The 51,267-nt window shown below is 41.7% G+C and overlaps 1 protein-coding gene and 1 long non-coding RNA gene across 2 annotated transcripts; one reads left to right on the top strand and one right to left on the bottom strand.

The window, feature by feature from the left end:
• Positions 1-33,549: 33,549 nt before the first annotated feature.
• LOC117351409 lies at positions 33,550-37,578 on the bottom strand. The gene is made up of 2 exons (XR_004537399.1): positions 37,406-37,578; positions 33,550-34,422 (listed from the first exon to the last, which is right to left on the bottom strand). It is a non-coding gene; the product is annotated as an uncharacterized LOC117351409 (long non-coding RNA).
• On the top strand, positions 34,199-43,447 carry TRH (thyrotropin releasing hormone). Its single transcript, XM_033926640.1, has 3 exons — positions 34,199-34,339; positions 37,319-37,513; positions 40,586-43,447. The coding sequence occupies exons 2-3, from the start codon at positions 37,333-37,335 to the stop codon at positions 41,155-41,157; spliced, it is 753 nt and encodes a 250-aa protein (XP_033782531.1). The 5' UTR covers positions 34,199-34,339; positions 37,319-37,332; the 3' UTR covers positions 41,158-43,447.
• The last annotated feature ends 7,820 nt before the right edge of the window (positions 43,448-51,267 follow it).

Raw genomic sequence — 51,267 nt, forward strand, 5'->3', positions numbered from 1 at the left:
GCTGCTGTTAATGACGCTAACTTTATGCACCGGTGAACCTTGCATGCTGAGGATATTTTTCGCCTCCTGTATGACTTAACTTAGAAGATTCAATGCCATATCATCAATGTGTTTGTGGACAAATTTAATCACCGGTCCCACTCTCGAGACTCCTGAAGCAGGCCGTCTGGGCCGAAACATGTACATGGCGAGTCATTGAGGTTTTGGATGAATAAAAGGACTTTTATGGACTAAATGGACTCTTTTTGCTTTGCAAGAAAATTCAACCATGTCACGCCACTCCTGGAGAAAGCACATTGGCTCCCGGTCCCGCATAGGATCACATACAAAATAATAATGCTGACATTTAAAACTCAAGTATCAAAAGCTTCGCTATTTATAGACAAACTTCTTATACTATATATGCCCTCATGTTCGCTTCAGTCCAACGATCAACACCTACTAACCATCCCTTCATTAATACAAGACGCCAAGACATTTTTTCCGTCACCTCACCTCATGTTTGGAATACTCTACCAACTCACCTAAGGCAAATTGAAAAGCCTCTTATTCAAGGATGCTTTCAATTTATAACAACCTGTTATCAGGCTTTCCATTTATCATCCTTCCGCTTTCTTTTCCAATACCCTGTTGTTTTTACGTTAAATGTTCTTCTATCCTATCACAAATGTAATTCTCCCCTTAGTTCTCTTTTGTCTCAATCTGTTTGTCCATATTTCTATAGTAATTAATCAGTTTACATAAGAACATAAGAATAGCCTTACTGGGTCAGACCAATGGTCCATCAAGCCCAGCAGCCCGTTCTCACAGTAGCCAATCCAGGTCACTAGTACCTGACCAAAACCTAAGGTGTAGCAATATTCCATGCTACCGATACAGGGAAAGCAGTGGCTTCCCCCATGTTTTTCTCAATAACAGACTATAGACCTTTCCTCCAGGAACTTGTCCAAACCTTTCTTAAAACCCGCTATGCTATTCGCTCTTACCACAACCTCTGGCCACGCGTTCCAGAGCTTAACTATTCTCTGAGTGAAAACAAATTTCCTCCTATTGGTTTTAAAAGTATTTCCCTGTAACTTCATCTAGTGTCCCCTAGTCTTTGTCATTTTAATTTTTGTACATCACTTAGAAATTGGATAAGCGATCAAATCAAATTTTAATAAAACTTGAAACTTGTATCTCAGAGACCTCATCATTAACCAGAGAATCAAAGCGAGAGCTTGGCATGATCTGTCAGTTTTTGGACTCTAAAGCCTGGCTCCCAATTTGTACCTGAGAAAAGTGTAAATTAGATGACCCTGGATTAATTGCTGGAAGTTTTCACACACCCAGGGACAGAGATGACAACTGGGGAATTATGATATTTATTTTCTGTGTTTTTTCTTCTATAGTGTGAAAAAAATTGTTTTTGACCAACAAGAATTGGATATTAGAGTCTTGACTTGCAAGGAATTAATAAATGGAGTCCCTGATATTTAAACTTCATGGTTGATGTAAATTTAAAATGTTGACAGCAGCATTTAAATTTATATATGGATAGTTAGCACCAAGTGGTACCCAGATACTGGTGCTGAATATTCAGATATAAGTGATCTGGGCACCACTGAGATTCAGGCCTGGTACTAGTTATATTTCTGGACTAGTTAGGGTAGATATTTTTTTTGCTTTCCTGCTGGCTGAGCTAGGGAGTCCTGCAGGTCAGCTGATCAGGGATTCCTCTGCCACGATCAGCTCAGCCGGCAGGAGAGCGTGACTACGGCAGGATTTTTCATGCAGGTAGGAGGAGAAGGAGCTATGCTAGCAATTGCTCTTCTGAGCAAGCGTTGGGGCACAATTCCTCCCCCCTTTTACCGGGACTGCTCTGCACAAATAGCATGGCATATAATTTGCATGTTATACATGCAGAACATCACCCGTTGCTGAAAAATCGCTCCCACCACGGTATTTTTTTACCGTGGTGTTGGAGCTTCGTGCATCAGGCCCCAAATGGTCCTGTGAACCTTAATCAAAAAGCAGCAACATCTCAAAGTGCGACACTTCTCCACTCCTGAGGCAGCAGAGGAAGGGAAGCATACGCCTCTCTCAGGAAGAGAACTGCATGTAGCCCTAACACAGAGAAATCTGACAAAACCCAAACCACTGCAATTTTCCACTAATAATACCTTCCATTTCAAACTGCTCCATTGGAAGCGGGCTGTACTCATTCAGTTGATATCTCAGTAGAAAAGTTTGCTTCTGTGGCAGTATTCTATTTCACACCTCACGGTGCTTGCAGGGGCTGGAGGCGTGTGCGGTGGCTGAAGGTGTGCGACTGTGCTCTCTCCAAATCTCCCGGCTCCAGCGGCGTAGGCAGCACCAGTGGCAGCAACCGAGTGGTGGACAGCAACCCCGCTCCGGCCGTTGACCCTCCACAAACCTCCCGGCTCCAGCGGCGTAGGCAGCACTATAAACACGCTGCTTCGTGCCCTTCTACTGCCGATTTCCTCTGCCGCGTCTCTGATGACATCATCGGAGACAGACACGGGAGATGAAATCGGCAGTAGAAGGCTGCGAAGCAGCATGTTTAAAGTGCTGCCTACGCGGCTGGAGCCCGGAGGTTTGTCGGCGGTGGGAGGGTCAGGAACAGGCCAGATCGAGCAGGACAACGGCAGTAAAAGAAGGGGGAGGGACCGAACAGAGCAGGGAAGGGTAAGGGAAGAGAAGGGAAGAGAAGGAAAAGGGGGTGGGGGAAAATGCTGCTACTGCTTCTGCACAGGAAAGGGGGGGGGATAGGAGGGAAATGCTGTTGCTGCTGCATAGGGAAGTGGGATGGAAATGCTGCTGTACAGGGAAATGGGGAAAAATGACAGACAGACAGCGGGAGGGAGGGAGACAGAAAGAAAGAAAGACACAGGGGCAGGGAGAGGGACAGAAAGACAGACAAAGAAAGGGGGCCAGAGAGAGAGTCAGTGGGAGAGGGAAAGGGGGCTGCTTTGGGGGGAGGGGTGTGCTTGGGGCAAACAGCTTTGCTCTGGGGGGGAAGACAGAAGGGGCCATGGAGAGACAGGGAGAGGGAAAGGGGGCTGCTTTGGGGGGAGGTGTGCTGGGGCAGACAGCTTTGCTCTGGGGGGAAGACAGAAGAGAGCCATGGAGAGACATTTGGGGGGAGGTGTGTGCTGGGGGCAGACAGCTTTGCTCGGAGGCAGAGGGGGAGACAGAAGGATACAGACAGCGGCCAAGGAGAGAGAGATAAAGAAACACAGACAGACCGACACATCTATTCTAGCATCCGTTAATGTAACGGGCTTAAAGACTAGTATAAAATAAAGTTTTTATTATTAATACTGTTGCTACTGGTGCAAACCTACTACAAAAGGGGAGAAGCAGGAATTGAACTCTAAGCTATTTGTTTTCTGCCTGTGGCTTTAACCTCTGGACTAAGATAGAGAAAGCAGAGGACTGCACAGAGCTCCCTGCAAGATGCTTCTCTTCAGCACACACAACCAAGTGAAGTTTTATGAAAAAGAGTGCAACAAACAGCACCACCAACTCTCCTACTTTGCCTCTGATCTTTCATCCTCAAAAGTTTCTATAGTGTGAGAAGGACATTCTTTGGTACAATGAGATGTAAAATCTCTTTTTGATATTTGCTTATTTTGTTTACATTTTCATGCTAATCTATCTGTGTTGTTGCCGATAGGCAGGCGGGAGATGCAGTGGAGGTTGGGGTTTAGAACACTGAGCTCCTATAGCGATGCCTGTTCATTAAAGAATTATTAGCCATAGAACCCACAGCTTATGAAAAGTAAATTACTTTGGACTGCAAACTAATAGCTTCCATACCTCGCATTCATAAATCAGAGCTGCCTGTTGTGAAAAATTCTTTTGCTCTATTAGAATGTCAATAGCTGGGAAGCTCTTTGTTGCCAGTATTTCAATTGCAAATGTAATGTTCTGGAAACTTAGCAAAGCGGAGAACATTAAAAGGAGCTTGGGATTCATACCATGATGAAAAAGCAGCCTGCGGAGGTGAGCAGAGAGGCTCTCAGCTATGACTCAAGCAAAGTTCTGCTTTCAAAACCACAGGTGACAAGACACCATGGATAGGTCCTCCTAACATCTCAAAGTCCTTCGCTTTAAAAAGAAAGGGTAAGAAGCCCATGGGAGCATTGGTCCAGGGCAGGTCCCTTGCGGGAGTGTGTGGCACAGTGGTTACAGCCACAGCCTCAACAGTCATCACCCTGAGGTTGTGGGTTCAAATCCCATGCTGCTCCTTGTGACCCTGGGCAAGTCACTTAATCCCCTCCCCCATTGCCCCAGGTACATTAGAGAGATTGTGAGCCCACCAGGACAGACAGGGAAAAATGCTTGAGTAGCTGAGTTAGGTAATACCTGGTATATAAATAAATAAATCTTATAAGATCCTGAGAACCCATGTGGGTACCTGAAACAGGAGAGAACTGTGCAGATTTAGGAGGTGGCAGGAACCCATAACACGCCAGGATTCTAGTTATTTACGGGCACATGTGCACACATTCACATGTACAAGACCAGTTTCCATTTGCGCAGTGTTCTGTAAGTGTATGCCAAGATGAATGTAGCAGGTGAGTGGTCACCTAGGCAGAGGTTGGGCAGGGTAGACAGGGCACCCAAGACTACAGATTATAAAATGTTATCATCTACATACGTTCATTTGCAATGTAGGCTGGGGTAAATATTCACGCCTATAAAGTAGGAATGCGTAAGATGGTTTTGCAAGAATTCCGTAAAGAAAGCTATGAAAGAACATGAAGAGAAAAGAGACAAAAACTCATAACAATTTTTTTAGGTACATCAGAAACAGAAAACCTGTGAGGGAATCCGTGAGACCATTGGATGATCAAGGAGCAAAAGGGGCGCTCAGACTGGATTTCAAATATATTTATTGAATTTTAAAGAATCAGAACAGAAATACAAAAAGGAAACAAAAAAGTATAGTGAATAAATGAGCAATGAGGTTCAACAGAACCAACCAGATAATAGAAGAATGCGTAATACAGAATACATATGATATGATGTGATGTTAATACTTTTCATTACCAGAGAGAAAAAACCCAAGAGAACCTGGAGGTTCAAAAGAACCCACTAAAAAACCTGGAGAGGAGAAAGAGAGAAAGGAGGAGGAGAAATAGAAAGAGAGGAGAAAGAAGTAGTTCAGGTAGAAAATGGAAAGAGGAAAAGATGGACCATAATGAAGTAGGAATGAGTGAAAAATATTAAGTATAGAACTTGGGAGATGGTTGAGAAATACGGGGTGGACATCCCATGTCAGCCTACAATAATGGTTAGAGAAGAAAAGGAGAGAAAAAAGTGGACTGAACAAGATCAAAAGAAAGTAGAGGAAAGACAACGGTTAAGGAGAGTAGTGTCGGATAGGATCCCAAATCTTGGAGACACGTTGCAATCGATTTGTAAATTCAGCAGCTTTAAGTTCATAGGAATGAATCATGAGGACCGTGTTCCACCAGAAAACAACATTAAGCAAATCTGCGGATTTCCAGTTGTTCAGAATCATTTGAATGGTTAATGCAATTAAAATATTGAGAAGGGCTTGTTGACTGATGGAGAGGGGATCCGACACAGCTAATGCTCTATAAAGCAAAATATCAAAGGAGAAACCAGATGAAATAGGGAGAATACGTTGAATGAGGCGCTCAGACTGAATGAATTCTTTGCTTCGGTCTTTATGGAAGAAGATGTAAGAAATCTACCTGATAAATACCAAAAATTCCAACAGGACAGAGAACCCTCGGGTATAAAACAGTACAAAAGGAAGTGGGAACGGACAATGAGCACTCCACTGAAGAACACTGATGTAAAACCAACTTGTTTATTTCATAAAAGGACACAAGCAGAAGCTGTGGACCCCGACACAGCACTGTGTTTCGGTGTCTGAGGAATGCCTGCATCAGGGGTCACTGTGGCGTATATGTTCACAGATGACAGGTCTGGGATAAAACAAAGCTCGGTCCAACTAACATGCCAGAGTAACCAAAATCACTGAAAAGCTAGGGAAGCATGTTAGTGTCTCTTGCAAGTTTCTCTTCATATTCTTTCATAGCTTTCTTTATCAATGCTTTGCATCTAACTTGCTAGTGCTTGTGTCTCTTCTTAATTTCTTCATTCAAATCCTTTTTCCATTCTTTAAAGGATTTTTTTTTGGCTCTAATAGCCTCTTTCACTGTTATGCTCACAGAAAAAGAAGAAACTGGGATAAATGCTCATACACCCTATTGCACAAGAAGGAGCAAACCCTTTCAGTCCTCCTCAGATCTGGCATTCGAACTCTGTTGTGCACCTTTTATGCACGTTTCTGTGAACTGGGGTTGAATAACTAAGAACCTCCATACTGCTCATTTTGATCTGCTGTCAGTGGTGTCTAATGCAAGGTTTTTTTCCTGCATCACACGCCCAGAATATTAAGCCCATTAACCACATGTGCTTTTTGCATCAGTCCCTAACTACGCTTTTACTACCTTAGCCAGGTTTTACAGTTATCACTGCAATCTGACTTTTCCCTTCCAAAGTCAGAAAGAGCCACGATACAGCTGCTGACTGCTCACACCCTCCTGGGGGCTCCCAACCCTGCCAGTCAAGAAAACGGAACTGGGCTCATGGTTTGAACTCACAACTCCTGGCTCTTCTAAAACAGGTTAAAAAATAACTCCCAGAAGCCAATAATGTTCATCTTGATACTTCCTGAGGTTTTATTATACTATACCTCTTTTTTTAAGATGTGAAGAATGCCATGTTCAGGTTAACTAAAGCTCTGTTGCGAAGATTATTTTCATTCCCTTATTCCAAAAGCACTTCTGGAATCAAGCCCTTTCCCCTGCATGCAGATGAAGCTTTTAGCTGGGGCAATCTAGGAAAGGGTTAAGGAAGGCTTGTGTGTCTTCTGTTCATGTCTATAGGGAAGATGTCACCTTCCTCATCTCATCTACCTTTTGTTAGATAATGAATCCAGAAGTGTCTGGAGCACAAGGCACTGAAGACAGTCAACAGTTGGTAATAAGGGATCACACAGCTTCCTGGAAGCTTAATGAATCCATTCTCAGGGAGGTCACAGACTGCAGAACCTCTGCTCATTCACTTTCCAGGCACAGTGAATATAGGCAGGGGGCTTCAGGCCTGTCTTTCATACCAGCTAAGAAATACTGGCATTTAACCCCCTCAGTTCACTAACAGGAAGAAAAGCGATGGGAGCAGAATATCTGACTGTCCTAGAAATGGACCAGTCTACTTTCAAGTGTCATTGTGTCAGACAGTTGCTAAAATGTAGGGCTCACAGTTTTAATAACACGTATATTAATATTAATATGAATCTGGTACATATGCATGGATTTCTCTGACTAATATAAATGGAATATTCCCCCAGTTTCAGCTTCTGTACTTAGCCAGGATGAGGGATAAAGGGAATGGAACTCCTCTCATATCAGGAAAAACTAAAACGGTTAGGGCTCTTCAGCTTGGAAAAGAGATGGCTGAGGGGAAATATGATTGAAGTCTACAAAAACCTGAGTGGAGTAGAATGGATACAAGTGGATCGATTTTTCACTCTGTCAAAAATTACAAAGACTAGGGGACACTCGAAGTTACAGTACTACTCAAAAGGGTCCAGAGAAGAGCAATTAAAATGGTTAAGGGGCTGGATGAGTTGCCGTACAGTGAGAGATTAGAGAAACTGGGCCTCTTCTCCCTTGAAAAGAGGAGACTGAGAGGGGACATGATCGAAACATTCAAGATAATGAAGGGAATAGACTTAGTAGATAAGGACAAGTTGTTCACTCTCTCCAAGGTAGGGAAAACGAGAGGGCACTCTCTAAAATTGAAAGGGGATAGATTCCGTATGAACATAAGGAAGTTCTTCTTCACCCAAAGAGTGGTGGAAAACTCTTCCGGAGTCTGTCATAGGGGAAAACACCCTCCAGGGATTCAAGACAAAGTTAGACAAGTTCCTGCTAAACCAGAATGTATGCAGGTAAGACTAGACTCAATCAGGGCACTGGTCTTTGACCTAAGGGCTGCCGCAGCAACAGCAATTTTTGAACACCAATTTTGAATTAATTCCAAGTGTCTGACCTCAAGTACATGAAGATCTTGAAACAAGGCATTGCAGTAATCTAAATCCTTACTCGCATGTAAGCTCCATTATCTTGACTTAGGGGCCATTTAATAAGGAATTGGGCTTGATTCTATCAAATCGCCTACAAGCGCAATTCTGTATAAGTTAGGCGCACTACGTAGAATCATGCTTAGCGCCACCTAAGTGATGTTAGGCATCAGTAGGCATGCTAACTTTAGGTGCACTGTATTTACACCAGGGTTTTCTTTGCCTAAATACCTGCACTTAAGTTAGGCAAGCTTCCAATGCAGGTGGTCGAGGCACGCAGCATCCCAGACTTCAAGAACAAATGGGATACCTATGTGGGATCCCTACGAGGGTCATGCCAAGGGATAGGGTCACTAGGGTATGGACTTGAATGAGCGGGTCAGTAGAGTGACAGTATAATTACAATTATACTTTAGGGGGTCAGTAGACTTAAGAGGGTGGGTAAATGGTGTGGGCAGACTTGATGGGCTGTAGCCCTTTTCTGCCGTCATCTTTCTATGTTTCTAGCCGTTTTAGCGCGTGCTAAACACTAACTCGCCGTAGTAAAAGGACCCCTTAGGTACCTAACTCGAAAACCTGCCCATGGTCCGCCTCCTAACCATGCCCACTTTTAGCTAGGCATGTTGGACTAAGTGCCCACTTGTCACAGAATTGCATTTTTTGAATTAGGCATCTAACTTTCAATTAATGGCAATTATCAGCACCGATTGCGCCTATTAACCAGTTAAGTTAGGTGTCTACAGATGCACCAACACTGTTTGACTAGGCCTACACGCTTTAAAAGATTTCTGGATAGAACTCTTACATTTCGGACAGGTAAAATGAATGACTGACTGGGTAATATTATTACGCGTGCTCCATCTTATTTTATTTTTAGAAAATTAGTAAAAACACAGTTGTTTGATTGATTTGTAACCTGATTTATTGTTTTAATTTTTTATCCTTTTATCTTGTATGTATTTCTGATGATTTGTATTGTATTTTTTTTCACTGATTGTCCAGTACTTCTCATTGTAAACCGCCTCAAACTATTATGGCTTTGGTGGTATACAAGAATAAATTATTATTATATACCATGTGCCACACCCCTCCATTATGCACACACACACCACTACATATAGATAAAGACCCCCCAAACACACTCCCCACCCCACTCCTCTGCTACAACATAAACACACCCATGTACTATACCCCTATACCCCACACAATAAACACACACCCCTGCACCAAAACCTCCCCACTACATACCCTGCACCATCTTCCTGTAACATACATGTAACCTAACTACAGCCCCCACTGCCTGCAAGCCTTGCATCACCCCCTCCCACTACACATAGACGCACACCCATCCTGCAATTCACTCCCCCTCTACACCCACAAATACACACTCCACTCCCCTGAGTTCCAAATGGAAGAAGGGGAAACGTGCTGTTTTATCACACTATTAAGTGAGCCCTTTTCAACTCAGTAGAAGTTTCATTCAAGTACTGCACGTATTTCCTGTCCCTTGAATTTGAAGCAATGGAAGGTGATATGGCTCAAGACCCCAAGACATAGCAGTAGGCTTCCCCAATCCCCGCCTCCTCCACTGGTTCCAATCACTTTGGTGTGTACAGTTTCCTTTATTATTCTTAAGAAAGCAATAAAAAAAATCATTAGGAAAACACCCACCTCAGTCCTTCTGGCAGTGAGTAATGATCTATCTAAATAGGATAAGGCAGGGAAAGAAAGCCGAGGTGACAGCTGCTAATCTTGCAACTGAGAAGTCTCTCTGTGAGCTCCCTGAAACTCATAATTCCTAATTTACTTCCCATTTGAAATTCTTTTGTGGACTCAGAATAGTCCAGAGTATCTACAGGCTGTCATTGCTTCTGAGCTTCTCTGTCACTCTCAGCTGTGGCTTGGGGAGGGGCTAATTGCTCATGAATCTTATAACATGATATAAGCACAGTTATTAATTTATATAATGTACTAATAATACTTATAGCCTACTCATTCCCAGGATGACTTATCCTTATATAAGGGGCAGAAAGTGGTCTTTAATTGCATTTTCTCCCTGGGACTAAGTTCCAGCTCTCAAGTGACCCAGTAGAGATGAATACAAGACACAACTTGCGGTTCACAAATGCCACCTTGCCTGGTGCATGTGAGTATAGCAGGGTGAAGGCATTACACCAACTGGGAGCACTGCTGGCAGAAAATCATTGAAATGAATTTCCAAGCACAGACATTGCATTTATATCACAACTAAGCCATGCCATAGACTTTTAAAGACTATTTAAGGCTGGTCACTAAGGGGCTGAAAAATGTCAGCTAGAAAATTTAATTTCAAAAAGTTTATTGCCAAAGAGTTTTCGGGCAAGAATGTGGAATGTGCAAAGGTTAATCTGCTTCTAATTACCTAACATCTGCCGCCTTGTAAATTTACACATGTACAATTCAGAAACTACTTAGCAAAAATAAATATTTATAAATCAAGGAACAGCTTAGATTAGCTGAGAACTGACATGAGCAAAACAATTTAGGCTTACAAGATCATGAAGGGCATGGAGAAAGTGGAGAGGGACAGATTTTTCAAAATTTAAAAAAATACAAGAACGAGGGGGCATTCGGAAAAGTTAAAAGGGGATAGATTCAGAACCAATACTAGGAAGTTTTTCTTCACCCAGAGGGTGGTGGACACCTGAAATGCGCTTCCAGAGGGCGTGATACGACAGTATGCTACAGGGTTTCAAGAAGGGTATGGATGAATTCCTGAAGGATAAGGGGATTGAAGGGTATAGATAGAGGATTGGATGATTTCATGAAGGAAAAGGGGATTGAGGGGTACTGATAGAGAATTACAATGCAGGTCCTTGACTTGATGGGCCGCCGCACGAGCGGACTGCTGGGCGGGATAGACCTCTGGTCTGACCCAGCAGAGGCACTGCGTATGTCCTTATTCTAAAACATCAGGAGTAACAGTTACAAAGAAACTTGCATACAATATAATCCTAAGGCTCTCTATACTAGTCTAATACAGTATATTCCTAGTACCTTAATAGGGTTTAATTAATCAGCTCAATAATAAGATGCAGACAGTAGCCCAGCAGCAAGAGGGGAGCTATTCAGTCTTATATGTATGATTATCTCTCAGTTGGTGAGAAGTTATATGTGTGTGGTCGCTACAAAGAGCATCTAGCTCTCAGAGAACAAGTATGTTCCCTTAAGGCTTGAGTAGCAGACTTTGAGGAGCTGAGGGAGACGGAGAAGTACATAGAGGAGATCTAAAGGGATGTAGAGAATTCCCACCTCCAGTCTGGTAGCCCCTAGGCTGCATTGGAGGATAGGGGTCTCCTAAAAGGAGAGCATCACCCTGGTGAAGTAGGAAATAATCCTGTAGCCAGGACCTGCCCACCAGTTGATGCAATATCCTCTTGCACTGAGGATGTGTCTCCAGGGGCTTTTGCTTAGGAGGGAAGGGTTAGGACAGCTGTTGTAGTTGGTGATTAGGCATGTAGATAGCTGAGTGGCTGGTGAGCACAAGGATTTTAGATAGTGCTAGAAAGGAGCTGACTGTCTTAGTACATGTAGGTACCAATGACTTAGGAAAATGTGGGAGGGAGGTTCTGGAAATCAAATTTAGGCTCTTGGGTAGAAAGCTTAAATCCAGATCCTCCAGGGTAGCAATTTCAGAAATGCTCCCAGTTCCACTTGCAGAACCAAAGAGGCAAGGAGAGCTCTGGAGTCTCAATGCATGGTTGAGATGATGGTGCAGGGATGAAGGATTTAGATTTGTTAGGAACTGGGCAAGCTTCTGGGGAAGAGGGAGCTTATTCCAAAATGATTAACTCCACCTTAACTGGGATGGAACCCAGCTGCTGATGCTAACGTTTAAAAAGGAGATAGAGCAGCTTTTAAATTAAGATGAGTGAAAATCCAACAATCACCCAAGAGCAAATAATTTGGTGTGAAGTATCTTTGAATGATACTATTGAAACAAGATAGTTAGGGAGTCCCAGGTTTCTATAATGGATAAAGAAAGACAGGAGTGTTTAAGCGGAAGGCAGAGTAAAGGACTCAAATTATCCCTGTCATCTTCTCAGCAGCCTGTAGATATAAGAAAAAAACCCACAAATTGCTAATCCCTTATACAGCTAATAGAACTTTAAGATCTGCCGAACAGCATCTACTAACAATTCCATCGCTAAAAATAATAAATACGCGTCGTCAGTTTATTTTTTCAGTCACTGCACCCCAGACTTGGAATTCTCTTCCTGTTAGGGGCAGAGGAAAGGACAGGGACGAACATATCCTGCAGACGAATGAGTGGCTACAACGATGGTGCCTGGAAATGAACTTCGGATTCCTGAATCACGGAGAGGCACTACAGGGACTACAGGGACCAGACGGACTCCACCTGACCAACAGAGGTAAGAATGTCTTCGGACGCAGACTAGCCCACCTACTTCGAAGGGCTTTAAACTAGGTAAGTCGGGGGTGGGTACCCACTTTTACACCGGAGCAGTAAGTAACAATCCTGATGGGATGAATCCAAACTCCACTTCTAAGTCTGAGGTAAGTACCCTTATTGCAAAAGAATCGCTAGGTGACACTTTAATTCAAATGGGTAGCTCACTACAGGAGATTAGTAAACAGAAAGAGTGGAGAGCTATGTATGTTAACGCACACAGCCTAGGGAATAAATTTCTAGAACTAGAAACAGAAATAGTTAATGCAGACCTAGACGTAGTAGCAATATCCGAAACATGGTTCAAAGACTCTCATGGGTGGGATATAACTATACCAGGATACAACCTGCTTCGACAAGATAGAGAGGGTAAGTTAGGAGGAGGGGTAGCACTCTATATCAAAGAGAACATCAAGACAACCAGGATCACGGATGTCAAGTATACTGGGGAATCCATCTGGGTAAACCTGGCCAGAAGTGGAGAAAAATGCCTGTACCTTGGTGTGGTATACAGACCTCCAAGACAATCGGAGGACAAGGATGCAGAATTAATTGAAGACATTGAGAATATCACCCTACGGGGAGACGTTGTTCTGTTAGGAGACTTCAACATGCCTGATGTAGACTGGAACACACTCTCAGCGACAACTTGTGATAGCAGAAGGATATTAACGTCCATGAAGGGAGTACGGCTCAAACAAATGGTACTACAACCCACTAGGGCCCAGGCCATCCTGGACCTGGTACTTACGAACGGGGAAAGCGTCTCGGGGGTCTCGGTGGGAGAAACGCTAGCCACCAGTGACCATAACATGGTATGGTTTAACCTTAAGAAAGGCTTCCCTAGGTCACAAACAAAAACAAAGGTACTCAATTTCCGGGGCACCGACTTCACACGCATGGGAAATTTCGTCCATCAGACGCTCCAAGTTCAAGAAGTAACTGATAATGTGGAAGCTATGTGGTCAACCTTGAAATCAACTCTTCATGAGGCAACTAAACGCTACATTAAATCAGTAACCAAACAGCAAAGAAAAAAGAAACCCCAATGGTTCACTGATGAGATCTCGCACCTCGTCAAAGAGAAGAAAAGAGCATTTCTCTCATACAAACGCATGGGGGAAAAAGAAGCAAACATTGAATACAGGACAAAGTCTGCAGCGGTCAAAACAGCAGTCAGGGAGGCCAAACTTCAAATGGAAGAAACTCTAGCGAAGAACATTAAGAAAGGAGACAAATCTTTCTTCAGATACATTAGCGACAGGAAAAAGAACGCAAATGGGATAGCACGTCTTAGAACGCCAGAAGGGAACTATGTGGAAACAGATTCCGATAAGGCCAAACTACTAAATGATTACTTCTGTTCAGTCTTTACATGCGAGGCACCAGGGCACGGGCCACGTCTGGAAGCAAAGCAAAGCATGGAAGACCCATTTCAGAATTTTGAGTTCACACCAGCTGATGTTTACAGAGAACTGTCAAAACTCAAGGTGAACAAAGCCATGGGACCGGACGGTTTGCACCCAAGAGTGCTCAGAGAGCTATGCGATGTTCTGGCAGAACCGTTAGCCATGCTCTTCAATCTCTCTCTAAGTACGGGGAGAGTCCCCCTGGACTGGAAAACAGCCAACGTTGTCCCTCTGCACAAAAAGGGTTGCAGAGCAGAGGCGGCAAATTACAGACCGGTGAGTCTCACATCAATTGTGTGTAAACTTATGGAAACTTTACTTAAAGGTAAATTGGACATGATATTGGATGAGGAAAATCTGAGGGATCCCTGTCAACATGGATTCACTAGGGGCAGGTCATGCCAATCCAATCTTATCAGCTTCTTTGACTGGGTGACAGGAAAGCTAGACTCGGGAGAGTCTCTGGACGTGGTATACTTGGATTTCAGTAAAGCTTTTGACAGTGTCCCGCACCGTAGACTATTAAACAAGATGAAATCGATGGGGTTAGGTGGGAAACTAACTGCATGGGTCAATGATTGGCTGAGTGGAAGACTTCAGAGGGTGGTGGTCAACGGCACCCTCTCTGAGACATCGGAAGTGACTAGCGGAGTGCCGCAAGGATCAGTCCTGGGACCATCTCTTTTCAACATATTCATAAGGGATTTAACCTGGGGGCTTCAGGGTAAGGTAGCACTGTTCGCCGACGACGCCAAACTGTGTAATATAGTAAGTGAAAGCAGTCTCAAGGGTAGTATGACGCAGGATCTGATCATGTTGGAAAACTGGTCCTCAACATGGCAGCTGGGCTTCAACGCTAAGAAGTGTAAAGTCATGCATCTCGGCAGCAGAAATCCATGCAGAACATACACCTTGAATGGAGTAGCACTAGCTAGGACTTCAGAAGAACGGGATTTGGGAGTAATCATCAGTGCAGACATGAAGGCGGCCAAACAAGTGGAGAAGGCCTCATCCAAGGCAAGGCAAATGATGGGATGTATCAAGAGAAGCTTCGTCAGCCGCAAGCCTGAAGTCATAATGCCACTTTACAGAGCCATGGTGAGACCTCATCTGGAGTACTGTGTGCAATTCTGGAGGCCACATTACCGTAAAGATGTGCTTCGAGCCGAGTCGGTCCAGCGGATGGCCACTAGAATGGTCTCCGGACTCAAGGGTCTCTCATACGAAGAAAGACTGGGCAAATTGCAGCTCTATACTCTAGAGGAGCGCAGGGAAAGGGGGGACATGATTGAGACATTTAAATATGTCACAGGACGTGTCGAGGTGGAAAACGACATCTTCCTTCTCAAAGGACCATCGGTCACAAGAGGGCACGAACTCAAACTCAGAGGAGGGAACTTTAATGGTGACACCAGGAAGTACTTCTTCACAGAAAGGGTGGTGGATCACTGGAACAAACTTCCGATGCAGGTGATCAAGGCCACCAGCGTGCTCGACTTTAAGAATAAATGGGACATACACGTGGGATCACTACGAGGGTCGAGCTAAAGAACTAAGTCATTAGCACCCAGACTTAATGGGGTGGGTCAGTAGAGTGGGCAGACTTGATGGGCTGTAGCCCTTTTCTGCCGTCATCTTTCTATGTTTCTATGTTTCTATGAGCTTTCTAAGGGAAGAAACTAATTTAGATAAATTTAAATGTAAACTAAAAACATTCCTGTTTAGTGATGCATTCATAAACTAACTAGCTCCTAAGTGACTTATTAATAATCATGAGAATCTCATAAAGTTATTCTTTCAAGTCTCACTTCCAATTTTTATTTTCCTTTTAAATTTTATCTTATTAAAATTATTATCATTACCCTCCCCTTATGTGCCTTCCCTATATGTTTACTTTACCTTATTTAAATTGTAACTTCTTCCCTATATTTTCCTTTTGTTTCCAGTTTTGTCAAATTTGTCATTAACCTTGTTAGTATTATCTTCTATGATTTGTTTTTACAATGTAATTTTATCATAATGTACATCGCTTCGAATTTAGATGAAGCGATTAATCAAATATGTATTAAACTTGAAACTTGAAACTTGAGTCTTTATACAACTGCTAGAAGCCTAAAAAATAAAATAGGAGAGTTAGAGTATATAGCACTGAATGATGACGTAGATATAATAGGCATCTCAGAGACCTGGTGGAAGGAGGACAATCAATGGGACACTGTATTACCTGAGTACAAATTATATCGCAAGGATAGAGTAGATCAAATTAGAGGGGAGGTGCGCTATATGTTAAAGATGGAATTGAATCAAACAAAATAAACATTCTGAGCAACACAGAAGGCAGTGTGGAATCCATATGAATAGAAATTCCATGTGTGAAGGGAAGGAATATAAAGGTAGGGTTATGCTACCATCCCCAGGACAGAATGACCAGACAGATGAAGAAATGTTTTCAGAGATTAGGAAAGCTGGAGGATTGGGCAACAGTATAACAAAGGGTGATTTCAATTACCAAACACAATTTTATCAAGGGCTAGAGTAGGATCAGCATTAATAAAAAACCAAAATACTCTACTGTCATCCAAAGACATCAAAATCACTGCCCAAAAAAATCTTTAAAAAAAAGGGGAGAAATAAGACGTTAGTGGACACAGTATTCCGCTCAATTTAAGCTATTCCCAAGTAGTCGAGAGCCTACAGTAATCATAGGCCAAAAAAAAATCTATTCAGAAGTAATACACACATTTAATATGCATTTAATGAACAATGGGAAACCTATATAAAGCTTCATAACTCTCTCCAAAAATCCACTCAGTGCGGGTAGAAATAAGTATGAAAAACAAGCATAGATGCTTATTCGTATAACTCAGTTAGTTCGCTCCAGATAGATTGTTCTTTCTGAACAGAAGGTACTCTTTATGAGCAGACAATAAATGCATAAAAACAATGCTCAATTCAACTGTTGTTCATAATAGGACAGTTCCGTTATCATAGTCCCCAAACAGTTCACCAAATTACTTAGTACTTAGCTCAGAAGTGTCTTCAAATTTCTTCGCAAGACCCCCAATCACCGAAGGATTTCCAAAAGGCCCTTCCTTGTCGCGGTATCCCATACTTTCAGCAATTTTTAGAACATTCTCTACAACAGTCCTCATGTTCTATGCCGAACTCCTTCCACAGCAGCCAAAACTTCTGCTAACAAAACTCTCAATAGATATATTCCATTTTGCTTAACGTGTTTTCAGGGAACAATTAGAAAGAACTTGCATATCTCATCGCTGTTTCAAAATAATTTCAATTACCCCAACATTGACTGGATAAATGTTACATCAGGGAATGCTAAGGAGATAAAATTCCCAGACATCATAAATTACTGCTTCTTGGAACAACTGGTCCAGGAACCAACACAAGGGGGAGCTATTTTAGATTTGGTCCTTAGTGGAATGCAAGATATAGTACAAGAGTTAACTGTGTTGGGTCCGCTGGGAAACAGTGATCATAACGTGATCAAATTTGAGCCGATATCTGGAGTAACATTGCTAAAGAAATCTACTGTAGCGGCATTTAATTATTGAAAGGGCAACTATGATAAAATGAGGGAAACGGTTGAAAATAAAGCTAAACGGATTAGTGGCAAAGGTTAGAACTGTAAACTAGGCACGGATGTTATTTAAAAAAAACAACATTGTGGAAGCCCTGACCAGATGCATTTCATGTATTAACAAAGGTGGAAAAAAGAGAAAATGAGATGACGTGAAAGAGGTTATTAGAGCCAAAAAGCATCCTGTAAAGAATGGAAAAAGAATCCAAATGAAGAAAATAAGAGACATAAGAACTGGCAAGATGCAAAGCTTCGATATGGAAAGCTGAAAAGGAATATGAATAGTATAAATTGAAGAACTAAGGCCAGTACTGGGCAGACTTGCATGATCTGTTTCCTATATATGGCAATTTGGTTTAGGTTGGACTTGGGAAGGCTTTGGGTTTAGGTTGGGCTTGGGAAGGCTTTGACGGGAACCTCAGCAATTTGGAACCTAAAGACGGTGCTGAGCAGACTTTCACGGTCTGAATCCTGCAAACGATGAGATGGTTTAGATAGACTAGAGTGAGCTTCAATGGTAACTGCAGTACTGGTTCGACCTAAAGGTCTAAGGTCCAGAAATAAGAAAGAAAAAAAAGACATAAAATTGTAACGTAGGGTAGACTGGATGGACTGTTCAGGTCTTTATCTGTTGCCATTTTGCTATGTTACTGTTAAAATGGGGTTAACTGTGGTTAGCAGTAAAAATAATTATTTTTAATGGTAGCCCATGTTGACAACTTTCTCCCTTTTTATCTTTCACAAACTTGTTTGCATTAGTACTGTGAGTTTATATCTTACAGGGTTCTGAAGATTTAAATTTGATAGAATGAATGCTCAGAATTACAAGTAACTACACTGCACAATGATAAATCATCTTATGGAATATTCTGCATAGCTTATCCCTCACGTTCAAAGTAAAATGCAAAACTTTGCTCGAAGGCCAAACGGAGCTCTGCTGCTTTGTGGTTCCCCATCGTGTAGCCTGCATGTAATACATTATGCATTTAGCAGCCAAACTGGAACTTCGTAAGAGCCTTAAAGCTGGATGGATGTGAAATCGCAGGTTCTGAATTGATTTCAAGTGCATTTGATTCACCAGTTTACACAGAGTTTTCTTAGCTCTGAGCTTATTTCTGCCCTTAGCAAAGAATAAGAGTACTGAAGTAGATCAAAACAGCAAAAATCTAGCATTGCAGAGATGTGTTTAGGAAGAGAGCGAGAGAAGATGCGTGACGACATTTACAATAAGTGTCCTGGTTGCTGAGGTCACGCTCCTACTCCCAGAATGCCACCTGCTATGGACCTAGGGAGACGGATGGAGTAAAGCGCGGGGCTGCTGAGACAGGCAGCGGGTCTTCAAACACAACGGGATAATTGATGTCTGAGGTCATCCAAAGAATTCATCATTTAAGACAAAGCTGGCTTGATAATCTATTATCTTTCATTTGCACCACCCTCCCTTCTCAAGGGATCTACTTATAGCTGTAACTGGAGAAAATGACTGTCTTAATGGGTCTTATTGCTGTGGTGTGTGTGTGAGGCCATAATGTGAAGTGGAGGGAGAAAAACTCATGCAGTCCAGAAAGGCCACAAAGCAGGCGATTTTTTCAGGACCTCCATAAGGAATACTCAGTAAGTGTGCTGTAGTTATGTTATTTCACCACTAACTTGTGCAATGACACCTAGGGGTCCTTTTATGAAGGTGCTCTAACTGATTTAGCACGCCCTAAATGCTAAGGCACCCATAGACTATAATGGATGCTTTAGCATGCACTAAATCAGTTAGCACACCTTAATAAAAAGACCCCCTAGTTACTAGTTCCTCGAGTCAGTGGTAAAATAAGCCATGTTAATGGTAGCCCACATTGGTAACTTCAGTGCCCTCAATCCATAGTTCATTCACCAAAATATTGCAACTTTTTTGAGATAACAAGGCCCTGTAATACGAGCATCTGCATCTTATGATCATTATAGGTTTTCCAATGGATGTGATTCTATCTTCTAATAGTTATTCTGAGATCCCCTTACTCTTTCTGTTGGAGAACAGCAACACATCCGTTATCTTAAGTCCTGTTTAATAACTTACGGAGGATACAAAACCCCTGCTTTCTTGTTGTTTTCTTAATGTGGTAATAGCTCATGGAGTTTTATCTCTCAGAATAATAGATTTATGAAAATAGCCACCTTCCCTGGTTAATTTCTATCATTTTCTGTAATTCTATTATATAATTACCTTTTAATGACCAGCAAGCAATTAGAATTGCTTCTTGTTGTTTGCCTGTGATAGGCTAATCATTATTCTTCTAATGGCAGTGGGGAAATGTCAGATTGATGAAGGACCATCACCCTGAGGTTATGGGTTCAAACCCAAACTGCTCCTTGTGCCCCTGGGCAAGTCACTTAATTTCCCCATTGTCTCAGGTACATTAGATAGATTGTGAGCCTACCAAGAGAGACAAATGAAACTATTCTGAGCTCCCCTGGAAGAATGGTATAGAAACTGAATAAACAAATGGTGTAAAAATGTATTTCTCTAATACTACAGCTCGTATTGTGACATCATAATGCCTCAGTCCACCAATAAGAGCCAACCTCATCAGTGATGTCACAATGGCTTGATTGTCCTATACTTGGCTCACTTTAACTACATCTCAATTTCTAGAATGGTGCAGTGGTTAAAGCTACAGCCTCAGCATCCTGAAGTTATGGGTTCAAACCCAAACTGCTCCTTGTGCCCCTGGGCAAGTCACTTAATCCCCCATACTATTTACAGAAAGGGTGGTAGATGCGTGGAACAGCCTCCTGGAAGAGGTGGTGGAGACAGAGACTGTGTCTGAATTCAAGAAAGTATGAGACAGGCACATGGGATCTGAGAGAGAGGAAGAGATAATGGTTACTGCGGATAGGCAGATTGAATGGGCCATTTGGCCTTTATCTGCCATCATGTTTCTATGTTTGGCAGGTGGATAAAATTTCTCAGTCCTTTTGGAAGGATATTATATAAGGGAAACGCGTGCTGAAAAGAAAAAGAAAATTCTATTCAGACTAAGTGCTGGATGAAGAATCCAGGTTATATAGATTGAAAACACATCTTCAGTTGAATGGCTTGTATGTTAAGTCTCTGTCCACACCTAAGAGGAATGAGTCCCATCTAGCAAGAAAGACCTGTACTATAGGTTAATGGTAATATCAGCTTGAATCCACAAAACACCAGACTTGCTCTAAACTTTGATTATTCAGTCAGAGAACAAATATAATTTCATATTTATGGTTTCCTGCTGTCAGAGAAATTAGGTTTCAATTCGTGTAAGTGCTGAGAGAAAACAGAAATGCAGGTTTGAAAGCGGCAAGATGTGACTTGGATATTACTGGAACAGGTTCCTGCTGCGTCTGTTGCACAGCAAAGTCCGGTGACTTTAGGGAAAGGCTCTTTCTAAGGCACAGCACAGAGCCCAGACCCTTCACGTAGGTGTCCAAGGAAGGAAACCACGAAACAAAATGTGCTTCATTCACAAGATACACTGAACATTTTAAAATTGGATTTACATGAATGTAAATCTTTCTTCAAGCCTTCATAAACCAGTTCAATTCCATTACCTACGGTTGGCTTTGCAAGCAGCAAATATGCCTGTCGTTCCAAACAGGAATGAACAGACTTTTCAGTTAAATCAAGCTTCCTCATTATGCAAAGATGTCCCTGCACTGTCTCTTAGGAGTAGTTTATGGCCCTTATTCAGAAGCCCTATTTGTGGGCTCTCTTTTTCTTAGGTGCCATTGACCTGTATTAGAGTCCTAGCAACCTTTTTTTAATTCCGCTATATCTTTTCTGAGATATGGCAACCAGAACTGCACACAGTATTCGAGGTGCGGCTGTACCATAGAGCGATACAAGGGCATTATGACATTTTCATCTTTTTAAGTGAACAGACTGAAAGCATTAAAAGATATGAAGATCAAATTACCCAAATAAAATCTCTGGAGTCAGAGATAATTAAGGAAAGGGCATATATTTAAAAAAAGCTAGAGTATATGGAAAATAGGGGACGAAAAAATAATCTGAGATTGCTAAATTTTCCCAAGTCTCTGATAATCTCCCCCCTGGAAATGGTGCGAAAATATTTCAAAGAGACTTTGTTAATAACTGAAGAATCTTTGCCATTTATAACGAGAGTCCAGAGTATTTCAGCGGGTTCCAAGAAACAAATGGTTTCCACCCTAAGAGGAGAAATAGAGCAACAGCAAACCAAATTAGATCCGACAAAGTTTTTGGAGAGTTCCTTAGAAGTAATTACAATAGTGACATTTGTCTTGGAATTCGACAGAGATTTAATCTTGCGAACTTATTTTAGGCACATGAAAGATAGTTTTCAGGGTTTGTTGGTAAGAATTTATCCAGATATAAATTCTAAAAAGAGACACAAAAGAAGAGAAAAGATTTATTTTTCTATAGGCCAAGAGTCTTGGCGCATCCTTTGTATTGAAATTTCCAGTGAAATGTTAGGTCTCTTATGAGGGGAAAAATTTTCAGTTTATCGAACCAAACAATTACTAGCATTTGTAACGGTTAAGGAAGGGGGAGGGGTGATTATTGGCACAACGTCCCATACCACAGTTTAATGAACCGGCTGCCTGGATGTATGATCAATGTCTCCCATTCTGTCTAAGTAATTTATATTATTTACTTTCTTGAATTCTTATGCAAGTTGTTCACTTGTTTATTATAATAAAACTTTGAATAAAGATAAAGTTAAAAAAAAAAAAGAAAAAAAAGATGCTATTGTCTGATGGCACCGCTTTTTTCGTGACACTCGCTAACTCAAAATAGGAGGAGTGGAGGAAAATTTATACACAATTAAGTTCAAAGTAACTCTCCACTAATTAATGGATGTTAAGGCAAACAAAAGAAGAAGCCTCAGCTCTTGGTGAGTTGTAAGACCCTGCCACCTCCACATGAATGGCATAAAAAACTTTTGTATAGAGCACTAACTGGCAAAAAAGTAAATATTCTTTCAACGATTCTAACATTGACTCAATAAATTAAATGTTGTACATCAAGGTTCAATTTGGCCAGGCCAACGATCGTTTTGTGGCATACCGCCACTTCCTCAGGACTCTCGAACCTTGCACCAACATCAACTGTTCAGCAGTATGATTGTAGCAGGTTTTCGAGTCTTGCTGCATCTGTCTAGAAAGAACCGACGTTTCGGCCATCATGGTGTGGCTTTCTTCAGGGTATACTTGCTTGCTAGAGAAGATACAGCCGAACAGTTGATGCTGGTGCAAGGTTCAATGCCACGAAGCAATCGTTGACCTGGCCGAATTGAACCTTGATTCAATGTTAGAATTGTTGAAAGAATATTTATTTTTTTGCCAGTTAATGCTATATAAAAAAGTTTTTTTATGGCAGTGATATGGAGGAGGTAGGGTCTTACGACTCTCCAAGATCTGAGGCTTTTTCTTTCGTTTCCATTGACATCTTGGCGTCAGGTCCATTAATTAATGGAGAGTTACTTTGAATTTAATTGTGCACCTCTTTTTTCATTACATATAAAAAAATTTTGTCACTGTTTTCTGCGGTGTCTGTTTTACAGAACAATTACAACTTGAGTTTTTCATGTTGTTCTAGGTTTTCATTTTTATGGGGTGGGGAGGATTCTTTTCATGGTATTTGTATGTTTATATAACCCCATACAATAATTAAGAGCCATTTTTCTCAAGTAAAATTTTATAACTGTTTAAACTCAGAGTCCATTTGTGGCGTAATATGTGCAATGACACTCTCTCTGCCCCCTCCCCATCTACTGAACTGCATATGTGTGAATCTATCTACAACACTAACAGCAATTTCAGAGCTGAAAAGCTGGCATCACACTGTTTGTCTCTTGGAAGGAGTTTGCAGAACAGACTTGAAACGTTGAACCGGCAAGCACTGCCAAACTCTAATCTTTGACGATATAATGAAGATGTAACAAGAACAGTTTCTTCCAAATTGATAGAAATTTACTGCATTAGAGAAAGCAATGAATTTTTATGAGCTACTGCTTTGGACAAGCCCTTGATCCCAGGCTTCCTGTAGTAAATCTGGTTACTGAGAAAATTGCAGGTTGCAGCCGTTCTTAAGTTTTACATCTCACGCAGCAAATAACGATGTGCGTTGAATTTATGCAATGAAGGCTACAAATCGGGAAATCTATTTTCACACTGAACCAAGTGGTAAATCTCTGCATTACACTTTGAAACAAAAACTTTGCTTCATGTCTGAAGTGGAGGGGTCAATTTTGAAATGACACCTAAACATCTAAGCGAGAGCTGCTTGAATTTCACTGGAGCTGCGGGATTAAAATTACAGCACACTGAGCAATTTATACACCGGCCATGTGCAGTGGCGTAGAGATCGTGAGCGGCGCTTGGGGTGGTGCATCCCTCCCCTGCCTTTGTCTCCTTCCCCAATCCCGCATAGTTGAAATAGCTGCTCATGGCGGTCAACAATGTACGCCTCATGACCCCATGGGCTCTCCCTCTGATGTCAAATCCTAGGCACGGCACCTGGACGTGACATCAACAGGAGAGCTGTTGGGGTTGCAAAGAGCACTTGGTTGACCCCCGTGAACAACGTCAACTAAAGGTATGGGGGAAGGGGGCACATGTGTGGAGGGGAGCAATGGGAAGAGGCGGGGAGGGTGGAGAGGAGGAGGGGGCCGGCACCCCCACCAACATGGTGCCCAGGGTGGACTACCCCCTTGCCCCCCTTACTACGCCACTGGCCGTGTATCAATCACATAAGAATATAAGAATAGCCCTATTGGGTCAGAGCAAAGGTCCATCAAGCCCAGTACCCCGTTCTCATGGTAGCCAATCCAGGTCGCTAGTACCTGGCTAAAACCCAAAGAGTAGATGCTATTTAAAGAATTGCAGCTAAACGCACCTATCGCAAAATGTAGGGTTTTAGTGGCCTAACTTCTTTGGAGAATCACGTCTAACGGCACCTAAGTTCGTCTCTGCCCCTAACCACGCCTACTCTGACCTTCAGCACTGATACCCTGTTTCCCTAAAAATAAGACCTAGTTAAGATCAACCCTTGAAGCCTCCCCAGGTTCTAGCTGCAGAAACCGAATGGAGCTCTATAAATCTATTTTCTTTTGCTAGCTGTGCCCAGCTCTAGTTCGGAACAAAATAGCTGCTACTGGAGACCCTCTTCTCTCTCCCTTTCCCTATTTTGGTCTGGTTTTGATTGTCAAGATCCCCCCCATGAACAATAAATCTCCAGGAGCTCATATGGAAGAATAGCGAGATTAATTGTTTTCCTTAAAAACGGTCTGTTTGTCCTGAATTCTGAAACATGCGGAGACCCTACACCCACCCCAAATGACATGATAGAGCAGACACATTAATGCCCCCCTCCCTGTCTATTCTTCCTGCTTATTCATGCACAGAGCTACAATAAACGTGTTATTTGCCATTGTTCATATAAAACAATGTTTCTTTCATTTCAAGGGTTCCTCTAGTGTTCAATCATGTAACCTCTTGTTTTCAAATGACCCTCGTTCACAGGGAAATGAATTTGTGGCACTAATTGAAGCCCAGTTCAATTGTCTAAGAAGAAGTCTATATAGCACACTGCCCACGTCTAGAACTGGTAATAATCGTCACCTTAATGATAATAATTAGGATTGTTAATACAATACCTTTTATGCAAATAGGCTTACATCATTTTTATAGTGTACTGTTTCAGACAGCTAAGTGCAGTCAGCTCTGGGGTGAATGGCCTGGAAGTGCATAGACAGTACTGAGAAGGAAGAGGCCAGCAACGGCTAAGGGCTTGTGTTTATGAGCCTGACACAGTGAGAAGGTGGAAAGATAGGAACATTGAGAAAAGTCACTGTTCATAGTGATCCAAAGAGACAGGAGAGGTTCTCAGAAGGTTGGCCACCAATATTCAATGGCATTTAACCAGCCATTTTGAAACCAGGCAGAAGAGGGGCATTATGTGGGCAGTTTTTAAGCTGTAGAACATGAAAATCATTAAACATAGGAACATAAGAATAGCCTTACTGGGTCAGACCAGTAGCCCGTTCTCACGGTGGCCAAACCAGGTCTCTAGTACCTGGTCAAAAACCCAAATAGCAGCAACATTCCATGATACCCACAGTGTGATCACACCCAGCAGTGGCTTCCCCCATGTCTTTCTCAATAGCAGACTATGGACTTGTCCAAACCTTTCTTAAAACCAGCTACGCTATCTGCTCTTACCACAACCTCTGGCAAACTTGTGAAAAAATGGCATCATCCCATTCAACTGACCCTACAGTACTCTGAATGCTGCCCCTCCAAACATCTACAGCCTTTATCTCTGTCATTTATAATCCCTCTTTTGGAACCTTTTCACTCAGTGGGTTACATGTTTATTTGAAGTTTGAACAAAGAACCTGAATTTAAAAATGATAAATGAAGAAATAAAGTGATTAAGCGAACAGGGTCAACAGAAGCTACAATCTGCACATTGCTAACATGCCAAAATCAACTAAGACCCAGGCTCTGCATTAGTATAATCAAAATGTATCTTTATTGTAAACCACTTCGAACTTCACGGTATAGTGGTATATAAGAAATAAAATTATTATTATTATTCTATTCAGCCTTCTGCAGAGGCCAGTGATGTAAAAACTGGTTTTCTTTATACAGTTGGAGACCCGTCTTATTTTGATGCCCGGAGTCTTGCATAGTCCATGGTAGAGAGTTGAAAATAGAGTGCTGGAAATCGAGACTGACAGAAGCAGTTAGTTTTCATTTCAGAGCTGATAAATCTGAACTATGCCCAAAGAAAGTGGAGGATTATGGTACACCTCCCTCTGAGACTAGGAGGCATGCCTCAAACCATCCTTAGTCCACAGGGTGGCAAGAGTAGTATAGAACCAGTCTACAAACACCTTGGATTTCGAATCAGTACTGCTAAGTATATTCCACTTTCGAAATACAATTCTTGATTACGCAGTGATTCTGTTACTTTGAGAAGATTGAAAGGTCATATGTGCTGAAATAGTCTCCAGACAGTGACATGCTCCAGGAAATAGGAATTAACCAGTTTCCAAACTGGATGCCCTAAGAAAAGCAAGAATACAAACCCCTGGACTGAATCAACCCTATCAAATAAACGTGGAGCCAGTTGGCAACCTTAGCTCATTTCATGGAAAAAGGAAAAAAAGTATTTCCCCTACCAGACTTCTAGATAATAAATATTTATTTGTAACATGAAACGGAGCCCATCGAACCAGTCTGCCCAATGTATTTCAGGCAAGGACAATTCATTCTCATTGCACCCACTGTGTCCATATAAACAGCTCTGCTTATCTTTCTGCTGCCAATCAGTCATTGGAAAGAGAAGTTTTTAACAATTCTTTTTTTTATGTGATGGGATGCTTCAAACCTTTTTGTTTGTTTTGGGGTTTTATTTATTTATGCACTTTTTGCTATCTCCAACTACATCCAAATAGAGCTGCCCATTGAGTAGTAGAGGGAATATTCTTTTCCTGCTGGCAGAAACAATGGTGGGTGAGTGGGGGTCAGAATAAGGAAACTGGGAAGGGGGAAAAGTTTGTTGGTATTGCTCAAGACTCCAGGCTCAGCTCAGATCTGACTTCCGATATTGTATGTATTCCTTTGATATATCTCTTCTTATCCACACAGGCTCAAAGCAACTCATTTTGGAAGGTTTATATGATAATTACTGCTTAAATAAGTGAAATGTTGCAAAAATTGCCAAAGGAGACACGTTCCAGTTGGCAGCTTTAATATGTAGTAATGAATAAATTCTATCTCGTTATTTTACTGCATTTTTTAATTTTGTAATTCTTCAAGTTTTGCTGTCAGTCTTTCTTGTTAAATGGTGGTACTGGCAACCACTATTAGTCCTAACATGAATTGGTACAGAAAGCAGAGAATCACAGAACCATCCTGAATAATTGGTTTGAAATAATATTTACAATGAGATTACCAGGGCTGTGTTCAATTCAAAGTAAGAGATTCATCATAAGCCTAGCAACAGGTACGTATTAAGCCCACATTTGGAGGGTTAATTTTATAGCAAGGCACCTGCTCTAAATATAAACAGGATGAAGCTGGTCCATAGCAAGGCTAGCCACAATGAATATGCATAAACTTGATTTGCATACACTGCCTCCATTATATGCAAATTTCTTTCATAAATATTCATTGTGGATATCCTGAAAACCTGACTGAGTGGAGAAACACTGATCTACGTCACAAGGCGTACTGGGACAGACATATACTTTGGAGGAAAGGCAGTAGAGGGGAGATAATGATAGACATGTTTCAATACCTGCTTGGCCTAAATTCGATTGAAAGGAAACTCCAGAGTCACAGGGCATGTGATGAAGTTAAGAGACTCAGGAGTAATCTAAAGAAATACTTTTTTATAGAAAGGGTGTTAGATGTATGGATTAGTCTCCCAGTAGAGAAAGCGTGGTACAGGCACTTGGGATCTCTTAGGGAGAGGAGATAGTGGATGCTGCGGATGGGCGGACTGGATGGGCCATTTGGCCTTTATCTGCCATCATGTTTCTATGTTTCAATACAAAAAATAATCACCTTATTTCCACATAAATAAACAACCAAATACTTTTATGGTCACTCAGTGACTCTAGATTTCTACGTGAAAGCTCAGACTCATAACCAAACTCTAGTGAAAAGTCATGGACCATCACAGCAAGTTCACTGTCTCTGCCACCTGCTAATAACATACAAGGAAAAGATAGATAACTTATCTGAATGCAGGATGGCACTGCTGTTGCTCTTTCACTGCTCCGGGGACATATTTAAAGTACTAACACATTGCAACTGCCATAAGCTGTTAAAGCCCCCAACCCGGGTTTCATGATTGGCTTCCTCAGGAGGGGCACTGCAAAGGAAAAACAATAACATTCTAACCACCTTCTACTGTGACAACAGGATCAGGGCGAACTAGAAACCCAAGACTAATAAATACATTCACACTAAATGTTTCAAAACCTTTCAAATACTATTAAATAGGCTTACCAGGGACCGGACACTCCTTCACCCGGCTGACAGGCGACTCTAGCGATGTTGAAACCCGGAGCAGGCCCAGAATTTGAAGCTCCAGTCAACCAGGGTCGACCATGATGTCAGATGCCGGAGGTGGAGCTTCGAAGATGTCACAAAATTTCAACAAACTTTAAATCTGGAACATTATGTGAGATCCCTTGACAGAGTGCAGTTGAGTATGCATTTGGGTGTTAAATTGAGAGAGTTCTTTGCTCAGGAGGAGGGGATGTCTCTTTTGGTGTCTTATATTCATTCTATTTTGCAAAAATTACAACCAGACAAGGACTATCAGAAAATTTGGGATAAATGGGAGAAAGAATTACAGCTTAATTTGAGACATTGGAATGTTGCCCGTACTTTTAAGAGCGACACCTGGGGTGACATCTTGTTCATGGTTAAGAGAAACATATTATAGGGTTACATTACGTGCCTATTACACACGAACACAATTGTTTTATAGTGGAGGTCTTCCTACTCCTTTGTGTCATAAATGTGGGAGGGAAAGTCATACATTAGGTCATGCATTTTGGTTTTGCCCCATAATTCAGCACTTTTGGAAGCGAATAATAAATTATATGTCAAAAATAATTGGAAGATCATTGCGCTGTTCTCCTTCTTTCTTTATTTTGGATTTGCCAGAAGCTCTTGGCCATTTACCTAAAGGAAATAGGGCGTTGTGTAGGAAAATGAGTCTCTTGGCTAGAAAATGTATATTACAATTTTGGACGATCCCTGATCCTCCGAGGTTTTGGCATTGGCGGAACCAATTACATCAGTTGGCCATTTGGGAAGCTAGAGATGCAGGAATTGTAAGAAAGCGAAAGATGTTATTTATACAAATTTGGGATTCATATTTGCAAGATTTACATCTTAAGGGCCGTAGTGCGATTTTAAGTTGGATCTCTTAATTGGGCTTTTTATTTAGTTAAATGAAGAGAGTATCATTGGGTAGAGAGTACTATTGAGTGAGAAGGAGTGGGTGTGGAGAGGGACAGTAAAGGTTCAAACACTTATAAAGTGGGGGGTTATTGAAATTTGAATTTGTCTTTTATTATGTATATTAATAATTGATGCATTATTGATGTCCTTTGATGTTGTATTTGATGATATTTGCATCAATAAAAACTGTTTGAATCTAAATCTGAAACCAATCTATTTCATTATTTAAGCCCACTGGAGCTAAAGTTTGGTTATGGGTCTGAGCGTTCACTTAGAAATCTAGAGTCACTGTGAGACCATAAATGTTGTTTATTTATGTGGAAATAAGGTGATTATTTTTTGAATTGTTATATGGTTATCACCTTTGAAGAAACAAGGTCCCTTATATTTTATGTCTATGTTTCAGTAATCATAAACCTCAGTCCTTTTTCACCAGCATTCTTCAATGCAAGGCTTGAGGGTTAGTGGCTGAGCCCATTCATGCTCTGATTCTTCTCTCTCTTCTGTGGGGACGGGAACAGTGATGAATTCTTTCACCGTGCCTTTCTCTACTAAATCTAAAGGCTTTTCACAGCATTCCCAATACTGGCTAGCCCAAGAATCAGAAGGCAAGCCAGGAAAATGAATGTGAACCTTCCATCTGGAATCAGCATCCAAAACCAGAATTTAGGACTGCAATTTGTCTGTCAGACAGGGTTATCAGTGCAAGACAGGAATTTATCGGTCCTGGGTCTCGGAGTACAGAGCTGGAATTTATCTCCCTTTCAGATCAGTGGCACAGACAGTAGGGCTGGGATTTCTCTGTCCCACATGGGCCCATCAGAGGACAGGACTGAAAATGTACCTGTCAGGCTAGGTTGCAGAGCTAGAATGTATTTCTCTCAGGAACCACAGAGTGTAGAGTTAGGATCTTTTGTCTTTTAAAGCTCTTTTACTCACCCACTCAACTTTAATATATTAATGACATGTTAATAACAAAAGCAGATGAATCTCCTTAGGCTTCTTCCTGCATATTTGCTTATTAAGTGATGAAAAAGCCAGCACTTTTAGGTCTTCCATTCTACATTTCAGATTACTGCCAGCTCTTATAGCCATGGATTATATCTGCCAAAAACACATTGCAGGTAAAGGAATTCATTAATGTGATCAGCAATAGAAAAGAAATGTAGCTAAAAGTTAGATGTGAATCCATTAAAATTCTCTTTTAGCTTCAAGCAAGAATTGTGAACATTTTCACTCCTTAAACCTCATCAGATATCAGAAATAAAGAGGCAGAGGGGAACCAAAGCTGGTTGCCTTTTCCCTCCACAAATATGACTGAAGCTATTATGTTTGGTGAATGAGGACCTGAATTCTTTTGACAACGCCTCTACAGTTCTCTACCAGCAGAGCATCCGTGAAGAACAGCTGAGTGCTTTTCCGTCTCTCTTCTCCACTATTATCAAAATGCCAAGGTCCACCTGCTCAAGTCACAAGAACCCAGCAAATCCCCAAAAGTAGTTCTTTCTCATTGCTCATTTCCAGACTATTGGGCTGATCATTTTTATAGATTTTTCTTCCAGGAACTTGTCATTGCAATCCTGAAAAAGTGAGCCCAAAATTTGAGTTAGTTGTTACCCTAATAAAGGCTGAAGTGATGGAGCACCAGCAAGGATTTGATCCTAGGCCCCAAAGTTTAGCGACCACCTCAGAATGTCCAGACTACCCACCGCCATCTCAGAGCCAGGAAGCACCTGGCTAGAGAATGACACAGGGACAAATTTGTTCCTGTCCCCGCAGGAACTCAATTTCCCCGTCTGTGAGTTTTATCCCATTCCTATAAGCTCTGCCTTAACTGCACAAGCCTCAAAGACTTATGATTTTAAAGTGTTTGAGGCTTGTACAGATGAGGGCGGAGCGTGTAGGAATGAAACGGAGACAGGAAAAGAACTTGCGGGGACAGGAAAATGAGTTCCCATGGGGACGGGGACAAATTTGTCCCCGTGTCATTCCCTACTCCTGGCCACAGACATAAACTGAATATTTCAAGGCAAGAGTCTGCTGAAAGCAAACCTGCATCTGTAGCCCAATTCCCTTTCAAACATTTTTTCATAAATTTAAGGCTACACTCCTCTGTGTTCATGTCGTCTTTATCATGCATTTTGCCCTTTAAAATGTGCCTATCACTCAAATAAGGAGAGACAAATGGAGCCCCCTGGTGATTTCTAAAGACTGGAAATGCCTCTGCCAAAACAGAATGAGGGAGATCAATGGAATTGTTCTGCGCATATGGCTGCCATTATTTTGCTAGGGTGTCTCTTTGACTTAGGCTAACAAATCTCACGGCAAAGCATTTGACTCTCATATCTCCATGCATTATGGACCCACTAAGTTTTCAGTTCCCACTGCCTTCAGTGTTGTCAGAAATGAGACTGCACCTATAGCACTGGGAAATTCATTTGGTGAGAAAAACGAGATGTCAGTCTGATTTTTAATTTTAAAAAAGGTCTTTTCTAGAATATTGCCGTTGCTAAAGATAAAACCACAAAGAGCTTCCTGTCAGATTTGAAGTGCAATTGAATGGATTGATGGAGAAAAGGTTTATGCTCAACCAGCTAAGTTATTGCTTCTTGAGAATTTTGCATAAAGACATAAAACTTTACCATTTTCTTCAGGCAAAATGAGAGTCTTCCAGCTTTTTGGAGAGTCTAAAGCTATTTAATGACATTTCCATGGGTTTGTAGAGTCTGTGACACTGTATTTGCTTCCTCCCAGAGATATTCATACTGTATGTTTGTGTGATATTTAGCAATTGGAAGATATATCTTGAAATATTAAGTACTTTAACATAATTTGTAATTTTAGCATCTCACCTCTGAAATTCTGGACCAAAGCACAGCGTCATACAATAGTCCCCTAGACTGTACGAAACGTAGGCGCGCTAGCCGTTATAACGCACACTAAATATTAGCATGCGCTAAACGCTAATGTGCCTTAGTAAAAGGACCCCTTAATTTCCATGACATCCTATAAATATGCATAGTCCCCCCTTTATTCTATAAAATTGTGGCCTAATTTTACACTGAGTTCACAAATTTGGGTACCCAATTGATAGAATAAGGTCAACTGAATGCACAACTAGAAGTCACCCATTATTGGCTTAGATTGGCGTTGGCATGAATTGGCAGTTCAGCCATGCAACTTCTAGGGGACATGGCTGTGCCTATGAGTTATGCTCCTTTGACATGGCATACGTGTTAGGCATGAAACGGTGAACTGCTGTCATATAATTCATCATCCCGGTGCCTCAATATTGACAACATTTCTTGAATATACTCCATTCCAACAGCGGGGACTATATTCTAGGATATAACAGTACCAGTAGCCTTGTAGAACTGCAAAATATCCTAGCTCAGATGCCCAGAAGAAAATGTGTATTTTGCATATTTTACAAGATATATTTAACTTGAACTTATTATCCTCAAAACTAATCATGATCTTTTAGCTTTGGCCTACCATAATGGGGAAAGGGGGGGGGGGGGTCTAACATCTGGAAGGCAAATATGCAGCAGCCTGGAAAGAGCAGCCCTTGGACAGAAGAGATCTATTACCTGCCTCTGACTGCTTTCAGCACCTTGGACAGAGGATGTGTCCAACAGCCCCAATGCGGCTATACTGTACCAGGGAGTGCTGAAACTCTGAGCCTCATCTTTGCCTCATCTGTTAAGTGCCAATCTGCAGAAACAATTCTATGGGTTGTTATCATTGATTGAACCATGTCATTCTCTTCATGGTTGGTCTGAGAACTTTTCAGCACCCCCTCTTATAGGGCTTTGAGATTGTTTTAAGTAAATGCTTTTGATTTTTACCCTACGATATTACAGACTACAAACCATACTGGGCTTCCTCCGTATTCTTAAAAATCTGCTCTTTAAAACACTTTAAAATGGCTGCAACGTCAGGAAAACAATATACACAAGACTACTTCCAAAATTATTTACTAATATTAGTAAAACAAAATGATACTTTTGTATATAAAAGCATGATAACTAATCTTATTTTCATACTCTGCTTAATTGTAAAACTTTTCTTGATGAAAGCGGATTTAAGAAGGACTTGGGGAAATTAATACAGGCAAGTTATCCAATGAATCAATCTAACTCTTAACCAACTAACATATTTATACACAAATTTCTAATCTCAGGATGCATTTTTAGCAAAAAGACAATTCGTGCTGCATCTGAGTATCAAAACCAGTTTTGTTCTCCTTATTTTCTTGTCTTTTTCTTCAGTTTGTTATCTGGATATTACGTGACTTTTCATTATAAACATTTAATATTCAATACATTTCATTTAGAGCTCATTTTATAGAGATTTGCTTATAAACTACTTCACCCAAGTCATAGACATATTGAATTTGTGTTTATGTAGTAGCTGGAAGGAAAGTGAAGTTCAATTTTCCATGCAAAAGCACGCAACCCCTTCCCCCGAAAACAATTAGCACCCCAGGGACCCAGCTGTTACATCAGCCCCCTTTTAAAATTCAGGCTCTGAACACAAGTGAGAGAGAAAAGAAGCAAGGCGTCACTCCAGTGATCCCAGCTCATTTGCATACTAGGCTCCAGCTTATAAGAAGGACGCGCCGATCCGAGCAGAGAAGCGGGAAGACCTTTTGGACACTGTGCATGTGGCTCCCTGGGACTGTCAGCTCAGCTGCCCAAAGCCAATTCAAGAGGAACCTCTTCGGAGAAGAGAGCAGATTTGCAAGGCAGGTAGGTCATCTGAAAGATTCGTTCCGCTTTTGGTTTTAGCTCTTTCTGAAGACAGTATTGCACAACGGAAGCAAGGTTGTTTCCTTTTAAAAGAAAATAGGAATTTTTTTAATTTGGGTAGAAAGGAACAATAAGGTGTAATTGCTTGAATACGTTTTATTGTGTTCGATACCATTGGATTTACAGTTACAAAGGAGTGCTGAAAAGTTCTCAGCCCAAGCAACTTCCGAAATTCCAATCTTTATTTTGCCACTGAAGCTGAAAAGAGTGTTATCTTATTGCATTTAGTGCCAATTTGCAGAAAGGAAATTCTAAGTTTTTTGGACATTGTTTCAGATCCACCTCATTCTCTTCTTGATTGACCTGAGAACTTTCCAACTTTCAGTCTCTGGTAACCAGAGCGGAGATCCTGATGTCATAATGCCTCATTCCACCAATAAGAGCCACCCTCATTAGTGATGTCACAATGGCTGGATTGTCCTCGACTTGGCTCACTTTTATTACATTCAAGGGGGTGCTGAAAAATTCTGAGCGTTATTTTACCCCTGTAGAGTGTTATCTTATTTCGTTAAGGGTCAATTTGCAGAAACAAAATTCTACGATTTGACAATATTTCAGATGGTCATTCTCGTCTTGGTTGGGCTGAGAACTTTTCAGCACCACCTCCTATTATATACCTTTGTTAGCCCTTTTGAGTTTTACTTAGAAAGACAGCATAGATTTCAGTAAACAGAAAACGAAAGAAGGGTTATTTCGATCAATGACCTCCTCAGCACTGTCCCCTCATTCTGTAACTTTAAAACCATCCGTGCACAAAAATGGTAGAATACAGCACTTACACCGGTGAAAGAACCTTTGCTCAGGTAAGGGTTATTAGCTGAGCCCTCGGCACTATTTTGTAACTTAAGTATATCATCTGCTTAGCCCATAAATGGAAGGACCAAGGGTAGGAGGTGCCCCCCAACCCCTTCCCACCCCCTTCAAAAAACTCTTAAGAAATTGGTAAAGCAAAATGTTTATTTGTCAACTAAACCATTTCTCTATATAGTTTTGTTAAGAATAGCTTTTACCATTTTGCTTGGAATGAACATTTTTTTTATTTTATTTCTATAATTTCTTCCATACCACCTGCAAGCTATCAAAGTGATGTACATTCAGGTCTCTGGTTATTGATCACCCCATTGGTGTTACATTAGTGACGCTCCGTTCCTCGAGTACTATAGTTAGCAATTTCTTGTTTGAGCTCTTTCAGATTGATGGGATGAATCCCATCTGATCTTGCTAATTTATTAGTTTCTCCATTTTCTGTGCTACGTCTTCTAGATTTACAGTGATCTGATTCATTTGTTCTGACTAATCATTGTCAAAGTAGGTTCCCAGTGTGGAAAGACTGAGGCAACAAATTCATTTCTCCCCCCCCCCCCTTTACAAAACCTTAGCGCAGATTTTAGCGCTGGTCGCAGTGGTAACAGCTCTGATGCTCATAGGAATTCTATGAACGTCGGAGCTGTTACTGCCATGGTCAGTGCTAAAAACCATGCTACGTTTTGTAAAAAAAAGGGGGGGGGGTAAAATGAGCTATAATTTACATAAGCAATTAAAATCAAATCATCAGAGAACAAAGACATAGGGGCTCATTTTCAAAGCACTTTGTGTGTCTAAGTGCTTTGAAATCACCTGCACTTTAGAACACAAATGAAAGCTATGGTGGCAATTCTAGAATGTGGCACCTCAGTCTAGATACTTCAATGCCAAGCCCGTAATGTCGATTCTATAATGGCATCTTGGTGCCAAGATCCCACTGTAGACTATCGATGTGAGTCAGCATTGGTGAACCAAAACTTTATAGACCGCATAACAGCCTAAAAAGGATCCAAGCGGTTTACAATATATAGTTCACATTCATTAAGAAAAGAACTCCATTTAAAAATAGAATAAGAGCAAAAGTTAATTTTTTTTTCCATAAACTACTATAACAATCAACATCTCAATAGTAACAAGTCTAATGATAAAATTCTATAACAATCAAATCTCAATAAACCATAACTAATTAATACAGCTAAAAATTTTCATAAAAGAATTCAAACATTACATAAATACAGATCACAGTCCCAGACTCAATTCTCCAATTTGAAAAAGCCAATTGAAAAAAAATGTGCTTTTAAATGTCTTTGAAAATTTATATTCGATTCTTCTTTTCTCAAGTTTATGGGCAAGTTATTCCATAACCACGGAACTAAATAAAAGAATGCACAATCTCTAGTTGACGCAAGTTGTGCCTTTGAGATATGAAGAACGATTACCCTAATGTCATTCAAATAAATGCCTTGGGGCATAAAATAACACCAAGTTAGAAAGATATGATACCCATGTTCTAGAATACTCTCTCTGTGAACTATGTACAGATGGGAGATATGCCTCTTGGTTCACACATATTCTGCCTAAATAAATTCCCTCTCCCCCTCATCTGTCAATCAATGGTGAATTAGACCTCCCCATCACATAACTAATACTTTTTAAATAAGCATCACTGATCCTTCTGAGGAGCCTGGGTAATACTAAAATTTCACGAGTCAGGATGAGCAAAGCAACTTGCGTGAAAAATAAAGTACAAGACAAAATAAGACAACTTCGTTATTTCAACTGTTTATAATCCACCCTTCACATAAGGAACAATTTCAACCTTATATATTAATAAACAACCACACAGTTCTTTGTGTAAAGTCTGTTATTGTTCTAACTCTAAGAGGTAACACCAGACTATCCAAGTAGCTTAAGGTCTTTCAACACATGCCCTGCAATATGTTTGTTTATTTACCATTTATAGACTACGTTTTGCTTTAACATCAGTGCTGAAATATGCACTCCATTCTGTAAACTAAGAAGAAGGGACTCAATGTTGAGATTATTGCCACTCCACAGCTTAAGTGCTCTTTGGAGATCTGGTAACGAGCATTACCCTTTTTTCTGTTTCCTCAGGGCCTAGGGCCATCATGAGACCAACTGGGCTTCTGTTATGTTTTTTCACCTTGTCCAGCATTGATGTGACCCTGGGGCAGACAGTACCTTGGGAAAATGATACCGAGGAGAGGAACCACCTGGATGAGGTCCTGCAGAGAGCTGAGAGCATCATCATCAGATCCATCCTGAAGAAAATAGACGAGGACAATGAAGGTGAGAGAGCTTCAGAGAAGTAGCATGCTTCTCCTTTACCTCTGTAATCCTCTTTTGTTGCAAGTGTTGTGTGACTTGAATGGAAAATATATTATTAGTCTTTACACTCCAAAGCCTGAGTGAGAAAAAATGGAAAATATATTATTAGTCTTTACACTCCAAAGCCTGAGTGAGAAAAAATGTGATCTCTTTCATACTGAACACTCCTGAGTGTCATTTTCATTTCTGAAAGGCTCATTGATAAGGCGCTGAGGAGAGAGGGGTTCAGAACAGGGTGCTGGATTATGGTGCTCATTTTCATAGGAACTTAAGGAACTTTGTAAGTCTGTGTGTTTTAAAAATGAGCCTCTATAGATGTAATGTAATGTAATGTAATTTATTTCTTATATACCGCTAAACTCCGTTAGGATTCTAAGCGGTTTACAGAAAAATAGACAATAGGGTACATTAAAATTATAAGTAAAATAGGTACTTAGATATTCCCTTACTGTCCCGAAGGCTCACATTCTAACTAAAGTACTTAGAAAAATGACAATTAGTAGAGTAATGAAAAAATAAAATAGAGATAGAAGAGAAAAAATAAGAAAATAAACATTCTAATAAGACTACAATAATCTAAAGGACTTTGAAAGGTTGAAAAAAGAGGGGAGATAGGAAATAGAAGCAGAAGGGAGAACCGTTGAAACTATAGAATACTTGGGAAATTTAAATGAAATTGAAATAATAAAATAGGAAACAAAAACCAAGTGGCAAAACAATGAATGAGATTTAAAAATAAAATATCATATACTAAAAAGAAAGTGAAATAAAAAAACAAACAGTCAAGACTGAAGTCCAGCTTGAAATGACTTCACTGCTTTGGTTGCGAAACTTCTCCGGATGTCATCCGATCCTTGTCAGCAAACCGGAAGCCCCAAATCCAGAGTCTCCGGTCATCAACTCGTCTAAGGTATTCACTCTCTCCTCCTGCATGTCAAATTCGCTGAATCTGTCTCCTTTCAGGACAGGCACTGCTCGCGTCTCTCAGACCATTTGCGGCGCCAACCATGGCCTCCCCCTCGTGGTGGCGGTGGGGGTCGCTCCTCATCATGGCCGAAGCTAGCGGCTGCAGCGCCTTCTCTGAGTCGACGCTGCTCAGCAGAACCAAGCTGGCTTCAGGGCCGGGTGCCTCTAGCGGTGGGCGAGCGCCAGGTTGGCTGCCGGCTTCTCGGCAACAGGGGTGACGCCGATGATGGGATGGAGGGGCTGGGTGAGCGATTGCGCCGGAGGCATATCCTTGCCCGCAAACTTCAGCTCCAACTCGGCAATCCTCACCGACGTGACCTGCCCCAACAATGCCCGATAAAAACATCACAAATGCCGTGCCGTCCGTTGCAGCACTCGAAGGGTAATGACGGTTGGGCGCCGCCTCCCCCTTGGTACAGTCCACTCCGCTGGGATCGTCGGCAACTGACATGTCCTCTCCTCTCTTTACTGCCAAACCCAGCCTGCCAAGCTGTGCATCCTGGGTCTCCCCGACTGTCCTCGCTGGATCCACTGCGAGCACCCCAATGCCGATCTCCAACCCCAACCACTAGAGAAGACCCCCAAGACCGCTTCAAGTAGGCCAAACCGTGAAGAAAAGATAGAAGACTCCAAATTTAAAAACAAGATCAATAAAATTGAAAAAATTTAGAAAAAAATATTACAGTAGTGTAAATGTAGGTAATAAAACCAAATTAAATAACAAAAGAAACAGAAAACATAAACATAAACAAAGAAAATGGCGGGAGATACTATAACAGTAACCTAACCCGGCACCATCTTGAAAAAAAAAAAAATAACTTGGGCAGCCCTGGTCTAAAAGAAAGCATCAACAAATAACTGTTTTAAGTAATTTTCTAAACATACCTCTCTCACAACAAATCCGAAAGTGGGCATGCGCAGCAAGGGGTTGGGGGAGGGGCAGAGACGAGGGTGGTGGAGGGACGCCACCGCCCTAGGCGTGTCTCTCCCTTGCTACGCCACTGCTAGGCAGGCAAGGGGCTGGGTGTGACATAGAGAAATGGTGTTTCTCCACTGCTTATCTTGCCCTTTTTTCAAGCTGCGCTAGAGGAGTTTTAGCATGGGCAGGACAAAATAAGAAAATAGATTCAAGGTTTTGAAGGACTGAAAAGGAAAACACAGCCAAAATCTTCTCCAGCCTAGAGAGCTGAGAATGTTATAAAAATGATTTTGCCACGTGTTTTGTTTTCTTATGTATGTATCGTCGTTATCCACATAGATGGTTGACATGCAGGCTACAAGTGTTTGAAAGAAATAAATGTCTAACATCACAAGACGTGTGTAAATGTGTTCTTAACTATTCTGGTGCAGAACGTGACTTGAAGCTGCTGAATGCTATTGATATGCCATGGGTACATGCTTCAACATACAAAAAGATGATGGCAAAGAATGTCTGCTGTACTAACAGGGAAGAAGCAAGTTTTTCACCTGACAGAAGAATTGCCTTACTGGGTCAGACCAATGGTCCATCTGGCCCAGTATCTCATCTTCACAGAGGCCAATCCAGGTCACAAGTAGTAGCAGCGTTCCAGGCCACCGATCTAAGATTTTGCACAACATTTGGCATTCTGACATCTGATGAATGTTAACATTTATTTGAATGAGATAGTCCAAGAACTTGCCCAGTTAAGTTGGGCTGCTGAATCGACTCAGTTAAAGTCAGGCCACACAAACACTTTGTCCTACAGTTAACTGAATATAATTGCATCCCCTTCATACCTCTCTCCTCTTCTTAAAAATCAGTCTGCAGGCTGTAATTTAAAAAGCTAAGATTTGCTTGGATGACTCCCAAAATTACCCAGACAATGTTTTTAAATATTGGCCTTGCTGTCAGCATTAATTGGGCACCTGCATGCTGTTAATGGCAGACTAACCATAATGACTGTGTAGCTTGGAGTCTCCTAATGATCCTGTAATAGTTTTCTTGTTTCAATTTAATTGGAAGAATTTGTGATGTTACCTCAATGATATCTCCATTAATCAGACTGCACTCATGGTTTCATTGTTCCAATTTATTTCCCTGCCTAGAACCCAATGCTCCACAGTTTGAGTGGTTCTCCAAAAGACAGCATCCCGGCAAGAGATACCTAGAGGACCTGGAAAAGAGGCAGCATCCAGGAAAGAGAGAAGAAGGGGAAGAGAAGTCTTTTTTGGAGATCCGGAAGAGACAGCATCCCGGGAAAAGAGAAGAAGATGATAGTAATGGGCTGCTGGAGATGCAAAGGAGACAGCATCCAGGCAAAAGGTCCTTTCTGGATCATTACTTGGATAACCCCAGCACTCAGATGACGTCTTTAAGTGAATTATGGAAAAGGCAACATCCAGGGAAGAGGACCTGGGGGTTCAGTAAGCGTCAGCATCCTGGCAAGAGAGAGGAGAATGAGGATCTGGAAAAACGTCAGCATCCGGGTAAAAGATACCTGGAGTCCGAAAGCCTTGATTATAACCTGCCCTGTGACACTCGGGAGATCTTTGACTGCAACAAAGCTGGCTTATTGCTGGAACTGTTAGATAATGTGAACAAAGGCAGGGAAGAAGAGAAGCGGCAACATCCAGGTAGGAGATCTGAACTGGAAGGAGATTTGATTGCTCAGGAGTAACATATACTCATTCCATTTTTTTCTGAATGACATGTTAGACCATGAAAAGTTCTGTTTCCCCAGCTCTTTCTGCTTCTTCGTTCCCTATTAATGGCTTCCTTCTTCCTCCCTGTGTGTGCCCTACAACTCTTTCTGCTATGTCATTCCTTTCCTTCTCTCTTTAGTTCATCCTCCACATTCATAATGTGCTTTACACAAAGAGATACATTTTCTTTAACCCATGCTCATGCTCACAAGATAATAAAAGGAAAATGAAGTTATCAAGTCTCTCTCCCCCCACCCAAACTTCAAACTAACCTTGAATAGACGAGGCATAAGTAACTTGGTCAAAGTCAATGGATAAAAGAAAATTGGGAGGTGCGAGACAGTAATATGTACTTTCAAGCCTCATAGCTACACTTGGCAAGCGAGAGTCTCAACTTCCTTCTACTTTGAACTCCTGAAATTAAAAGATGATGTTATCATCCAGTGAGGAGCAGCAAATCCACGTGAAGGATCTTTATAATCTCAGCCCTGGTTTGTGGGTGGCCAGTCATCCTACAAGTCATATATAATGAAGCCCTTTCCTCCTAGATACCCCGTGCAGTATGCTTATATGATGGATAAAGAAGATTTAAGTACATAAGAATTGCCACTGCTGGATCAGACCAATGATCCATCGTGCCCGCAGTCCGCTCCCATGGCGGCCTTTAGGTCAAAGACCAGTGCCCTGAGTCTAGCCTTACCTGCGTACGTTCTGGTTCAGCAGCAACTTGTCTAACTTTGTCTTGAATCCCTTGGTAGCTGGATAGTCCAAGCAAGGTGTGGATGGTATAATAAGGGGTTAAAAGTTATCTTGTTACATTGACTAACCCAATTAACTTTTACATTTTATTTCTGGAGTGTATGAGAAAAGTCCAAAATACATATTTCAGCCTATTTTAGAAAGGCAGCAAAGGCAACACTGTGTCTTTATGAGATACTCCCCGAAAGATTCTCAATGGTGGGCGGAGACCACTGGACATATTAATCCCTACTCCAAAATAGGTTTAGTAGTGTGTGTGTGTGTGTGTGGGATGCAGCTCATACACATGAAGCAGGTTTTACTCCAAGAAATACTTTCTTCAAGTATTTTGAATAGCTGTTCCTGCTGGAAACACAGTGAAATCAGATTTAGGTCAAAGAAAAATCCTATGGACTTGTCCCAAGCTATCGAAACAGAGAAAAACGAAGGTGCACCAGCAGAGCTCCATGTGGGGGTCTTGGAGTGAGGGCCACTGGCAGAATCTGTAAATGGAGGTTTTCAATACTGAATGAGAGAGACATGATAGCAAAAGCATCTCCTTCCTGCCCTGCAAGGCCCAGTCTCACTGTTAGTTCTAAACTGGCTGAGCTGCACGCGAGTGCTTTGCTTAATGCTTTTCCTTATTGATTTGGATTTATGAACTACCTTTATGAAGAGATTCCATAATCATGGTATCAGCTGGCTTTAGCTTCATAGGTGCTAAAACTAAGCCCCTGAGTCATGTAAAACCAGACAAAGTGAAGGTTTCCAAAAGGAATCCTTCACTACTCCATATTCTACCTTGAAAACTAAAGTTGCAAAGACCCCCCTCCTGCCCCACATTTGCCAATTGAAAGAAAAAAAAGATATTTCTGACACTCTGGACCATGAAGCAGCTTTTAGGTAGAATAGATTATGGTCCATTGATGGGACCCCCAGAATGCAACTAGCCAGCCTAAGCTCCTGTTTGGGACACTGAAATTCGCACTAAAATAGATCTGCCTTTGCAAAAACTTCTCTTTCTGTGCTCTAGCAGTCTCCTTCCAGAAACGGACTCAATCCGTACGGTCTGAAGCTAGTAGCAGCTCTCTTAGATCAGTGAACCACTCGGTAAAAGAGTTCTACCCATTCTGGCCATCATATTCGTAAATAATCCAAAAGAAAGGAAACCCAAATCTATGTTCTTTCTTCTGACTCAAAGTTCACGAAATGTGAAAAACTATTTTTCTAGGGCGCAATCTTTTCCATGGCGTGTGTTATTAAAAGGGCATGCGCATGCCCTTAATGCGCTAAACACTAGCCTTATGTAATGATGTAGTGAGGTTGAGAGGCGCCCCTCCCCCACCGATCCTCCTTCCCTTCCCCCATTCCCCTAGTTGTTCACCGCTGCAAGTAGCAACTTCAGTGTGCTCCTAGCAACCCCGGTGGCTCTCCCTCTGATGTCACTTTCTATGTGGAAGTGATGTCAGCAGGAGAAGTATGAGGGAAGGGGGGCACGCACGTGGTGAGGGGAGACGTGGGAAGAGGTGGAGGGGGGCGGAGAGCAGGAGGGGTGCTGGTTCCCCCACCAACATGGCATCCGGGGAAGACCACCCCCCCTTATTACGCCACTGGCCGTATGTGTAGAAATTTTAAACGTTTCAACATTGAACTTTGGCTAGTATTCTATCCTGGAATCCTAGCCCCCAGATGCCCTTATAGAATAGGATCTTACTGTACATCCTCAGTGCACTTATAGAACTGTCCCTAAGGACCAGATTCTGTATTTGGCGCCTAAGAAAGATAAGCGCCTATTGCATGTCTGTTTTGTGCCTGTAATGTCAGCCAGGGTTTTAAAGGGCTACATTATAGGTGCCTAAATCCTTTAGAGAATCATGTCTCTTGGCGCCTACCTACACACGCCTACTTTGGAATTAGGCGCCATGTGATAGGGACCTATCTTTTGTAGAATTGCGCCTAAGAAGATGGGCGCCTATCCCAATTAAATTGTATTTTTTTTTTTCAGTTATGAGCTTGTTAAATCTCTTTATTGAAGCCAATTTACTAATTCAATTAAGAACCTACCTTTAGGTTTCTTTTTCAAATTTTCCCCTGTTTATTCTGTATAGAACTATTTTAATAATGAAGTTACTGCTCTGTACATATGGAACCGACCGTCTGTTTGTCTGTCTGTTATAATAATAAAGGATTCATCTGCAATAAATGTGTGTGAATCCTCAATTGTCCTGCTGCAGGTGTGTGGAAGGCTGCTTCTCCTGAGCAGGATGACAGCGCTACAGCGAACATTCAATCTCGATGTCTGGACAAATGATAATGCTGAGGAAGGTCTTGCCTCACCAATTTGCTTGACTTCTTTGAAGGTGTGGATAAAGGCGAGCCAGTTGATGTAGTGGATCTAGATTTATAGAAAGCTTTTGCCAAAGTCCCTCATGAGAGGTTCCTGCGAAAATTAAAGAGTCATGGGATAGGCAACAATGTTCAATTGTGGATTAAGAATTGGTTATCAGACAGGAAACAATGGCACTTTTCTCATTAGATCCTTAGCCAAAGTCTTAGAACCAAAAGCTCTTAATGTTCTAATTCATTCTACCATGGCATAACTCAGAAAGAAATAAGAAGGTTACAAATTATACAAAATACTGCAATAAAAATTATTATTAACTCCCCAAAATACGATCAAGTCATTCCTCTTTTACAAAAAGCACACTGGCTACCAGTTTCACACAGAATTGCACTGTTAACCTTCAAAATTCAACAAACCAACACACCAATATTTTTACATCATGATTTGATACCATATTCTCCAGCCAGATCTTTAAGATCAACAGATCAGCATTTGCTGACCATCCCATCTTTGAAAATAATAGGCACCAGAAGAGCTACAACGTTTTCAATCATAGCACCCCAGTTTATCTGCGTGGTGAAACTTCTCTAGAAAAATTTAAAACACATTAAAAAGCCACCTATACAAAGATGCATTTGAGTCATAAACAGGGTAATTCTTTTATCAACAATCTCAGGCTCAAAAACTTAAACCTAACCAGATCTATATATAGGTCACAACTTCTCCCTTTCACTTTTAGACCTTGCTTTAATTACCCTCCTGTTGTTGTTTTTCCTTAAATGTTCTTCTACTTTCTTTAACAATTGTAGTTCACTCCTCTTTCCCTATGTACCACTAATTAATTGTGTACATTGATTGTTTACCTGTATAAATTGTTTTATTTTGTTCCCCCCCCCAAAAAAACTTTTATTGTTATACGCATTTAAAATTTTTAATATTGCGTTTATATCAAAATTTTAATAAACTTTAAACTTGATAACAAATACTCGTGCATTGTTCTCCCCAGAAATTTTTTCCAGCTGTGTGGGGTGGGACGGGTAAATTTGGTGGTGGGGAAAATGAAATGTGCACTATTTTAATTAATCATTCTTATTTTCCAATGCTCAATATGACTTCCTTTAAGGTTTGACACTTAGGCAGTGTTCCAGTAGCATTTAAGCCACCCTTGAAAAAAAGTAATGCAGATCCTCTTATTCCAAATAACTACTGGCCAGTATCAAACCTTCCATTTCTTTCAAAACTACCGTACTTGAGTGGTATTCAACCAACTTCAAACTCAAGTTGAATCTAATGCCTGCCTTAGGGCTCCTTTATAGCAATTCTGCCACAGCAAATGCACTGAAGCCCATAGGAATTGAATGGACTTTGGTGCATTTGCCATGGGAGAATTGCTACTATAGCTTTGTAAAAGGGGCCCTTACTGAGTGAACTCCACAGTCACCTAGACCAGTGTTTCTCAACTTCTTCAAGTCTAACAAATACCAACCAAGTACTCCAGCCCAAGCCCCCATTATAATAGTACTTGTAATGCAATTTCTTCCATTCATTTTTCATGTACACACAATATAATCTTATTAATTCATAATGGTAACTACAAAATTTTAATAAAAACCCACAAAGCACACTGTATGCAGAGAAAATGTTAATTATCATTTATATTTGTTATATTTTTCAAAGAGGTCAGGGCAGATGCCTTTAAAATATGCAATGTCATCTCAGTAACAACTATAGAAGAATAGACAGCAGATTATAAATTCTGAAAACTGATACATTTCGATCACTAAATTGAAAATAAAATCATTTTTCCTACCTTTGTTGTCTGGTAATTTAATTAGTTTCTGGGAGGAATTCCTTCTGACTGTGCATTCCCTTCCCCCAACCAACATTTCTCTCTGTTCCTCCATAAGTCCAAATTTTCTTCCTCTCTCCTCCACCCCTATTGGCAACATGTCTCCCTCTCTCTCCCTTCTATATTATGATCTTGCATCTCTCTGTTCTTCCTCAGGGTCTCTCTCCCTCTGTCTCTTCTGTCTGCACCTCCCATAGTCCAGCATCTGCCTCCTGTCTTTCCCCTTTGGTCCAGACCTATCTCTCTCTGTCTTTCTTCTGCTTACAACACCCCCCATGTCTACCATTTGTCTCCTTTCTCTACTTCTCTCTTCCTTCCTCCCTGGTCCAGAATCTTTCCACCTCTCTGCAGTCTCTCTCTCTTCCCTCTATACACCCCTGAGTTCAACATCTGCACCCCCCTCTTCTGCCTCTTTGTTTCAGGTTTCTCCCTCTCTCTATCTTCCTTCTAACATTTTGAGTCCTCCCACCTTTGATCCGGGTCTTTCTGTCTCTCACACTCTGTCTTCCCCCTCTACGGGGCCTGGCATCTCTCTCTCCTCAGTTCAGGGTGTTTCCCTATGTACTCCCTCTAGTCCTGCCCTGTCTTCCCCCTCCCTTTTGCTTTCCCATCCCTCTTCAAGGTCTTTTTCTGTCTCCCTCCCTCCCCCCCCGGTGTCCAGATCCAGTGTCTCTATGGCAATCCCAATTCCACTAGGGCCCTCGCAACGAGCAGGGCCTCAGCTGCTTCCCACACCCAGCGAGAGAAGTCATCTTCCACACTGTGACCGCCGCTTATCGAGGACCAATCTTTAAAGCTAATTAAGGCAGCCTGCAGAGCGAACCTAGTAGGCTGCTGTTGGCCTCCGTAGCACGTTAAGAACATAAGAATAGCCTTATTGGGTCAGACCAATGGTCTCTCAAGCCCAGTAGCCCGTTCTCATGGTGGACAATCCAGGTCACGGTACTTGGCCAAAACCCAGGGGTGGGACCACGGCAAAGGGAATGAGGCCAATGGCAGCCTGCTAGGTTCGCTCTGCAGGCTGCTGTAATTAGCTTTAAAGGTGAGACAGTGAGACTAAGGGGGAATTGCCTGGCTAAAAGACGCTAGGGAGAACACTGCTCTTCTTGGTTGGGCTGAAGCAACACATCGTAGTTGCAAATGAAGGGTCATGGGGCACTAGCAAAGCTGAAAAGCATACAAGAGGAAACAGACTCACAAAATTATCCTAATGATTTTAGTCTGCAATTATTTATGAAAACCGATCAATTGTATATTCTTCACAGCAATTCCATGCAGTTCCATTTACCTGTATCAGATTGTTTTTCAATGCATATTATTTTCATTTGCAAAATTCTACCTGTCCATTATTCTGAAATGTCCCTTCTGAAATTCTGTGTTGCTAAAAGTTATGAAATGAAGAGTAAAGTGCATTTCCCACCACCTTATACAATTGTTAACCTGCTAAAGTCATCCCTCACTCACCACTACCTGCTTAAGTATTTGATATCAATTTGGGATGACAACATAGGAAAGTTATTTTTGTTTGAACACTGTCAAATTGTGTTAAAATCAAACTAATCCTATTGATAGTTCAATTAGCAAACTAAGTTCCCTAAATTTAAACCTTTCAAACATCAATTTTGAGTCAATTTGATTTATATCCAGCTAGAATACATACAGACCTAATTCCAACGTGATTGCTAAGTCCACTTGCACAGAGATGAACGATTTGGAAGGAAAAGGCCAGTAAAATACTAATCTAAAATGGGAGCCCTATTTACTACGAACTCCTATTTTTCCATTGCCAATACAATTGTTAGTAACTAGGCCCCTCCTGTTACCCTCTTCCTTCTGAAAGGTCAGATTAGTTTAAAGCTTGTTTACATTTTAGGTATTGCCTTTCCCCTCAGTAGCCAAACTGCCCAGCACGTCCACAACTCCTCTGCTAATTCCCCTTTCTGCAGAAAAGGAAGCCTGGATTTTGGCAATGCACTGTGAGAAAGGAAAAGCAGTGAGAGCACACAACCCCCACAAGCTGATAAGTACACGCTACTCTCTACCCCCACCGTGCCCGCAAAATCAACCCAATGAACACAGGGTAGCCTAATTATCCTTTCAGCGCAGGCTAAGCTATTTATTTAGCCTCTCTATGCTTGCAGCTTGCCCATCCTGCCATCCCTCGAGGTGGCCCGTCCGTTTGGAGTGCCAATGCACGGATTGTGTTGGTTGCTGCCGCACCCCTCCGGCACTAATTAGGTGCACTCACCTTGTGCAGCTTCCACATGGCCCCTGGAATGTTTGCCCAACTCCAGGTACTGGTAGCAGACGGGCATCTGCAGTACATGCTGTGGTTCTCCAGCTCGTGGACCATGCAGGTAGCGATCTTGCAGGGGCTCACTCGGCCCTGAGTGGGGGTCACCAGATGGTGCTTAGCCAGAGGCCCGCGAGGCAGGTGGCAGGGCTCACAGTAGAAGACATCACACAAGTAAAGCTTAATGCGGTATAAACTGGCCTTCTTTTCTTTACAGCTCTAATACTATTGCATTAATTTTTTTTGCATCCAAAAAGGTTCGAAGCTGTTCTGGCTTAACAAATACATATTTTATCTGACATTTACTTGGATAGGATAACAAGAAATTTGCTCCCATTTTTACAGCTTCTTCCCTCAAAATTAGAAACAACTTTCTGCGGTCCTGTGTTATTTTAGTAACATCTGGGAAAATTCTAATTTTTTGTCCCTTAAAAAGACTATGGGGAAATCGAAAAAAGGCCTTCATAATTAAATTCAGGTCCTGCTCAAAAACCAGTGAAATAACCAATTTCCTCCTGAGAATTTTCTAATAAGATGCACACAGTTTGTATACAGCACAGACAGCTGAAGAGCAGATCTTCAAAGCCCTATGCAAGTGTCCCTCTGATAGTCATAACAGCATGGAAAGCAGATTTTCAGCAGAGTCTCATGCGACCATCACACATCTAGAAGTTGTAAGAATGTGATACACAAGTATGACAAATGAAATGATACATGTAGAGAATGAATGAAATAGATAGCTGAAGGCAGTAGAGAGGGTGCTGCAGGGCAGGAATGAGGTGCATTGGCAGAGCTCTGTGTATGAGGGTCTCCGTACCAGGGCAGGAGTGAGATGCATTGGCAGAGGGATCTCTTTGTCTGTGTGAGGGACTGAGAACTGGAACAGCAGAGCAGAAAGGAGACGCGTTGGCAGAGAAAGTATACTAGAAAAGGAGGAGATGCTTTGGAAGAACTGTGTGTGTGAGAGAGGGTCTTGGCACTGACGATGTTGCGGGGCAGGAGCGAGGTGCATTAATAGAGCTCTGTGTTGGGGGCGGGGGGAGGCTCCATTCACATCTCACTTGCCCCTAAGCTGATTTTTGACTGCCTTCTCTTCCTGCTCCAATCTTTATTCCTCCCAGCATGATATGAGCTCTCCCTCCTATTAGAGCTTTTTATCTGCTTTCTGGAGCTAGTGGACCCTGTGAAACTCTGGAGTCCTGTACGGTACATAGTTATTGTTTATTCTGAACTTATTTGTAATAGAAGTCAAAGGAGTTCACAAATTAAAATTCTAAAACCAAATAAAGGGGGTGGGGAACACCCTCCAAATTAACCATAGTTCAGGTTAAAGCCTGCACCGGAGAAAGCAGATGCAGCTCCCTCTTTAAAGTCATGGCAAAAGACACCTCTAGGCACAGATCAGCCATCGGAAATCCATCCCTGGCCATTGCCCAGAGTCACTGCTGTCAGACAGAGGAGGAATGAGAGCTGTGCCAAAAGATCTGCGATGGAACTTCAAGTCTTCCACTTTTCAAATCAAAAAAGCTGAGTTATCGATGTGAGCTATGCAGTCCTTTGCAGGTAAAGTGACGCTTTTATCAAGTGGAATTTATATTTCCTCTATCACACACACAAATCTCAATGACTCGGGGCCTCTTCTTTCAAACGGCACTAGCAGTTTTTAGTGCAGAGAGCCACGCTGAATGGCCTGCGCTGCTCCCGACGCTCATAGGAACACTATGGCCTCCTTTTAGGAAACTGTGATAACAGTTTCTAGCACGGGGAGCCGCACTGAATGGCCTGTGCTGCTCCAGACGCTCATAGAGTTCATATGAGTATCAGGAGCAACGCGGGCCATTCAGCGCAGCTCACCGTGCTACAAACTGCTAGCGTAGTTTAATAGAAGAGAGGGTTGGTGAGCTTGAGGCAATAAAGAAAACAGCCACATCTACATAGCAAAATACAAAAATCAAGTTGAAGACAAATTGTGGGTGAGAAAATAAAATTAAAATAATAAAATATGCTGAAACTACTGGAAAAATATCTATATGTGTAATATGAAATACAGTGGAACCTTGGTTTACGAGCATAATTCATTCCAGAAGCATGCTCGTAAACCAAAGTGCTCGTATATCAAAGCAAGTTTCCCCTTCGTAATGAATAGAAACTCGCTTGATTTGTTCCCCCCTCCCTCGAGGCCACTGGCGCTGCTCCACTCCCCCCCCCCGGCAATCTGGCATCCCCCGCTGATCTACCAAACACCACCCCTTACTCTGATTTGGCACCGACACCAGCACCAACGCACAGGACATACCGGTGCCCGAAGATCCTCCCTCCTGGCTGGGCTGGGCCTTGAGCATCTGCGCATGCTCAAGGCCTTCTGGTTCTCGCTCTAAACGAGAACCAAAAGAGATGAGCGAGAAAAAGAAACGGCGTATGCCCGAAGACATTGAAAAATCCCCAAGGGCTTCCCTTTGAAAGCTGCAGTAGGGAGTCCCCTGCGAGAAATGCACCAAAGCCCCTAGGGACACGCAAAGAAAAGACTTGGCCCTCTTCTATTAGCGCGGGGAGCAGCGCCGGCCATTCAGCGCGGCTTACTGCGCTAAAAACTGCTCTGGCAGTTTCGTAGAAGAGGGGGTAAGTCAATACAGAAAACACTCAGAAATACAAAATAAACTAAAAATCAACCTGTAGGTGAATGGTGGGCGAGAAAATCAACATACAATTTAAATAAGCTGAAACTGATGGGGAAAATCTATGTATAATAGTAATGTACTAATATCACCAAGAGCCAGTGAATGTGAATAGGCTTTTAAGCCAAAGATCCAGTATTTCCATTATAGTGTCGCCATCTGGTGGAAACGGTAAAAATAGACAAG

The sequence above is a fragment of the Geotrypetes seraphini genome, chromosome 17, assembly GCF_902459505.1.
Source record: "Geotrypetes seraphini chromosome 17, aGeoSer1.1, whole genome shotgun sequence".
NCBI classification, from domain to species: domain Eukaryota; kingdom Metazoa; phylum Chordata; class Amphibia; order Gymnophiona; family Dermophiidae; genus Geotrypetes; species Geotrypetes seraphini.

Coding starts and splice junctions, on each gene's coding strand:
- TRH (XM_033926640.1), top strand. CDS start 37,333: ATGAGACCAACTGGGCTTCTGTTATGTTTTTTCACCTTGTCCAGCATT. Junction 37,514..40,585: donor AATAGACGAGGACAATGAAG/GTGAGAGAGCTT, acceptor TTCCCTGCCTAG/AACCCAATGCTCCACAGTTT.